General features: G+C 36.2%; 3 protein-coding genes across 5 annotated transcripts; 1 reads left to right on the top strand and 2 right to left on the bottom strand.

The window, feature by feature from the left end:
* The first annotated feature begins 13,523 nt into the window (after positions 1-13,523).
* Positions 13,524-16,999, top strand: LOC18444656 (Chalcone-flavanone isomerase family protein). Its single transcript, XM_006854820.4, has 3 exons — positions 13,524-14,034; positions 14,375-14,835; positions 15,978-16,999. The coding sequence occupies exons 1-3, from the start codon at positions 13,959-13,961 to the stop codon at positions 16,542-16,544; spliced, it is 1,104 nt and encodes a 367-aa protein (XP_006854882.1). The 5' UTR covers positions 13,524-13,958; the 3' UTR covers positions 16,545-16,999.
* LOC18444655 (type III polyketide synthase B) lies at positions 16,870-19,771 on the bottom strand. Its single transcript, XM_006854819.4, has 3 exons — positions 19,442-19,771; positions 18,670-19,272; positions 16,870-17,486 (listed from the first exon to the last, which is right to left on the bottom strand). The coding sequence occupies exons 1-3, from the start codon at positions 19,599-19,601 to the stop codon at positions 17,101-17,103; spliced, it is 1,149 nt and encodes a 382-aa protein (XP_006854881.2). The 5' UTR covers positions 19,602-19,771; the 3' UTR covers positions 16,870-17,100.
* A 5,190-nt stretch (positions 19,772-24,961) lies between these two features.
* Positions 24,962-70,274, bottom strand: LOC18444652 (putative serine protease EDA2). Of its 3 annotated transcripts, XM_006854816.4 has the most exons (14): positions 70,085-70,274; positions 60,750-60,875; positions 59,193-59,348; positions 57,809-57,991; positions 57,218-57,334; positions 54,823-54,876; positions 54,651-54,722; positions 49,477-49,582; positions 48,908-49,004; positions 47,709-47,803; positions 45,787-45,861; positions 45,486-45,569; positions 25,335-25,433; positions 24,962-25,183 (listed from the first exon to the last, which is right to left on the bottom strand). In XM_006854816.4, the coding sequence occupies exons 1-14, from the start codon at positions 70,259-70,261 to the stop codon at positions 25,176-25,178; spliced, it is 1,449 nt and encodes a 482-aa protein (XP_006854878.1). In that variant the 5' UTR covers positions 70,262-70,274; the 3' UTR covers positions 24,962-25,175. The 3 variants fall into 3 exon arrangements, 2 of the variants coding, with proteins under 2 accessions (XP_006854878.1, XP_011627237.1); XR_002282732.2 differs by lacking the exon at positions 47,709-47,803; XM_011628935.3 differs by having other exon boundaries at positions 25,081-25,433.
* Between the last annotated feature and the right edge of the window lie 1,815 nt (positions 70,275-72,089).

Below are 72,089 nucleotides of genomic sequence, written 5' to 3'. Positions count from 1 at the left end.
AGGAGGAAATTATTAAAAATAATAATGGGTTGATAGGGCCCACCATCCCTATCCTTCACCAAAAAATTTAAATTTACTTATTCAAAAAAAAAAGACTAATACTATTAGGCTATTAACTAATTGGGATTAAAAAAATTAGTACGAGCTCATAGGATATTAAAAAAATAATAATAAATAATACTAATACTAGTTTATTGAACATTAAAAAAAATACTAGTTTATGGGATATTTTAAGAGAAAAAAATAACACTTAGCTCATACCATTTTAGAATTTATTTCAAGTTGTTTTATCAATTATCCCACATTGTAAATATGAATTTTTTTATTTATTTTTCTAATTTTATTAAAATATGATTGCAAATTTATGTTATTGATTTCTATATTTCTATCAACACTAATTATTATACATTAGATTTATTTATTTGTGAGGGTCATACCCTTGTTTTTTGAATCACATTTATTATAATATTGTAATTAATAATTATATTAATTACAATGATAATCAAATATTATATTTTATTTATTAATTTATTTACATTATAAATTAGGCTATGTATGATTTTTTGTTGTAGTTGTAAATTATAATTTTAAATTAGATGATATTATAAGGCAAATTTCAAATTTATTCCTATTAGTATGATAAAATGATGATAAAATAATAAAATACAAACCAATATTTCTAATTTCTATGTATAATATTGTATTTAGTTAGGTTTTAATAAATGTTTGATGAGAATCTTCATACCGGTAAAGAACATCGCAATATTCTAATATTGTGATGTAAAAAATAAAAGTTATTAATGTAGTACCCCATTTCTTATTAGATTCTTAAACAACAATATTTACAATGATTTTTAATAATTTTTTTGATTTTTTTAAAGCCAAATTTGACCGATTCGGCCGATTCCCGATCCGAAAGACCAATTCACCGATCTGACTGGGGTTTTGGGGTGCTTGATCAGGGGCACCGATCCGTTTTTTAAACCACTAGTACCAACCATGTGATATACATATTATTTACATGGGAAATAATGATTTATGTAAAAGAGTAGGAGTGGGAGATGTGAGAATCAAAATATTTAAAGGAGTCATATGCACAATCCTGGGTGTCGCATGTTCCAAGTCTCAAAAAGACTATTTTATCCTTGAAAAAATTTGATGAGCAAGGTTTCAAGTTTACATGTGAAACTAAATGTCTGAAATTTTCAATGAGAGCATTAGGTTACAAAAGGAGAGTTAGCAGGCAATTTGTATAAACTTTTTGGAGAAATAGTTTTGGGAGAGGTAGGTATTGCAAAGGTAGGCTCCACCATGACTTGGCATGCACATTTGGGTCACCTGAGCAAGCGTGGACTCAAGGTACTCTCAATAAAAACCTCCTCCTTGTTTTAAAATATTTTAATTTCGGTTTTTTGTGAATCATACTTATTTGGAAAGCAGAAGAAATAACATTTTACTTTATCTACCACTAAAAGCAAGGATTTTTTTGGAATTGCTTCATTCAGACAATTGTTTGTTGTTTCTGTAGGGATGCTGCATATTTTGTCACTTTTATTAATGATTTTTTAAAAAAAAGTATAGGTTTACATGCTGAAAAAGAAATTAGCTGACTTCAATTGTTTCAAATAGTTTAAGGATTGGTAAAAAAATCAGAAAGGTAAAAGCATCAAGTGTCTAAGTACTAATAATGAGGGATAATTTTATTCTGATGAATTTAATACTTTTTGTAGTGAGCATGATATTGTTAGGTAGCTGACAGTTCTTGGAACACCTCAGCAAAATAGTGTTGTTGACAGGATGAAATGCACAATTATGGAACGTGCTAGGTGTATGTTGAGTTCTGTTGGGTTAGAGTAGTGTTTTTGTGCAGAAGTAGTCTGTACATCTTGTTTCCTAATTAATAGGTCTCCTAGTTATGTTATTGACCGTAACATATCAGAAGAGGTTTTGATAGGCAAATCAGTTGATTATTCTTTTCATCATGTTTTTTGATGTGATGCATATTATTTAATTCCAAAGGAGAAAAGAATAAATATACATATATATATATATATATATATGGGATGAAATTCATCATAATAATTTCATCAAATTATTTTTTTCATATTTGTATTAGATTCTCATATTTTTTAATAACACAAGCCTAAAATTTTAAATAATTTGGATTTGTAGAAAAAAAATAAAATTCAAATACGAAAGGAGGTCATGACTGTCAGATCGACCCAGATTCAATCTGGGTCATTGGGCTTATAGGAACCCATATGTCCATATGAGTTAGTGGACTAATATTTACATTATATATATATATATATATATATATATATATATATATATATATATATATATATATATATATATATATATATATATATATATATATATATATATATATATATATATATATATATATATATAGAAGATGTGTTAGGGTGAGCCCACTAGCTCATGGAATAGTATAAGCTCAATGGCCCAAATTGAATCTAGGCCGATCTGACGAACACGGATGTCTGGTAGTGTTTTAATTTTAATTTGTTTTCTACATATCCAAATCACTTGAAATTTTAGGCATGTGTTTTTCTCATCAATCCCCACCTAATAAAAATATAAAAAAAAATTCACAAAAAAATGTGATCAAAATACCGCCGAACCTCTTCAAAGGTATTTTAGTCAATTTATTTCATGTAATTGATATTTTTCAAAGATTCACCAATTTTTTATATACACACGCTCCAAATTTCAAATGATATAGATTGTGGAAAAAAATTGAAATTCAAACACTACCAGACAACCGTGATCGTCAGATCGGCCCAAATTCAATCTAGGCTGTTGGGCTCATTTTTTATTGTGAGCCCACTGGCTCACAGGATCATTTTCTTGTGAGCCCACTGGCATACACTATGAGACCCTCCCACACCCATGTGAGTACAACCCCAAAGGATCACCATTAAATTTTAACATAGATCTCTAGAAAACTTATCACATGGGTATGGGACATGGGTGAATGGGTTTATTGATAACTTTTCTAGAGATCTATATCAAAATTTAATGGTGATCCTTTGAGGTCCTACTCACATGGGTGTGGGAGGGTCTCATAGTATCATTACTCATATATATATATATATATATATATATATATATATATATATATATATATATATATATATATATGTGTGTGTGTGTGTGTGTGTGTGTGTGTGTGTGTGTGTGTGTGTGTGTGTATCTGCATGTGTGTATGTGTGTTGAAGATACTACAAATGCCTATAGGTGAAAATGAACAGTGATTTCTCCTACTCTCATCACCATCCAAACTTCATCGCACGATCACAATTGTCTAATAGTATTTTAATTTTCATTTTGTTTACTAATTGGAATAATTAGTACAAGTGTACATCTTAGTGAGGCTCACCTAAGAAAAATCTAAAAAAAAATAATTCTCAAAATAATCAAAATAGCCCTGTAAATTTATGAGGGTATTTTGGTCAATTTATATTTTGCAAATTATTTTTTCCATATTTTTATTTGGTGTGCCTCACTAAGATGTACGCGCCTCCAAATTTCAAGTAATTTTAATTTATAGAAAAAAAATAGAAATTGAAATACTATTAGACAACTATTACAATGCGATAAAGTTTGGATGGTGATGAGGGTAGGCGAAATCCCTGTTCATTTTCGCTTATATGCATTGGGAAGGATTTTCCTATATATATATATATGTGTGTGTGTGTGTGTGTGTGTGTGTGTTGACATAAAAGGCTGAGGAACTCTTACATAACAAATATACAGAAAAACATAAAAGGGCTTCATTAACTCTTTCTAGGATTATTCTTTCATTATGGATTTTGTCATAATCTGATTGAGGAATAGAGGAGGTTGAGGTTATTGGCGGATTTCTAGGAAGTGTATTGAAAATACTTAGTCTAGTTTTTCTAGATGATAGAAATTGTATTTCAATTTCTCTATCCGAGTATTCGATTATTTGTTCAGGCTCTCTATTTTCAGGAATCTTAGCCTGATTTTCAGACTGAAAAGACCATCTTTCCTGTAATTTAACATATTTCCAAGATACAGACTTAGGTATAAGCTGATTAGATTTATCCATATTTGTTTGAAAGAAAATGATCTGACCTTTTGTATCCATTTGCCTCGCATTTAGACATAGAGTGTTCATAACTTTATAAAAGATTCTATAAACAAAAGCTAAGTTTTGAGATCCATGATCTATATTAAAACCTTGAGTTTTTAGATTCAGAGTTAAAACCTTCAAAAGATTTGGATCAGATAAGGCCGCAGAAAAATTCGGAAAGCAATTAAAATATATAGGACCATTGTAAAGGGTTGATTCGACGATTCCAAATAAAGAATTGGTGAACCTTCTATGTCTGTTATCCCTTAAGCAAAGTAAAACAGAATTGTTTAACTCTGTCTTGGTTAAGGATTTAACAAATATCTAGACTAGGCCAATATGATACTGATAAGATAAGCTTCCTTTGTTGATTTCAGAAGCCTTCTCAACATAAAAGGCTGAGCAACTCCACGGTAAGGAACTTTTTTTGATATGTTTTTTATCATGTAATTCTTGTATTTTTTTTTACAAATTTCAAGGAGCCTACTATTCATTTGAATTGGCCTTGCTTTTGTAGGTATTTTTTGCTCATTGAAACCTTGTTCATAAGGAAGTTCAATTATATGTTGTTTTCTATTCTAAAAAGCATTAGGGACATCGGAGCATATTTCTTTATCAATAACTATTTTGATGTCATGGAAACTGTATTCTTCTCTTGTTGGTACGAGAGAAGGTTTTGGAGTAGAAGGTCTAGATGGATCTTTTGCCATGTCGATATATTGAACCAAGGTTTCCTTTTTAGCTTTTGGGTTACTAATTTTATCAATCAAGCCAATGATTAAACTTTTCTCTTTTGTAAGAGTATTTAGGTTTAAACCATTCATATCAATGATAGCCTTGTAAAAATTACATTGGCAAGCATTTCCATGATTATCATCATCATCTGAATCAGAGCTAGTGAGGATCATATCCTCATCATTTATTTCTCTAATTAAAATTTCTTCATCAAAGTTAAAAGAACTATCCGAATCATCTCTATTCACTAAAAAAATATCAAATAATTGTTTTTTGATATCTTCATCAATTTCGAGTGCATTGATTTTCTTTTTAACTCTGCATTCATTTTTATAATGAGCTACCTCCGCAGTTATAACAAACAGGTATCTTTCTTTTTCCCTTTTGTTTGAAAGGTGATCTTGCAAAAATCTTTTAGGAAATGTTTGTTTCCTTCCCTGCGATTATTAAATTTTGACTTTTGTAAATTCTTGTATTTTTCTTTGTGAGAGGGTTTAGAAGAGGGTAAAATATTATACCTAAATTGTTCACAAAAGTCTCCTAGTTCTTTCTTCTCTATCATTCTTTGTTTTTCTAATTGTCTTCGGAGTTTCAGGTCTGTGCACAAAGCAAGACCTTCAACGCAGATTTCCTGTGATAATTCTCTAAGGGTATAAAGGGAATAGAGAATAATTCCTCTATGTTTATTTTTCAGTGTTGTTTTAACCTTTTCAGCAAAAAGATAGGGAAGTCCCGCTATGAATTTTCCCTTCCAATGATCTGCCTTACTATCTTCCCTAGATAATAATCTAGAGTAGAAAACATCTTTATACCATTTAAAATGATAAAGTGTTGGGTAACATAAACTTGAAAGCAAATCTTCTGATCTAGCAACTAAGAGAGCCGTACTTCCAACAAAGTGAAGGGTGATAGTGTAGATCAGTGTATTAACTGCATCACCTTCGTCAAATACATTTTCCTGAACCAGTTCAGGGCCGACTTCAGTTTTAATAATCCATTGTTTAGTAACATTTAGGATTTGATCCTTTGCAGTCTCATCCATATAAAAATCCTACCATCCTCTAATCCATCCTGTAAAGCCACATATGATAGCTTTGGCAATTTCATAATCTTTGTTTCCACTTGCTTTATAAGCGGTGGCATACATTGTCATGTGTTTCATAAGATCAAGGATCGGATTTTCATACAAGCCATCTATATTCAAATTTACAATTGACCTTCCTGAATAGGACACAGAACTAGAAATAAGATCTTTTTCTATTTGGAGATCAACACGAGTGGGTCCAAGATAATACAATCTAGTTTGGGCAACTGGCCTAGTTTTCCTTCCATAATCTATTCTGTTAAGATCGAAGCTTTCTGTTTTAAAAGCATGTATCTCAGAAATTTCTTGGTTTGTATAATTCTGATCGTTTTGTAGGACGAGAGGTTTTCCTTTCTCATTAATATTAAGTTTTGCAAGTCTTTTGACTCACTCATCAACATATTCTTTATTATCTTCTTTTTTTCTTTATTCCTTGCAAGCTGAATTTTTCAGCTTCTATACTTGGTGGTGGTTTGAATAACACTGCTTCCTTTTGATTTTCTTCTTTATTTTCTTGTCGCACAGATTTCAAATTATTCAAGACATTTTCAATTCCAGCAGTTTGTTTTCCTATAGTTTGTTGGAAGAGATTTGTATAATTATTATGTTCTACAATGTGTAGCATTCCTTCTAATTTGGCCATATAAATTTCATATTCCTTATGCCCCAACTTAAAGGGCGAAGCTTTAGTTTCAAGCTTCTCTCCTTTTAATTGTAAACTCGTTTCTGGGGGATGGATAAATTTGGCAGTTTCATCTTTGATAGTGTGAAAGATCTGAAAGACCTTTTCGGCCATATTTATTTTAAACTCTAGAAGCTTAATCCCTTCATTTTTGAGGAAATACTTAAGTCATTTGAAGAATTTCACATTCTTTCTATGTTGTCTCATAAATTTATTAAACTTTTTATGAAAAGCGTCCCTTAATTCTTCTTTAAATTCTTAGAAAAACCATTTCCTTATTTGTCAATTTTCTTCTGAAAGGAAATATCTTTTAATCCATTCTTTATCAATGACAAACTCGTATTAACTCTGGATTGTAAGTAGATCAAAGTCAAATTCTAATAGGGTTGGCTCTTTTGGTTCAGTTTGAGAAGAACTAGGAGTGTTAACTCTATATACTGGATGTTGGACTTGATTTGAAGCATTTCTAAGTCCTTCTAGGATTATTCTTTCATTATGGGATTTTTCATAATCGGATTGAGGAATAGAGGAGGATGAGGTTCTTGGCGGATTTCTCGAAAGTATATTGAAAATACTTAGTCTAGTTTTTCTAGACGATGGAAATTGTATTTCAATTTCTCCATCCTGGTATTCGATTATTTATTTAGGTTCTCTATTTTCAAGAATCTTAGTCTAATTTTCAGACTGAAGAGACCATCTTTCCAGTAATTTAACATATGCCCAAGATACAGACTTAGGTATAACCAGATTAGATTTATCCATATTTGTTTGAAAGAAAATGGTCTGACCTTTTGTATCCATTTGCCTCGCATTTGGACATAGAGTATTCATAACTTTATAACATATTCTATAAACAAAAGCTAAGTTTTGAGATCCAGGATCCATATCAAAACCTTGAGTTTTTAGATTCAGAGTTAGGACCTTTAAAAGATTTGGATCAGATAAGGCCACCAAAAAATTCGAAAAGCAATTAAAATATATAGGACCATTGCAAAGGGTTGATTCGACTATTCTTAATAAAGAATCGGTGAACCTTCTAGGTCTATTATCCCTTAAGCAAAGTAAAACAGAGTTGTTTAACCCTGACCTAGTTAAGGGTTTAAAAACTATCTGGACTAGGCCAATATGCAAATAGTTAAAATCTTTTATTTTATGTTCTTCAACCATCCTTGAGGATAGGAGTTGGAAAATATCTTAAGTTTTCATGAAAGAAATAGTTTTCTCAATAGTTTTAATTGAGAAGCTACTTTTGAAATCAAAAGTCCCCTTTTTATAAACATCTGTTATAAGAACTTTTGGGATGTTCCAATTTTGGATTTGTTTTTTATATTATCGATAATAACTTCTTCTTTATTATTTACACGAAGTGTGCTGGTAGAAGATGTCCTACTAGATAATGTTCTGAACAAATTTGTCATATTCGATTTTATAGTCTTAATCTGAGTCAACTGAAAACAATCCCTACACCTTCCCTGCCTTCTGGCTCAACAGTGATCTTTGAGTCACAATGACTTTAGATTGGACTAAAAAATCTAAAAGTCTAAAAAATCTAAAGGAGATTGTTGTGGTGCATTATTAAAGAGTGTTTGGTGCATTATTAAACTTGTCTATTGATTAAACTTGTGTGTTGAGTGTTTGGTACATTATTAAAGAGCCAACCAAATGAGATTGGTATATCTCCCCAGCAATCTCCTTTAAGCACTAATAATCCTGGTCAGAGTGCTAATAGAACTCATTTTCTTGAGACGACTTATATACCACTCATAGTCGTTGAAAATGATCACAAAACAAAAAATCCTACTGAAATAGTAGCAATATATTTTACGAAACCACATGCATCTCAATATGGGAGAAAAATGTAGAGAATGGTATGAGGCCATACTCATGGAAATAGGATCGGTGACTATAGTTCACCACTAAAGAAATAAACACTGTTTAAAAAGATACTATCATTTATTCTTCATGGCCTTATATCAAGTCCCTTGGATTCTTAAATGGACATATCTGCTCTCAGAAGATGATATGAACAGATGGAATTATATCCCAGAGTTATGCCGACAAATATCGGTAAAATGGTGGGACAGTGTCACACCCCAAGATTTATAACACTGGAATCCCTGAGATGTAACAGTCTATCTTTAACAAAACGAAATTTTTCTACTTCACCATTATTGCACTAAAACATATTTTTCCATTTCTAAGAGTCTGTACAAAGTCTACTCATAACTAATATTAACATGAAGGTTTAGATATGCATATGTTGACAAGACAAAATTTACAATAGTGAATTTGAACAAAAGTCACAAAGAGAAAATTTCATCATAATTATTACTTCTTCCAAAGTTGGTCTGGTTGTGCCTTCAACTAGGGAGGCTACAATTACCCTGAAAATTTTTTACCATAGTTTGATGAGTTTGGCTACTCAGTAAGTGATCATCATAGTTCTAAAAAATAATCATATTCAGAAGATGTAAGCATTTTCAAAAAGAGAGGTCTATTAGAAACAATGCGAGCCAAAAAACATTTATGGATAACAATTTCACTTTCAAAAATGTATAACTAAACATAATCCAAATGATTGAAATGCATATAAATATTTTAACAGCAATGCCTAACTCAAAGGATTTCACAAAATACCCTACTGGCGTCCCATGTAGGTCACCTATATACCCCACCAGCGTCTTGGATGGGTCCAAACAATCCCTTCAGGTTCAAACATATCTCACCGGCGTCCCGGATGAGTTCAAATAGTCCCTACCGGTGTAAATAGATAGGTTCAAACAATCCCTGCAGGTCCAAACATACCTCACCGGCGTCTTGATGAGTCCAAATAGTCTCTAGCGGCATAACGGAATAGGTCTAAACAATCCCTGCAAGTTCAAACGTACCTCACCGACATACTGGATGAGTCCAAATAGTCCCTATCGTCGTCCCGGATAGGTCCACACATACTTAAATTATCTCATAAACTCTTTAACATCAGAAAGCATCAACATCGTATATTCAAAGTATCATTGAAATCATTAACAGGAAATCACTTGAAACAATTTAAACAATTACTTTCATTGAAATATTTGTAAGTAACCAATCAAACAATTTGGATAAAAATTGCAAAAAGGTAACAGGTCGAACAGGTATATTTGAAATGGAATCCAATAGGCAGTCGATTATCAATTTGAGAGCTTTTATAGAAATCCAAGGTTAAACACATAAATATCACAATTTTATAGAATGTAGTTTCATAATTAATTATTTTACAGGAATAGGTAAAACTTATAGCAAAAAAGCAATGTGGAAGCCCAATTCCCTATCTTACCAACAGCTAACCAAGGTGGTCATGTCTCTAACGCAAACAAAGTTCTCTTTAAGTATGTTGTAAAAATATTATATATTATATATATTTAAATTATATATTACATTATATACTTTACATGAAAATGATTTGATAGGGCTACAGGCCTATGATGAAATTAAGTAAATCCTCACTTCATAACTCATCTGAATTTGCAAATCAAGAATTGGAAAACTTTTACATCAATCATCTCAACTTTCAACTTTGGACATTAGGGTTGTGAAAAAAAATTCGGATTTCAAACTGTAAAAATAGTATGTATTGTATATTTTTCCTTAAGAACAAGTGTTCACAGATCTACAAAATCTATACTATTTTTTAAGTTTCAAATTTTATTGTCGGTGTTGAAAATTGATTTTGGAGCCATCATAAATATTTGTGTTGCCGAATATACTTTCCCGGCAAGGATTTGAGGTGAGGCTTTATTTTGTTTTCATAAAGCCCAGGACTTATAGAAACCTTATCCTATATTGTATATATAATAATTATATTTATACTAATATATATATATATATATATATATATATATATATATATATATATATATATATATATATATATATATATATATATATATATATATATATATATATATATATATATATATATGGGGATCCTCTAAACTTCACAACCCTTCAAATTATCAAGGTCCAAGATAGAGAGAATTGTGAATGGTGGAGTTATTAATTTGTAGTATATTTTTTAAAAAAGGTTACTTTCTGTAAACATTGCTATAGATAAATGGCATTTTTGTCATCTCCATAAGGGGTAAAATTGAAATTTTAACTAAAGGACAAGGGCACCCTACAAATAAAGTTTCGGGATACTAACTTAAAAAATGCCATTGTACTTTTGTGAAAAATTTCAAATTTACACTTATTTAATGGTAAAATTATCTATTTAAATAATTTTTTAATAAAAAAGTAATAATTGTTTTGATAAATACACCCATCACAACACGTTCTAACTTGGACCTTTATATTGAGGGGTTGTTAATTCTAGACAAACCCATATATATATATATATATATATATATATATATATATATATATATATATGATGATGATGCTATTGTAAGCCCAATGGCTAACATGAAGATATGAGACTAACGGCTCATATTGAATCAGGGCCGATCTGACGATCACGGATGCCCAATAGTGTTTGAATTTTAGGCCTTTTATATAAATTTAAATCACTTGAAATTTTAGTTGTTTGTTTACAAAAAATAGTTGAATCTTCGAAAAATATCAAAACAATATTTTACATGAAAAAATTGACCAAAATACCCCCATAAATTTTCAGGGGTATTTTGGTTAATTTTATTTCTACAGATTATTTTTTTATATTTTTATTAGGTGTGGCTTGATGAGAAGAACACATACCTAAAATTTCAAGTAATTTGGATTTGTACAAAAAAATTAAAATTCAAACACAAAATAAGGTCGTGACCATCAGATCGGCCAAGATTAAATTTGGGCTGATCTGACGATCACGGATGCCCAATAGTATTTAAATTTTTTTTTTTTTTATAAATCCAAATCACTTGAAATTTTAGATGTATGTTCATAAAAAATAGGTGAATCTTCGAAAAATATAAAAAAAAATATTTTATATAAAATTAAATGATCAAAATACCCCTATAAAGTTTCAAGGGTATTTTGATCAATCTGTTTTTTGTAGATTTTTTTATATATATATTTTTATTATGTGCGGCTTGATAAGAAAAACACATGCCTAAAATTTCAAGTGATTTGGATTTGTAGAAAAAAAAATTAAAATTCAAACACGAAATAAGGTTATGACCGTCAGATCGGCCCAGATTCAATCTGGACCGTTGGGCTTATATCTTCCTGTTAGCTTTTGGGCTAACAGTAGTATCTTCCATATATATATATATATATATATATATATATATATATATATATATATATAAGTAATTTAATATAGTTGTAAGATATATATTATTACTTATAAAATTCATATATAATATAGGAAAAGTATCTTCATACCTTCTATTTTTAAGTTTTATTTCTTGATAAACCAAATTTTCAAAAAATATATTCTATCCTCCGGACAACTTTAAACCTATTTTTCAACTTAAACAAATGTGAAGAAGACATGATCTTTCTAAACCCAATCCTCTCTCTCCTCCCAACAACCTCTCATTTCCATGAAGCCCTTCTTTCTCTCTACAAGTTTGGGAGGATAGCTTTTAAAAATGCATGTCTTTTTAAATTTGTTTGGCTTAAAAATGCAGGTTTAAATTAGCTTAGGGGGTTAGAAGAAATAAAATCTACAATTTTTATGCTTCAATATAACTTTTAAAATCTTGGGTCTATTGTGAAATGAAACTTAAAAATAAGGGGTATAGAGATATTTTTTCTCTAATATATAATATAATATATATTATATATTGTACATATGATATATATTTATTACAATACATATGTAATATACATACTATTCAAGGTTTTGTATAAAATATTTTCACACCAACCAAGTGCTACCAAACATATGAAACTGATTATACAATACTTTTTAAATGTGCCACCAAACATCGAAAAAAATATGCATATGCAAATATTTTGCTATAAACTGTTTACGAATGTAAATACTTTACCTATGTAACTTTTTACACATACCTTTAGATCCTAGAAACCATGATCTTAGATCTAGGCTACAAAACATAGCACAATTTTAATCCATTTTCATCTATTCATAGCTAGGACTTTCAATGAATTCCAAAGTTCAAAGAAAAGAAGAGAATGAAAGAAGCTTAAATAACTCGTGATCCTGATATGGATGACATCCTCAACTTTTGGCATCTCGTGCCAACTGGCTAGGGAAGGTATTCATTTCTCTTGTCTTCATTAGTTTTAATTATTTTAGTAAGATTTGATTTGCAGTAAATTTCTTTTATTTTGGCGAGAAGACTAAACTAGCACTGTCGGCAATCTAAAAGAAAATGGCCCATATAGGTTGATGAGTCCTTAGATTGCAATTTGACCATTCCCCAAGAATCTCTATCGTGATTTTTAACTAGCTAGTTTTATAGCAACTGATCAGGGGATTTCAGCTTGAAATGTTCTCGATTTAGTGCTTTAAACAAAAGTGTGTTTTTATATATAATATAATAATAATAATTAATAATTAAAAAAAAGTAATTTTGTACTTCGGCCGAAGAGGTTGAATCTAAAGTAGGCAAAAGCGAAGCACTATATGCTTTAGGTCGAAAATTCAAAAGACTTTTAAGTCCTTTCAGAAGCAAAGAGAATCTGATATCATCTCTTGCAACCCTATCAAAACATTTTGCAAACATTTATGGTGTATTTTAGACAGTTTTTTCCATTTAAAGTATTTTTTTGTGATTTTTTGTTGGGTGCACCATGTGTTGATTTATTCACATTTTGATCTCAATATGATCTATTAAAATAAAATAAGAAACCTACTAACTTTATAGCCCTTATGATAAGGTTTAAAGGATCATCCACCCCCATGCCCGCTAGACCATCCCTTCCATAAAAAGGAATAGAGGGGTCAAAAATCCTAAAAATAAAATGGGAATGATTTCTCCAAGGGAAAATACCAATGGAGATTCAGTGCATTTTGGATTTTGGTTATTAAGAGATGTATAAGCGCCATTTGGTAATTAAAAAAAAAAAAAAAGAACTTTTTTTTTTTTAACGGCGTTTTCGTAAGTTGCCTTGATGAGCTCTGCATAACGGCTAGTACACTGGTCCGCTAATTCCAAGACATGGAGGCCCAAAACCCTAACGGTCATATATCCGTTGAGGTTGCTTCTTTTAAATTTAGTCTGCAACCCTCTCTTTCTCCATTGCTTCTTCTTTTGCTTTCTTCTCTTTCCACTTGAGCTTTCTACTACAACATCATCTCCTTCTTTTCCCCTTCATCTAAATCGTTGTTTTTGTATTCTCTCACTCTCTCTGTCTCTGTGATTTTTCGTGGCCATTCAGAAACGCCGATGGACACCCCATCCTCTATCAGACGGGTTACACGATCTCAGACAAGGGCTGCTTTGAATTCATCTTCTGCATCAAGTGAGATACCATTCAACTCTCTCTCTCTCTCTCTCTCTCTCTCTCTCTCCTTTGTATCATGCTGAGATTCTTTCCTGATAATATGTTCAAACCCACATACAAAAAAAGAAAACCCATATTTTCTTGAGGTTTCTCTCTCTCGAGATTCTTATATCTGAGGATGAGAAAACCCACAAGTTCTTGAGGTTTCTCTCTCTAGAGATTCTTTCATCGGAGAACAGGAAAACCCATAATTTTTTGAGGTTTCTCTCTTTATAGATCCTTTCATCTGAGAACAGGAAAACCCATTGTTTCTTTACCTTATCTAACATCTTTCTGCCCTATATCTTATTTGTTTCAGAAACAGGGGATAATCCTCCCAAATTCAGAAATGGCAGCGGAAGAAATGGGGATCGAGCAGCTTTGATTGACATAACAAATGATTCACCTATTGTGGGTTTAGCACTTGGTTTGAGCAAAAACCAAGAAACCCCTGCTTCGAGTACAAAGAGACGTAATCCATTAAAATCAATAATGAAGACCCCTGGTTCAGGAGAAGCCCTTCTTCGATGCCAAGTGAGATCCCTTTTGCAGAGGGTTGAAGAAGAAGGCAGCCCGTTCAATGTGGGTTCAGATAACCTGCCCCCACTTCGCCTTCAATCACTCTTTGTTTCTCCCTCTAGGCTATTGGCACCAACTCCTGCTAATACACCACAAGTTCCAAATTTATCAGCGGAGATTACTGGTGATAATGGTATTCATCTTGGATCTCTATCCATTGGCTTAGCAGCCAAAGAAGAGCAAGAATATCAGCTCTCTGAGGTTAGCATCTATTCCTTTTTATTGGAGTATTTGTTGTGAAACTACTTAGGTTGTATTTATTTTTCTGTTAACTGTTAATGATTTGCAAATCTGTTATTCTCTTTTCTGAGTATTGAGGTTGTGTAAGTACTTGGGTTGTATTTATTTTGCTGTTAACTGTTAATGATTTGCAAATCTGTCATTCCCTCTGAATTTAAATATGGATCATGTGATTCATTTGTGCCTTCCAGAGCTTGTCTTATCATTTTGATGGTATTTAATCTCCAATTTAACTTCCAACATTTGTTTTTTTTCCCTGAAATTCACTGTGAATAATCTTATTTCAATGTAACAGGATATTGCTGAAGATAGTTTTTGTTATTTGGGTTTGCACTTATTTCACAAACCTTTGACGGGAATACTTTTTTGCCAGATTGGTCATTCAGTTGTATTCAATTTGCAATCCTTTTGTTTCAATCCTTTCTACATAATCAGAGCATTGTGGATTGGCTGGCTTGCAAGTCTTTGCATCTTCTTTCCTCCAATTTAATACTTTTTCTATTAAATTGAGAAGCACAAATACTTCTGTGGTTAAGTGGATAGGATAGTTCTATTAATGGTGCTGCTTCTTTTTACGTGGGCCCTGCAGAGGCTAGTGTCTTTTTGGAAGTCTTGGATTCTACTTTTCTAAAATTGAATATCGATGGTATTATTTCTTCTGATCTGTGTTTTGCAGAGGGCAGTTTTTACAGCTGGTTTTTAATCCGCAAAATCCTTTTCTTCAACAGGTCTTGCAGAGGCTAGTCTTAGGTTGGGCTGCCTGGCATGCAATTCTTTTGATTCTTCTTTTCTCAAATCAAATACATCTTTGGGTTAAGGGAATTACTTTTTTCAATGTGTCTTTGCCAAAGGAAGTTTTGAATTCGCATTTTTCTTTCTCTGAAAGTAAGTATGGATAGTTATTTATGTTGGTCTATGTCTGTTGTCGTATGGATAGTTTTGCCTTTAACTATCTGAAATTTATATTATCTAATGTCATTTCAATGCCAGTGGGTCTTGTAGAGACAGCCTGTTTTATTTCAGGTGGTGTTCGAGCTTGCACTGTTTTCTTCTTGACTGTTTCCCCCTTTTTTGAAATTATATTTTGTGGATGAATTGATTAGGTGGTTGATAGCTTGACCCAAGACTCTATGGTGATGGATTCTCATGAAACTCCAACAATTACCAGAGCATTACTGTTTGATTCCCCGGGAAAACAAGGAGACAGATATTCTATCTCATCCTCTCCTCACTCTGTGATAACATGTGAAGAGGAGATATGCAAGCAAAACAAAGCAACAATGGATGATGATAGTTCAGAGTGGTCTGTTGAGGTTCACGTAAGCTCGCCAAATGGTGATCTTGAAGAAAAAGAAGAAGATGACGAGGAAGAAAGGGAAGAAGAAGAAGAGGAGGAAAAGGAGGATGAAGGGGATGGAGAGAGAGAGGGTAAAGAGATTGATGATGATTTGTGTGCAGAATTGTGTGAAGAGCTTAGTAAGATTTGTGTTCAGGAGAATCGCAGGCTCCCAAAACCTATGGGAAAGCACACTCGCTTCATTTACAACAGCAATGATGAGATTGAGAGAGAGGAAATTGTGAATCAAGATGCTGATTTGAATGTCCTGCATTTGAGGGGCATTCCGACACCAAAGGGAAAACATCTTCGCTTTCCTGAAGATGAAGACTGATCTCAAGAGTAATAATATCGAGGGCATCTTCACTTTGCTTAAGAGTGATTGAAGTTTGTTTGTGACAAGAAAAAGCATTATAAACGTCTTCTTGACACCCATTTTGTTGGGGTTTGGAAATTTTAACAGTTTCTCTTTCCTTGTTGCATTATAAGTGTCATCTTGACACCCATTTTGTTGGGGTTGGGAAATTTTAACAGTTTCTCTTTCCTTCTTTTTTTTTTTTTTTTTTTTTCTGCTTTTGCAGTTTCCATTTTAATGCAATAAGCTGATTTTGGGTCCCCCATTGCATAATGAGAGAGATATTTAACAAAATCAATATATACTTTGGACCATTCAAATGTTTATTTTTGTAACCCTTCCTTCAAGAATGTTTACAGAGTTGACAAATTTCTTAAGAATATGTATATGCTTGGCAATCTATACATCAATAGGAAATTCATAAAGTTTTTTCACTTGATTTGTTGCTACTAAATAGGAAATTCATAAAGCTTTTTTACTTGATTTGTTGCTACTAAAATTTTATCTATAGTCATCTTTTGTGAAAGGGATGGCTTTATACTAGGCTCCTTGCAAGAATCCCTTCAAAAGTAATTCCAGGCCCAAAAGCCAAAATGAGGCCCCACTCATTTTCTCTCTCCCCTGTATCTCGCATCTTCAAGCTCTCCTCCATCATGAACTCCAATACATACACAATGGTGTTACTACTAACATTTCCATAATCCATTAAAGCCCGCCTACTTGCCACTAACTTCTCAGGTGTCAAATTGAGCCTCTTCTCGAGCCTGTTGAGGATTGCTGGCCCCCCTGGGTGAACTGCCCAAAACATCTCATTATATCCCTCCTCTCCCAAGCCCACCTTTTGCATCAGCTTTAAACAGAATGCCTCGATATAATCCTCGATAATTTGTGGCAAATCTCTCTCTATCTTGAAGTTTATACCTAGCAGAACAAAATCATAAGAATTGATTATTTGTGCCTCACTGAAAGCTTGAGATGTTTAGAGATTGGTTGCAGAAGAAGATGGTGCTTTTAGGCACATGTGAGATAATCAGGGGTAGCCTCAATAAATGTGAGATGTGAGAGAATAAAGTACTTGATAGGTTTAAATGAAGATTGTGTCTACAGAGAAGAAAGCAGTTGTGAAAGGATTGGTTTTCAAAACAGAAGTAAAAGTCAGTCGTACAAAATAAAATCCGAGATGTGAAAAAAAGTCCATTGTCATACATGATAAAATCCGAGATGTGAGAATGGTTTAAATGAAAGGTTGAAATGTGAGATCATGTTGACAAGAGAGGTAAGAAAGGTTGGAATTCAAAGTTCATAATGTTAGAATGGTAAGAAAGGTTGGAATTCAAAGTTCATAATGTTAGAATGGTTTGAATATGAAGATCATGTTGGCAGAGAAGAAGTAAGGAAGCAGTAATGAAAGCTTTTGGTATTCAAGTTCACAGAATTCAACCTTCTTAGATTAGGGACAATTCAAGGTCACAATTGCTACTAAAACTCAGATATGAGAGATCGGTACATGAAGTCGGACAACTTGAGAGAGATAAAAAACATGACACTTGGGGGTCACAATTGCTACTAAAACTCAGATATGAGAGATCGGTACATGAAGTCGGACAACTTGAGAGAGATAAAAAACATGACATTTGGGAGAATGGTTATGAAATATAAGATAGCACTTGACTGTGATGCGAAAGAATGTTTTGTAAAATAAAATACTAGGAAAAGAGAAAGAATGGCAACAGAAAATAATATAGAATCCTTGCAAAGTAAGATTATTGGGGGTGTATAACTTGAAAATATTGGAGTTCAACTTCAATTTAATTTTTTTAAAATTGTTCATCATAGTGAATTTAGTGCAGATGAAAAACTTAATGTCAAACAAGTGCTCTTAACATGGTTTTTAAAGGTATATATGTATAATTAAATTTAAATTTTTTTTTAATTGTTCATCATAGTAAATTTATTTAGTGTATATTAAAAAATTAATGTCAAACAAGTGCTCTTAACATGGTTTTTAAAGGTATGTTTCATTATATTACTAGAAGATAGACATGAAATCGCTCTCATTAAGAGAGATAGATCAGAGAGAGAGAAAGAGACGATGCTAAATTACCTTCTTCAGTAAGCCGGCCATCAATGATCTTCTCAGTCCCTGGCAAGAAGTGCTGAATCGCAGTATGAAGCTCGAACAATGGCTTCTCTCCTTCAATAGGATTGGTCCCAAGAATCATGGCTCCAGCCCCATCTCCAAAAAGAGCAGCACCAACCAGATCATAAGGCCTGCTGGCACTAGGAGGCTTAAACCCAATAATTGTGGTCTCAGTAGTTGCTAAAAGAACTCTACTTCCTGGATTGTTCTCGGCAATATCTTTAGCAACTCTAAGCCCTGCAACTCCACCCGAACAACCCATAAAGTAAAGCATGACCCTGTTTGCTTCTGGATTTAGGCCTATTCCCCGTGCTAAATAGATATCACCACCTGGTAGCCTTGCTTCACTCGAAGAAACATAAACCAAGTGTGTTATATCTGAAACAGGCCTACCCCAGTTCTTGATACAGGCTTTTGAGGCCTCAATTGCCATTTCTGTGACTGCTTCATTTGAGATCGAGAGCCTTTGAGATATAGTGGGAAGGCCTTCGAGTGCAAGCTCCGGGTACTTCTTTAATATCTCATCGGACATCACTACATATCTCGTCTTCACAGTCGTGGTCTTACCTGCAAGAGAAGGGAGGAAAATGAGTCATTGGGTCAGATTTTTCCAATGGCTCCCAAAGTATTGTAAAACATTTATCAAATAAGATTGCTCTCTCTCTCTCTCTCTCTCTCTCTCTCTCTCTCACACACACACACACACACACAATTGCATTTCATCTAATGTCATTACAGAGGCGGGAGAGCTTGCACTTGAGCTCGGGATCATCACATTTGGTGTTCCTAAAGTAGCCATCCACAAGGAATTCCTGCATTACAAGCTGGTGGGGGAAGGCCTTTCCAAGGGCTAAAATGGCAGTTTTTCCGGCATTACATGGTTTCTCTTGCACCATTTCTGCTGTATAAAGAGATGACGTTTTCCTGCAAAAAGAAAATGGTATTGGAATAAAGAGAAGCTGTGGGTGAAATGGCTGGAGGACACCAAGGCTAAGGTGGCCTCCTTTTTATACACAAAGCTAAAGGATTTGATAAATAAACTACAGCAAAAGAGGGCATGGCTTGTTGGGAGGCAGTAATACTGCTTCTTTAAAAGAAAGTCAAAACAAGTTCAGCAGGTGGGAGGTGCATTGAGTGTGAAGGGGTGTCTGGATATGCAGTTGGGAATTAGGTTCAGATGAGAAGAAGAGTATGTCATTTTAGTAAATTTGTGTGTGTGTGAGAGAGAGAGAGAGAGAGAGAGAGAGAGAGAGAGAGCATAGTAAACTGGTAAAAAGGAGGAAGGTAGAGGTTTCATGTTGTAGGTTTAAATTGGTCACCAACGAACCATTTATTTTGCATTGGGTTGGTTGTTTAAATTTGGAAGGGTTGGGAGGGTTTAGGGAGGGGAGGCATTTCGACAGATCTTTCATTTTTTTGTGCAGTTTATTGATGAATCAGATAACTTGGATCATTATTTCATGTCTTGTTTTTTTAGGGATAATTATGAATATCGACTATTTTTTAGACATCCAACTCTTCGATACTTTTTATATCACACCTTTAATCCAATTACTGTTTTTCCTTGTTTTTATCCCAATCAAAAAGTTAATATGTTAAATACTAAACTACCTTTTCAATCCTCCCTCACTTGTTCAAACTCTCTTTCTCTCTCTTCGCCCAAAATGGGAAAGTGCGGTCGACACAAAAGTGTGCTGCACCGATGGTGAGGCTTCTTAAATTTGAAGCCAAATTCCGATCCAACACACTTTTGTATCAGATCGCTAGATTCTCTTTCGTTCAGATACAAAAGTGTGTTGGAACAGCTTCAAGCTTCGAATTCCAAAAGCCACACTACTAGTCAGGTATAATTTTGTGCTGGATCATATTTTTTCATTGTTTTTGCCACGGTCCGACAAAAAATGTATCGGACTGGAAGAACATGACAAAAAATGCAGTCCGGCAAAAAATATGTTAGATTGGCTTATAGCTTTTGAAGACCGGTCTAACACATATTCACAAGGAGTTGGATGTCACATTTCAATGAGGCATCCACAATTTTCTCGTTCTTTTGTATATTTTATGAGTTTATATACCATGTCCCATGCGGGCTTACTGTACATTTTCTCCTTTGTGTAGAAGACCTGATTGGGAAGATTTTTATAACAAAATTTTGAGATCCATATTAAAATCAGGAGATAAAGTATTTCCAAACAAAAATTGGATAGTCTCTACTCAATACCAGGTTTTCAGGCACCTACACAGTGCATATGGTCTCCTAGACAGGATTTTACCTGATAAGAGGGGAGTAATCATAGATGTTCCATTTTATGCTCGTGCCGGAGAGAGAGACAAACGGGGGCAATGCATTTATAGATAAGCTATAATCATGGATTTCTCTAATTAGGCCCCATTTAGATGCCCAACCAACTCTAGCAAGGGAGTTATTATAAATGAAGAAAAGCGATGTATTTTTTTTTTTTTTTTTTTGTTATTCAATGGGGATGACGAGCTCTTACTCGTTTTTTAAATTGTTAGTGATTTTTTAATGCGTTAAGTGAGAATGGAAGCTTAAACTTTAGCCGGGGCACAAGTGGATGTACTACCACGACCCTAACCCCATTCTCAACAAATAAATAAACATCTTTTTTATCATTGGAAGGCATAAAAAGCATAACCCTTTATCCATTGGGTTCCGTCTCCTAGAAATTATATATATATATATATATATATATATATATAAAAGTAATGATCCTATGAGATTTTTTTATACTTATATATGTAGGATTTTAAAAGATCACCATTAAATTTGGCACATATCTTTAGAAAAGTTATCCTATAGGTGTCGGACTTGATTTTTTTAGAGATCTATGTCAAATTTAATGGTGATCATTTTTGGTTCTATATATGGGTGACTTTTTTAGAGATCTGTGTCAAATTTAATGGTGATCCTTTTGAGTTCAACACACATAGGTGTAAAAAAGTCAAGAGGAAGATATATATATACATATATAAAAGCAAATGATTACATACGCCCCGTCGCGTATTGCATTTCGGTGCGCCAACGTCTCCGATGAACTCGCAGAAAATGGACGGCCCCATTCAAAAAGGCGAAATCAAGCGCTTTTCTATATAAAAATGGAGCTTGCCCGCCTGGTATACAAAGATGCAGGTCTACCTACTACCTGCTACCACTCCCTCTCTCTCTCACAGCAAGACGAGCATGTCTCTCCCTCTCTCTCTAAACCAGAGCCTCTCCCTCTCTCTCATCCAATCTCAGTGCGCCTCTCCCTCTCTCTACGCCACTCAGAGGTTCGAATAACTTGCTCGTCTCCCTCTCTATGTGCCTCTCACATGTTTTCTTCTTCATCTTTTAGGTATTTTTTTGCAATTTTATGGTTTGCGAATTGCCTCTCCCTCTCTCTTAATCCAAGTTCAGTGCACTCTCTCCCTCTCTTTGCGCCACGCAGAGGTACGAATAACTTGTGCCTCTCCCTCTCTCTGCGCTTCTCACATGTTTTCTTCTTCATCTTTTAGGTATTTTTTTGCAATTTTTTGTTTTGCGAATTGGCTTCTCTTTCAATATAAGGTATTGGTATGTCTTATTTAGGGTGCCCTGTTTTTGCTTTCTTCAATGTTTTTTATGTGTCTTCCTTCTGTGCTGTTATGCAAGTTCTCTCTCTCTCTCTGGTTTTTAAGCACTGGCTATAGAATCAGTGCACAAGCTCGGGTTTTTAAGCACTGGATTTTTACAGATGATAGTGCAATGTTGACAAATTCACTCTCAAGAAGTAGTAGAGTAATTGACAAAAGTTGGTAGACTATTTACAAACCGACCAACAGTTTGAATGAATGTGCAACCAAGTTCTTATTTATTTTATCTTGAGTGGGAATGTGGCGGTATTGGATCCCTTGATGTTAGAGTGTGGTTTCACCACTAAGCCAAGAGGAAAATAAATAAAAAAATTAAAAAATTAAAAAATTAAATGTCATATCTTCAGATACGCTAGTTTAGAGGAAACAGTAATTCCATATGTTACACTAACAATTAGTTGTTTCTCTGAGTGTTGTCATCAAGTAGTTGGTGAATTTATCTGCATTGTATGTCAAAAATACACCATAAATTGGAAGCAAAAAGTTGTTGAGAAAGTTAAGTTCGCTTCTCACATGTTTTCTTTTTCATCTTTTTTAATTTTATGCAACTTTAAACAATCAAATTAAGACGCACCTCTAAATTTTATCATAAATATCATCTTGGTGTCAAAATTTCTTAGGATGGCTTGAGAAACTATTTTCATCTCTAACTATAAAATCTTATACTCCAAAAATGATTCAAATCAAGTAGATCCGTAAACACTAGAAAACCTTGAAAATGGACGATACAGACAATATGTTACAAGATACACAATTTTTAAGACTCAAAATATTTTTCTCTTTTTATATTCATATATCTCAATGTCGAGATGATCAATTAGAGGATTTTTCAACATTAAAACAACAATTTATGATGGATTTTTGAGATGCACCTTAATTCACCATTTTAAAATTATAACCTTATATAAATTTTTTCCATACATAAAAGAATTGCACTTCCCCATTCCTCAACAATCTATGATCTTATAGAAGGTGTGACGGCCCACACAGGCCTCCAATCACCTCTAGACCACCTACATCTTCGAATAGCATTCAAGGAATCTCCTTCAACTTGGACCTTGATTCGAATAGCACCCAATAATTTAAGGCTCTGTAGCATTGCCCTTGCCACCACAGCATTAGCCAAACATGTACCACTTGGACCCAAGTCGGTCACTAGAAGTATCCATTCTGATCTTTCACCATCAAGCATCATCAAAGCGTAATTTGATTGAGCCCTCACATGCTTAGTCAAATGTGCAAGGCATAGGTGATCATGGTGATATGTAGTACAACATGACATCTTACGTTCTATTCCTATCATAACTTGGAAACACTTTTCTCACTGGACTAACCAAAAATAGGTGCTCTCTAACTCCAAAACTTGACACCTGCAGGCAAACTAATGTGCCATTCCAACGTCTCTCCCAATCCATATTCAATCTTTAACTTTAGCTGCTTTTGTGGATAATATAAAAAAGGAGTGGTTTGCATGAGGTTGCAACTTTAAACAATCAAATTAAGGCACCTCCGAATTTTATCATAACATGTAATTTTGGTGTCAAAAATTCTAAAGATGGCCTAAAAATTTATTTTCATTTTTATTATAAAATTTTGAACACCTAAAATGGTTGAAGTAGATCTATAAACATAAAACTCTTCAAAATTGCCAGTCCAGACAATGTGTTGCAAGATGTATTTTTGAAACTCGAAATCTTTTTTTTTTTTTTATATTCATACATCTCGATGAAGAGATGATTAATTGGTTTCAACATTAAAACAGCTTTTTCCGATGAATTTCTTAGGTGCACGTTAATTCTACATTTTACAGTTGTAACCTCCTATAAACTTTTTCCTTATAAAAAAAGTAATTTTTAGTAATCCAAATCAAGCGGAACAATATCCAAGTTTTAAAAGGACAGGTGAAAAAGAGAATTTCTTGGATCCTTGTTGTCCAACATGGCGTGTTGCTTGCCTCCTGAAGACAAGTAGGGTTCATTAATTAGTTGCACCATGAATCACAATGGGCGATCTAGCCCCCCACCAATCAATATATGAGGCAGTTATATCACCATACTCTATAAAACTTGCAAGGCCTTATACTATAGAAGGTGCACCTCAAAAATCCAGCCAAAAAATAGTGTCTATAAGTTGGAAAATCTTTCAATCGATCATCTTGAAAAAAAAATGTCTTAATCTATACAATAAAGAAAAAATAATTGCAAGTCCTAAAAATAGTACATTTAGTAATAAATTATCTAAACCATCCATTTTCAAATTTTTTATTGTTTATAGATCTCCCCGAACTGCAATATTTTTGAAATTTAAAATTTTATAATCACAATTCAACATAGATTTTCAAGTCATCATAAGATTCCTAACACCAGAACTACATCTTCGGACAAAATTTTGAAGTGCACTCCTTGTACAATATAACATGTGCACATTATACAAACCTCAACCAACCAATATTGACACACATTTATAGATGTTATGAGTAATTGTACATGTTAAAATATGCGCACAAGTGCATCAACCACGTGCCCCCCCAAGCACACGTGCATTCTTGTTACAACTCCATATACACTCATCTCCAATTTCATATATGTTTGTATGTGTGTGTACTACAAGTGATATCTGTGGATTTTATTTTATAAAACAGCATAACTTTATATTTAATATAATAACAAATTTACACATTTTACATTTATTACAATAAAAGATGGCACATTTTACATTTATTAGAATAATACAGATAACGCATTTACACAAAGCACACAAGTTTGCCATTTGATAGAACAGGGAAAGCACATGACAATCACCTTCTGTTATTCCTGATCCTTTTTGTAAATGCTATATTATGCATCTGTTGAAGTATAAAAACCTACAATCAGCTAGTATATACGTGAAGAAAATAATACAACTCAGAAGAGTCCATAGCACAATAATTTATTGAACAAAGGCAAAATTTGTTTCAAGATCCCACAGCCTTAATACTAACTATATGGAACTCCGACCTGTATCATGGCATTGCGAGAGCCACAAGTCCATATATTCTATAATTTGATGTCTCACTTTGTGAACTGCTTCAGGGGATGTGCAATTTTGGGCATCACCTGCAAAAGCCGCACAAAGAGAATCATGACGCCTACCGTGAAATAGATCATAATTATGAGCATCAATAACATCAAGACTAAAAAGAATCCAGGCTACATTAACCCAAAAAACAGGATTGCAAATTTTATTTTATTCTAGTTTGTTATCAGTAACTGTAATTCTATTGATATAGAAAGACCATTGCCTTAAAAAAAAACAGCTATTGAGGAGATACTAAGGCAACATACCCCAAATAATTGAGAAAAGGTTAAAACGATGATGATGATGATGATGAAGAGATTGCTAAGGCAATCTCTCAATGATGATAAATAAAAAACTCCTATCACTGCCCCCATTAGCCAAAGTGTCGCTTCTATTCTCACACGTTGAAACAGCAACCATCAGCCTGAGCTGAAGTCCTCCCTAATATCCTCAAACCAAATTGCCAGACGGCATCGGTAGGTGTAAATCGCCCATGAAATTAAGTTTTGAAGTCCTCACAGGACGAGGAAGCGACCCCAAGCTGGGTGTCAGCATGGTTGCCAATGACAGCCACAATTCTCTAGTCTATTGAGGTAATCCACAGCCCAATCCACAAAACTCCAGCCTCCGAAGGGCCCAAATGATTACCTTATCACAAATATTCAACTATATGACCTCCTGGACTTCACCTCTGAAATCCAGTTATTCCACTCCTTTCACGTGCCCCAAAGCACTGCCACTACATATAATGGCCACAGGAGGCGGACATAAATCAGAAGTTAACTCAGCTGTCATGCCCAATGTAACCCAAGCTAGACCAAATAGATCTAATTTAATGACCACAAAGCCCCTCACATATGATCTCAATGGATAAAAAGGTTCAATAGCAAATTTGTTGAATTCAGGTAGTTTGGAATCACTTTTCATGCACAAACAGAATTACCTGTTCATTTTACAGGGTCCTCAGAAATCTTAGACAAACCAGTTCAAGAAGCTCTCTCATGTATGAACAAGCTGAACGGCTATTAAGCAATATTCTGATTAGTTTATGAATCATCCTTGAAATAAGTCATTTTGAAAATTGAAAAGCCTATTCTAGAAAAACAATGTAATGCCTACTCAAGCTTGCCAAAATAGTTCCAAGCTTTCAATTTAGGGGCTCAAAGGTTTCCAAGTGGAGATTCTCAGTGTAAAAAGGAATGATGAGTGGCAGTCAAAAAGACCAAACAGACTTTGTTCGAGTGCCATTCTTCTTCCTAATAACAGTATGACATATAGCTTCCACACTTTGGGCAAGGAACCAAGAGAAGCATTCATTTCCATCTCCTCCTATCATCCCCTGGCATAAGGCAAGCCTTATCCTGCCCAAATAAGGCCTCAATTCCTCCAAGGGTGCAGGTAGCCTGTATGGACAAAGCCCTCTGAAAAAGTAACCTACAAAGGAGGGAGCAAGGTTTAAAAATCAGCAATCTGGATGGGAACCGCCGATCCTTATAGAATTTCACATTGTTCAAATCGGATCCCCACATACATCAGGATTCACCCGATTCACCCCCTGGATCACCAATTCTACTGTTGCAAATCGGTGATTCGCTACAGTAGAATCGCCAATCCACCGAAAAAAATTTGCAACCCATCATTCTCCTTTTTGTTGTTCAAATCTCCATTTTGCAGCAATATTGGGATCAATAATTGATCCCAATAATGCCTTTTCATCTATAAAAACAATGTTTGATGATCAAAAAATCAAAAGAGAAATCGCTTCCCCATTTTTTTTTCAATTTTTTTGGTGAAAAATCAATGTTTTTTCCTAGTTTATCAGCAGTCCACCACAAATTGAATTTATTTTTTATTACTTCACTGTTCTTGTTGTAATTTTTATTAAAATGGTCTTTCGAGACCCTAGTACTAGATTTCGTTGTTGATTGGTGATAAAAACAAACACAGCAGCATGGATCAAGCCCAAATATTTTCGGGTCCAAAAGCTCAAGATCTACAAAGAAAGACTCACAGATCATGTTTGGAGTCATATTTATTCAAATTGAAATGGTTTATTGATCCACATAGGTTCAGGTACATTAATTTAGAATTTTGTATTTTCTTTTCTACGGTTTGTTGTGACGAAAAATAAACGGTTTTTGCCGGTTTCTCAGAGCACTCCACCAGAGATCGAATTGCTCTTCGATTTCTTCATGGTTTTTGTTGAAATGTTTTTAAATGGTTTTTGGCTACGCTAGTACTAGATTTTGTTGTTGATTGGTGATAAAAAGCAGCACAATATGGTGGATCGAACCCAAAAAAATTTTATTTGGGGTTTCGGAGATTTTTGTTTCTTCGACCAAAGATGAAAGATCCTTGCGTGCTTTCATTGTGAAACTTATTTATCATTTTTTATCTGAAAAGGTTCCTCTACTGTTTGAAACTCAGATCTGAATTGTTATTGTCATAATTTTTTTTCTCATAACTTTTTTCGCTCAAGATTGCTAGTTGTCGTAGAAATGTTTTTCCTTTTTGGCAAAATCTGCCATTTCATTGATTTTGTAACCGTGTTTGGATCCAATTTGTGCAAATTTGATCCATAATGATGTTCATTCATCCCTCTACATATTTGCTACAGAAAATTTATGGTTTGAAACCTCTTTCCATGCAAGTCGAGGGCCTCAAAACATGCATTTTTGGCTTCTTTTAGGGTTCCCAATTTTTTTCCTCTTTTAATTTGTGTAATTTACATATTAAAGGTTTTGAGATAATATAGAAGGATTTTTTAATTGAAGCTTATTTTAAATCTTTTAGATTAATGATTTTTGTTTTCCTTTTTTATAATTTACATAAACAATAATATTACATATAATTAAGTTTAAATTACATATAATCAAGTAAAAGAAATTTCATATAATTTAGTTATAAAAATTACATTAATCATATTGAAATTGTTGTTGTTTATTAATGTTAGTAACTTAATATAATTACGTTAAACTTACGTCAATATAATTTTGTTGATATGAAAAAAATATGGTATTGTACCCATGTTAATATACATTTGCACCATTGACCATTCGCTTTTGCTGTCAAATAGCCAGCCTTAAATCCTTATTCAAGACATGAGAATGCACATTGTCAGTTTAGTTTAGTTGTTTTTTTCATGTATTTTATTTTCTTCAATGATTCTTCACTATAAAGAAGGAAATCCTTGAAACATTCATCCAGATTTCAGGCGAACTAAACACGATGAAGAGGAAGAACACCACAGTCTTTTATTTTGGCATTAGGTTTGTATTTCAGTTGTAGTATGCTCTATTTTGGCCTATGTATTGATACCCATGATGATTGTAAGCTCTTTTTCCTAGTTATATGAATGTAATAATCAAAATAGACATTTAGATAGGGGAACTGCATCTTAATATTCACATATTTTTATAAAACATAATGCACAACACCCAATGTTTTTGGATACTCAAAGAACACTACTTTTAGATATTTTTGAAAAACAAAATTTATGCTGAAACCAACCGATCCGGCTGATTCTCTGAGTTATGTCGAAACCGTTTTATTTTAGTTTTTTTTGGGGGGGGGGGGGGGCAGTAGGTAGAGAGTCTCTCTGAGTCCTCATGTATTGCGTCCGTCATCTATTTGATCTGCCTCTATGGGAATATAAGTCTTGCTCGACTATTAGTGCAACATCCTCATATCATCATCTGTTGTCTTATATCGAGTCAATAATAGGATGTCTGTTGCTTGCAAAAATGGCTAATGAAAAACAAGACCATCCCATTCTCACATGAGACAATCTCAATTCCCCGGTCTTGGTCTGTGTCGTTGATAGCCACCACAACACACTCATTGGAGCTGTAGAGCGTCCACGGCCCAATGACAGATCAGTTTCTTCATATTCCCCGACTTCACGATCTTGCTTCAGGATCAACATTTGAATCAAGTTCTCCGCTTCCAAATGAGGACCGATGTATACAATATGTTGGAAGGATATGTGAATATAGTGGTGAGTGGTGACGTGGAAGGTGTGCGATAGGGCAGTGAACACAGACACCAATCACCAGTAGTGCCTCAAGATTCGAAGGAGTATATTTAGAGGAAAACGTCAAGGGGAAACTTGTAGTTTGTCAAAAGATAAAGCCCGCTGAAGTCATGATTCCAAAATCCTAGATGTTGGAGCATAAGATGGCCAAGGAAGTGGAACCCCCCAATGGGAAGTATATTAGGGGATAACCCACGTCGAGTCACCCATGAATTTGGCTCTCAGTCCCCTCCAGCCATACCATACTACCCTAAAAGCAATCCAATATGATGGTCAGACAGGGAGATGGTAAAAGCAATCCAATATGATGGTTAGGGAGATGCTATCCCAACAAAGAGCAGTTCGAGTCCTCTCCCAAAGGTGTAAGGAGATGGGAAAGCCGTGTTGTTACAAGGGCTTATCTCTGCATATCATAACGAATACCTCTACAACTCTCGTAAAGTACGTAACTAAAAGACTTCACCAAGGACAGGAGAACTCGCTTCAAGAGCCCCTGGATAAATCTAAGGGCAGGGCAAGAGATAACCCTCCTAGACCTTGTTAATAGCAAAAGAATAACTGCAGTAACTACGTCTACTTTGACCTCGGCAGGAGGAAACAAACCAGAATCCTCGACTTTCCCCCAATTGAGCCGCAAATATTCGATGAAGAGAGTGGACAAGCAATCCCCTTGATTTCAACATAAGGGAACAAAAAAGGAGGCAAGACCAGGTTCCTTAACAAACTAGCCCAAACATAACGCTAAATGCCATCAATCTAAAATTAGGAGATGATCTTGGAGGACACGTTGATCCACGACAATTGAAGGAATCAGCTATTCTCTCTGCCTCTAAAGGAGATACACCTCAAAAGAGTCCCGCTCCGCCTGACATAACTCCAAGATTGGACCAATGCATCGAAAGACAGACAGTCCCAGCCCAATGTTGGCATAGGGATTAAGATTAGAAGGGGATATGAGGTGATCACAAGTCACCCATTCCCTATAGCAAAATGAGTAAATGGTATGAACATCAGGCAATCGAAAGGAAAGCAATCAAAGGATTCATCTGACTATTCCAGAAATACGGAGAGTTCACACTCCAAAAGGTCGTTCCATATGTATATCCAAGCCTTCAAAAGAAAGCCACACAAACCTACGCCCACAGACCTACCATGAGGACCCCTTCTGGGTCCAAGAAGGGTTCAATGACCGCACCATTCATCAATGGTGCATAAACAAGCAAGACCAGCCGCAAATCATGAAAATGCTCAACCTAATGAAAGTGGTGGCAAATACGCACACAACCGGAGGGAGATCCTGGCCCAAGGCCATGGATATGCCTACTCAGAGATTTGTGGGAACTCTGAGGCATTGGTGGACCAATTCAATGAACACTAAAAAAAGGAAATCGGAGACAGCATAACAATTAATGTCAATGGTCTTCCAATACTCAACTCGCCTAGGCAACGATTCTCAAATATTGTTGAGAGCCATCTGGCAACTGTACAAATTCAACTATGTGGATCAATGGAGAACATAGAAGGCCTTCAAAGGAATGCCCCAATAGCCCGAAAGTTTGGATCCCTTGCTGACCCCAGCAGGTACCTGAATACCTCCAAAGAAGGTATATATGGTCAACAACCACCAAAAGGCATTTTACAACGAGTTGATATTGGTAGGCCTCCAAGGTTTGCTAGCGGATACTGCAAAAGGAGTTTAAAGGGAAAGACATGGGTGACGTAACATACAAGAACTAATGGGATAGATCATAAAGACTCCAGAAAAACACTGCCTCAAAAACAAACTAACTACGAGGGAAAGAATGATTGGCAAGTCATGCAAGATATCCATGAGGAGTTTGAGTTGCCCTATTCTCCAGACCGAAAGAAATACCTATGGCGACATCATCAAAGACATAATCACCATCACTAACCATGGCTACGCCATTGGACGGAGGCCATCACCGAGAGAGAGGGTTTACTCAAAGCCCCATTGAAAGAAGGAGTTCTACAAAAGAAACAAGTGGTCCACTTGCTTTAAATGCAGCAGGGAAAGGGAATTATAAAAGGGGGTGTAAAGAAAAGAAAAGAGTGGGAGCTACTTGGAGGACAAAGTCAGAGGAAAGCAATGCCAACTTCTTAGGATCTGAGGATAACTGACTTGGCCATTGTTTAGGTGCCCACTACAGAGAAACCAGCTCCATGGGAATGGGGACTATTGCCGTCATGAAACCATAAGAGAATGGTCACCCATCTAGCACCACCATTTTAATGTTCAATTGGTGCCCTAAGTCCTATGAGCATCCATTAGAGTTGTCTCAACAAGATCATTGGTTTCACCCCAATCCGCAACAAAAGACTACCCCATCTATAAGGGGAGAAAAACGGAGAGTTGCAACTTTGGGATGCAGAAAGAGGACACACCAAAAAAAAGTTGGCAACAAAGTGCTAGACTATTCTCACATCCCAGCCATACCATCAGGTTAGGGAATGATAGGCACCATGTCCTTTGTGGCTTCCACAACTAGAGCAAGGAGAAGAAGGTTGTGTCTCCAGAGCACTTCGTATTGGCAAAGTCCATAGACAAGCTAGCAAAGCTTGGGCCAGCTACTCCAACAATGCCAATTTACGGAGTTCCAAACCAAAATAAAGCAGCTTACTCAATATGCCAAATCTCTGGATGATCGTATCAAAGAAATAGAACTGAAACAAGCTATGGAGCTATGGCAAGAGAAAGAACGGGGTGAAACTCGGCGAGCTAGGATGGAGATCTTTCCACTCCAGGTCCCTCAGACATAAGGAAATGGACTGAGCAATATGCTTGCAGGCAAAATGACTCATGATGTCCAGAATTGGATAACCTGCCTAAGTGAAATTCAATGATGACAGTCATATAGGACTTTTCCTGAATTTCGACTTGGGAAGATTTCAACTGTATTCAAAAGTTCCTAGTTCTATCAGAACTATAGACAGCTTGTTATGAGAAGGCGAAGATAGTATAGACTAATCATCTCAAAAAAGGGAATTCCTGGTGCAAGACGTGCATGTTCAATTTCATAATAATGGAGAGGCAAAAATGCGGTGATCTTTTGGGGCCGTCCTTCATCGTCATCACAAAAATTGGCCCCACCTATGTCTCAAAGGAAGGGTACGAGTTAACCTAAAGGGAAAGAAGGTTTTCTTTCATTTCTCAGTACCTCCAACTCGCTCTTCAATTGTGAAGATCACTAAAGAACGAGATTGGGCATATATGACATTTGTTAGTGTTCCTAGTCACATCCCTCAGCTGCGAATACGAGAACAAGTCACCTATGCAAGATACTAGAAACGCATCAATGAGGTCAGAAAATGCTTTGCCGACACAATTTGTTCTCTAAACCTAAAAGCGTTTTGGGCACGACACTTATAGGAAACTCGCCCCGATACTGGAAGGACATCTTGCAGAGACAGATTCCCATCAAAGAAAGAGTCTCAAAGATGTCGGAAGAGGTCTCAAGGACGAACAAAAAGTAGATTCAGGATCTCCAAGAACGGGGGTCAATAAGGCTAAGTAAGAGCCCCATATCGTGCATGGAATTCTATATCAATAATTGCAATTAGCGTGAAAGCGGGGGTTCCATGACTCATGATTAACTATAAGCCGCTCAATGACACCCTAGGATGGGTATGTTACCTAGTCCTGAATCGCCAAACACTCAAAGATAGGATTATGGGGAGCAAGGATATTCAACAATTCGATCTTAATTCAAGATTCTGGGAAAAAGAAATTGTAAAAGGAAGATTCGTACAAGAGCACTATACAATTGGGGCAATATGAATGGTGTGTATGCCTTTCAGGTTAAAGAACGCATCCTCAGAATTCCAGAGAATCATGGACGAAATTGTTTGCCCATTCAATCATTTTGCCGTATCTCATATGAATGATGTTCTCATCTTCAACGATTTGAAAAGCCACTAATGCACCTCGAGTCCTTCAGGAATGCAATCAAAAAATACGGCATGACGCTAGTTGTTCCCAGAAAAAATTGAGTTCTTAGGTCACAAGATCAAATACGGGAAGACCACTCAATGGATTTCGCCTACACATTTCCGGATCAAATCCCGACAAAACCCAGCTCAAGTGGTTTCTTGGACACTTAAATTGCTTGTCAGATTACCATTCCGAACTAGCAGCAAACCAAAAGGTTCTGACAAATTTCTTGAGGAAGAGGTCTAACAAAGTCTAGGGTGTGGAGCACTAGAGTTGTGGTTAGAATTAAGGAAAGAGTGAGAAAGTTGCATGTTCTTACCCCATCGAATGATGCAGAACCCAAGATCATCAAAACTAACACATCTGATGTAGGTCAGGAAAAAAGGACAAAGGGAGAGGAAATAGTCTAGTTCGCTTCAAGAATGTGGAATGAGGCCCAAGCCAAGTTACGCCAATGAAATGCAAAGTTTTAGCTTCATTAAAAGACCTTCAAAACCATCAAATCCATACTCTTTAACCTAATCTTCACTCTAAGTTTTGATCGCAAGCCTCTAAAAGGAATTCTTGAAGAGGAAGCAAAGGACCTTGCATTGACTCAGATCTTTGCCTGATGGCAGACCCAATTCTCTCTCTATGATGCCACCAATTGAACACATCCTCGAAAAGAACTCTCATCCAGAGTTCCTAACCGAGGAGTATCTTACAAGAGGAAGCAAAGGATAAACTAGAATGATTAGAAGGGAGGAGGAACTAAAGAGTGAATGGCATAATAATGGAGAGGACACAATGATTTCTACAATTTTCTTAGCCTATTACTGAAACGACACATGGGCTACTGCTGACGCCCTACACGGACCACACAGCACCGGCACAGAATGGAGCACTCTAAGATCAGAAGCTACCAAAAATCATTTGATACAAACAGGATCAGCCGATGTAAGGCATAGTTACGAGGGTAGGGAGATTTAAGGTCCACCTTCATCGTAGATGTCAAAGGAGAGAGAGAGAGAGAGAGAGATCTCACGCACCCCTCAAACTCTTTATATTGCCCATACAAAATGGAAATAATACATATTGGTCCTAGTTAACTTAAATGAGAGAAAAATAAAGATTATCGGACTTTTAATGTGCCCCCTCAAGATGGAGCATAAATTTTACCATGTCCAGCTTGGAACAAATTGTTTGGAGTAGGTTATGTACAAGGGCTTTGGTTAAGATGTCTGTCAACTAATCTATAAATTTTACACACGGAGTGGACGCCTGCTTATTGGTGACCTTCTCTCAAATAAAGTGACAATCTACTTGAACAATGCTTAGTTCTCTCACGAAACACTAGATTGCTGGCTATATAGATTGCAGCGGTATTATCACAATACATCTTCATAGGCTCAGCAATAGTAAGCCCCATCTCTTGTATCAATGTCTTCAGCCACATCAGTCCACATGTAACATGTGTGATTCCTCTATATTCAGCCTCTAACCTTGACGTAGTCACAACATTTTGTTTCTTACTTCTCCATGTAACCACAGTTCCACTAATAAATGTACAATTGCTAATGGTAGACCGTTTGTCAGATGGAGAACCTGCCCAATGAGCATCTATGCAACTTTCAATGCTCAAATGATTATTTGGCCAGTAAAAATTCAGACCTTGACCTAGAGCTCCCTTCAGATACCTCAAAATTCTACAGACAACATCTTAATGAGAAATCCTAGAGAGTGCATCAACCGGCTCATTAGTGGTGATCAAATAAATCAGCTTGCCTACCAGTCTTTTGTACCTTCCTGGATCCTCAAACAACTCCCCCTTAAAAGCCAATAATTTTATATTTGAAGCCATAGGAGTATCGACTGGTTAAGCATCTAATGTTTTAGTTTTTGTCAACAAATCAATCATGGACTTCCTTTGAGACAAGTTAATTCTCTCAATTCCTAGAAAAATACCTTAGCCGGCCTAAATCCTTTTTCTGAACATATTGTTTTAGATCTCTCCTGAAATGACTGTTTCCTTCTTGATTATTGCTATAATGACAATATCAACAACATAAACAACTCAAACAATTATCCTAGAGTCCTATTTGCAGATAAATTGCGAACGATTTAAATTGCTGTATTGAAATCCGTATACCACAACAATTTCACTAAATTTCTCGAACCATGCACGTAGGGATTACTTCATATCGTAAAAATTTCTCGATCCATGCACGTAGGGATTACTTCATACCGTAAATGGCTTTCTTCAACTTACATAACTTTTATGATTCCCCCCGAGCAACTAACCTAGGTTGTTACTCCATAAACACCTCTTCTTGTAAATCACCATGGAAGAAGGCATTCTTGAAATCAAGTTGCCATAGTGGAGAGCCGTTGTAGGCTGCTTGTTGCTCAATGAGTTCCCATATATTATCGAAGCTGAGTGCATCCATTTCCTCTTTTATGGTTTTCTTCCACCTAATATGAGAAAGTTCTTTCTTATAGGACTTGGAATATAAACATATGAAAGAACTAAAACAAAACTTCGATAGGATAGAGACAAATTTGTAAAGGTAACAACAGGAGCAACAGGATATTGAATACAAAACTTCGAAATAGAAATAGATGAGAGAAAACTAACACAAACTTTGATCGAATGGAAAGAAATTTGTAAATGTAACAACATGAGCAATGGGATATTGAATAGAAGACCTTAGAGCCCATTTGGTTCCCTGTAAATGGACCATGGGAAACCCATTTCCATTGAAACAGCCTGTAAATGCTACTTGGATGCCCTCCCAGGGTAGGAGTCCCATTTCTACATGGAGACCGATTTCCACGTTTTGAAGCTTATTTGTGAAAATATCAATTCCACCAAAATAGATGGAATTTAACATTTCCAAGAGATTGAAAGAGAGCCACAGGCCTCAGAAACCTACGGTAAGTTACATCTTATAGAGTGGGTTGAGGTCAGCTCAAAAAAAAGACCTCAATCCTAGAGATATAATAATTATAATAATTAATATATAGTACTTAGTTGGGATAAGGCTCGGATCTTTGTTACAAGGTCACAATTGCTCCTAACCACTAGATGTCAAATTGGATGACTTGGGGTGTATCACAAAGTTCGAGAAAAAATTTTGAACTTCGTGTATTCTCAATGATACGCTGACAACCACTCAATTTGAAATCTGACGAACATGGATGATTGTGACCTCCTTGTATTACAAGTAAATGGTCTATTTGTATACTTTTCTAACATTCATCATCATCATCAAAGACTTTTTCCAATTATTTGGGGTCGGCTATAGATTCAGGATTCATGGAATGTTTTGGCAAAGTTCTATGTTGGCTGCCTACCTAGCACAACCAACATCCTTTACCTGAGCCTGGGACATGTTACAGGAAAGTTTCAAGTCCTCACCCTTCTTATACCACAACTAAAATTACCTATAATAATTATACATAACAATTATAATAATTATATTTAATCATGTTAATTTTATATATTATAGTTACAACTAATTATATATTGGTGATGTTTGCATATGGTTGCAACCTTAAACAATCAAAATAAAGTGCATCCCCAAACTTTGTCATCAGATGCAATTTTGGTGTCAAAAATGTTTAGAATGGCCTAGGAATATATTTTCTTTTCTAATTATAAATTTTAAACTCCAAAAGTGGTCCAAATCAAGCAGGTCCATACATGCATGAAAATCTTGAAAATGGATGGCCCAGATAATGTATTGCAATATGTACTATTTTGAGGACTTGAAATCCTTTTTCTTTCCTATATCCATACATCGCGATGTCACGATGGTTTTCCGACATCAAAATAGCCTTTTTCGATGGATTTTTTAAGTGCAACTTAATTCCACAATATAAGCTATCAACCTTATACAAAATTTCCATCATATATTACTATATATAATTAATTTGTATATTATAATAGATATCTATTATTATAATATATAATTAATATAATAAGGGTGCAGTTGGCATACGGATGCATCTGTAGCTGTAGAGGTAAGGTGACCTTCAAATTTTATCATGGTATATAATTTTGATGTAAAATGTTCTTAGGATTATCTCAAAATCTATTTTTATATCTAATTATAAAATTTTAAATTTCAAAAATGGGTAAAATCAAGTAGATCTATAAACATATGAAAATCTTGAAAATGGACGGTGTAGATAATATGTTGTAAAATGCACTATTTTTGAGACTTAAAAATCTTTTTATTTTTCATGGTCATACATCTCGATGTCGAGATGATCAATCAAAGGGTTTTTCAACATTAAAACTACCTTTTCCGATGGATTTTTGAGGTGCATCCGTAGTTCTACATTATAAGGTTGTATCCTTATATAAACTTTTTCCTTATAATAATAGATATATAATATTATAATATACAATTAGTATATATATATATATATTATATACAATTAGTAATATATTATATGTAATTTTGTAATATATACTGTAAAAGTATATTGTATTATAATATTACATTGTATAATTTTTGGGGAGGCACATCTTTCAGGCAACCCAAACAGTGGACAGGCATCTTCCAGGTTTCTTAATAGATGATATCCAAACAGCAGACACCTATACTCTAGGAGATGCCAATTCAAGGAGATACCAATTCCAGGAGAGGCATCTTCCCAAGATATCCATTCCCAGGGAACCAACGGGGCCTTATGCCTTTACAGATGTAAGTTAAAAGCAGGAAATGGACTTGTAGGTGAAGATGATCATTGAGTGGCTGGCTGAGTCAGTGGAGGCTATCCTTCGTGCACTTTTCTTTACACGTAAACCTTTCTGAGTTGCTCTGGAGGGATATCATGACATGTAGAAGTAATAGGTTCAGGAAGGTCAGATGACTGCAATGAAGATGAAGTATCAACGGGAATTGGAAGAGGATCCATAGATGATACGGACTCTAAGACTTCATCCAGAGAAGCACAAAAGAAATTTGTATCAATCATGCGACCATCTTAAACATAAAGAGTATTTTCAGAAAAGGTATCATCAACACAAACAAATTTCTTCAGTAAACCAGGATGATAGCAACGATAACCTTTCTGGAAGTGTGAATACCCCATAAAAACACACTTTACAGCTTGAGGATCCAACCTATTATTACCCGTAACTAATACATAGACAAAACAAACACCCAAACAGTCAAGGAGCATCAACAAACAATTGAATAGCAGAAAAAAGAATAGAATGCAATGTTTTTCCATTCAAAACTGAAGAGGACATATGATTAATTAATGTTAATGTCAGCAAAGCATCTCCTCAAAAAAAATTTGGAACATACATATTAACAAACAGAACGCAGGTTACTTCAAGTAAATGTTAATTCTTCCATTCAGCCACACAATTCTCTTGAGTACGAGAACAAGAAGTTTTATGGAAAATTCCATTTTGAGCAACATCATGTTGAAGTTATCTGAAAAGATACTCTTTAGTATTATCAAAACGTAAAACACAAATGGCTATTGAATTGAATTTTAATCTCCTTGTGGAACAATTTAAAAATGGAGAGAATCTCATATCTCTCTTTAATTAAGTACAACCATGCCATTCGTGAATAATATTCCAAAAAAGTTACAAATATCTATGATGAGAAAAACTTTTTACTGTAGTAGGACTCTATATCTATGATCAAACAGGTCTCCATTTATCAATTCTTGGACGAAATGTCGCCCTATGATGTTTGCCAACCGACAAGCCTCATGCTCTAAAGTAGACAGACTCTAAAGAAGGGACGTAAGAAAACTTTATTGAGAGAAGGGTGTCCCAGCCGACAATACCATAAGAAAGAAGGGAGAAGCATCAAAGTGAAGAGTAGCACCAATCAGGTTGTGATCCAAATAGTATAAACAACCTAACTCATACCTGCCATCAATCATCCTCCTTGTCCTTAGATCCTAAAAGATGCAAGGATAGAAAGCTACTAAGCAGTGAAAATATTTGGTTAATTTACTCAGAGACAGAAAACTGAAAGGAAATATTCCAATATATAGCACAGAGGACAGGAAAAGGTAGAACGAGCATAACTATATCCTGTCCGAACACACTAAACAGTGATCCATTAAAAAACGTAGAAGAGAAATTAGGAATACACTTGTCTAGAGATACAAAAATAGAGGATTCACTAGCCTGTGTGGTTGGTGAATAACCCAAGAAGTGGGTTTCTGAGATGCAAGAAGCACAAAAGAACCTAATTTAACAAGTGTAGTAGTGGAAGTTGAAACATGGATATTAGGTTGTTGTACTAGTTTAAAAAGATTATATTTTTCTCTTGAAAGCACAACAGAATTTGACTGTTGTTGATGGTCACTAAGTACATTCAGTCAAATAGCAACACTCTCAAATGTGTAAGTAACCTGATTTGCCCAAGCAGGCTTACCAACCTTATCCCAATACTTATTAACAACATGATTTGTAGGCCAAAATAAATACACGCCATCTTCCTGAGTCATGACCACGACCCCCAACCTCTGCCTCCATCACCTCTCCCCTCATGTATTCAATGCTGATTCATCGCTAACACTCAAATCAGAAAACGGCATTGGAGGGGTTGATATACTGACATGTTGAATGCGCGCATATACATTATTGAGGGACAGTGGCTCACTGCTTACCAAAATATGTCAACAAATACAATATTACTCAATATTCTATATCACTAGAAGATTCCATGTCTGAACTCTGAACTTTCGCAACTCTGAACTCTCCAAATTGCTTCTTTTGTAATTCCATATCACTAGAAATAAGCTAATACAAATTCAGCTCTCCCCACATGCCTTTAAGGCAATTATACTATTCACTCACACTGTTAATACCCAATTGCAACCGAAACATTTTCTCAAACAGTTTATTTATTCAAGAGATTTTCTTATCTAATGAAATTTTCCGTGTCCCAAATTTCTTTAGCAGTGTCAGCAACATCACATTTGCACTTATTTAAGATTCCATATTACTCTAAAACAAAGTCATAATTGTGAAATTCCCTCTCATCCACTCTTCATATTTACTATCAGATTCACTAGGCTAGTCCTCAATCAAGAATTTCAATTATCCCCTAGCACAAAGGCATACTTTAAGAAATTGAACTCATGTACAATAATTGGACTAATTCAATTTTAATGGAGTAATTTGTATCCCCACATGTTCAGGAAGACTGAAGGTTCCAGGTTTAATTTCAATAGCCATTAGTGTATGATATAAATGATAATGAAGACATCCAAGGTCAACAGAAAACTCTCACTCACACAAAGCCTAGAGCAATGCTAGGAACAACTTTAGAAAAGGAGAGATACTTTCATTTAGCTCTGAGCTGAAATCGAACCCTAATTCAAAATTGGTGAAAAGTCCCCTGTGGATGCATTGTTGAATTTCACTAATAGATGGATTATCCATTCTGGGCATGATGAGTCATTTTGCTAATAAACACATTACCGATTTCATCTCTTTCTAAGGAATCTAGAAGTAAAGAGACTCAACATAGCTCGGGTACTTTCTCCCCATTCTTCATCTTTCCATTGCCACATAGTCTGCTTTAGTTCCATAGCCTTGATATGATTATTCAAAGATTTGGCATATGAACCGGGCTGCTTTAATTCGGCATGTAACTCCTCTAACATTGGCACCGTTGGAGTAACTTGCCCGAGCTTTGCTAGCTTGTTAATGGACTTTGACAACACGAAGTGCTCTGAGAGCACAACCTTCTTCTCCTTGTCTCAACTCAGTGATATCATTGGGATGTGGAATAGTCAAGTCTCCTTGTCCCATAAGTCCACTTTTATTTGATGTGCCCTCTTTCCACCATTCCAAGTTAACAACTCTACATCTTGCTCCCCATATATGTGGAGCAATCTTTTCGTGGTGATTGAGCTGAAACTAGTGATTTTGCCAAGAGAATATAATTGGTCTCAAAGTATTTAAAGTACAGAATTGAACATCAAAATGGTCGCTCTAGATGGCTGGAGCATTCTCTTATCGTCTCATGACTGAATAGTCGTCACTCATGAGGAGCTTCTTTCCTAGTCTGACCCTGAGTCCCCTAAACAATGGCAAGGTCATTTAATCTGAAATCTTGAGAAGTTCGAGTTACTTTTCTCCTTTGACTTTGTCCTCCTATTAGCTCCCAATCTTTTCTTTACTTTGCCATCCATTTTATAATTGCCTTGCTGGCTGCAGTTAATGCAATTGAACTGCTTGTTTCTTTTGTGGAACTCCTTTCAATGGGGTTGAGTAACCTGTGTCTCTCTTTGTACGAGCCTTGGTTGGCGATGATAATGATGTCTAAGATGACGTAGGCGTTAGTGTTTCTTTGGGTCCAGATAATAAGGCAACCCAACTCCTCACAGATATCTCGCCTGACCCATGAATCATTCTTTCACTCCTGGATAGCATTCATTACGAGGCACTATTTTTCTAGGGTCTTTTTTATCGATCCCCTTACCCTCACATATGTTACATCACCCACAACTTTCCCTTCAAACTCCTTTCGCACTATCGGCCCTACCGAACCTGGGAGGCCAGCCAACATCAACTCTGTGTAAAATACCTTTTGGTGGTCACTGAGTATATGCACCCTCAATCTGAAGGTATTTAGGGACTAGCTGAGCTCAACAAGGGAGCTAACCTTTAATGCTAGTACGACATTCCTTTGAAAGCTTTCTATATTCTGCATTGGTCCACATAAATGAGCTTGTATAATCATCAGATGACTCTCAATAGCGTTCAGGATTTGTTGCCCAAGCAAGTCGAGCAATGGAAGACCGTACACACCAATCTGATGTTGTCTCTGATTTCCTCTTTCTGCATTCATCGAATTGATCCCACCAATGCCTCAGTTCCCACGAATCCCTGAGTTCCCACGAATCCCTGAATAAGTATATTCATGGCCTCCGATTGGGATCTCCCTCCTGTTATGTGCGCATTCGCGGCACAATCATTAGGTTGAGTACTTTCATGATCTATAGCTCGTCTTGCCCGTCTATGCACCACAAATAAATGGTGCGGTGATTGAATCCTCGTTGAAACCAGAAGGGGTCCCCAAAGGTGAGATCTGAGGGCATAGGTTTGTGGAGCCTTCTTTTGGAAGGCTTGGAAGGCCTTTTCAGAGAGTGAACTCTCTGTATTTCCGAAATAGTTGGACGTATCCTCTAACTGTTGGCCTTCCCACTGTCAGTCATTCATAGCATTATATGTAGTGCAACAAGGAACAAGAGACCTATGATCACCTCATATCCCCCTCTGATCCTAGTCCCCACCCCAACGATGAGCTAGGACTTAGTTTTCAGCTTACTTTGTCCGACCAACCACCGTTGGAGTTCAGTTGCAGGTGGAGTGGTACTCTATTGAGGGGTATCTCCTTTAGAGGCAGAGAGCAGTTCATGCCTTCAACTGTGAAGGATTCTCTCAACTTGTCGTCTAAGATCATCTAGTTTGAGATTCGCGTCATTAAGCGTTGTTTTGGTCTAGTTCAGCTGCCAATGAACTTGGTCTTGAAATTCCTTCTTGATCCCTTCCATACAAAATAGGGGGACTACTCATCTCTTCTCCTCTCTATTTAATCTTAACGGCTCAAATGGGGGAAAAATCAAGGATTCCAGTTCATTTCCTCTTGCACAGGTCCAAGCAGACCTAGTTACCACTGCCATTCTTTTATCGTCGACAAGGTCCAGAAGAGATATCTATCGCCCGCCCCTAGAGCTTTTATCCAGGTGCTTCTTAGGCAAGATTTCCCATCCTCACTATAGTCCTTTAGCTACCACACTTTATGAGGGTTGTAGAGGTATTTCTCATGATATGCAATGATAGCCCTGCAACAACGAAGGCTTCCCATCTCCTTACACCTTCGGGATAGGAATTGAACTGTCTTTTGTTAGGATAGCCTCACCCTTGTCTAACCATCATACTAGCTCACTTTTCTAGGGAAGTATGTTATGGCCGAAGGGGATCAGGAGCCGAATTCGAGGATGAGCCAGCCTGAGTTTTCCCCTGATATGCTCCCTCGAGGACCTCCACCACCTTTGCTGTCTAATGATCTAACATACATGATTTTGGAATCCTAACTTCAAGGGGCTTTATCTTTTGAGGAACAGTCATATTCCCCTCGACATCTTCCTTTATGTATACTCCTCTGAATATTGCAGGTTTATTGATAACTGATGTGCAATCGTTCACCGCCCTGTAGCACACCTTCCAGGTGACCACTATATTCACCGATCCTTCCTGTATATTGAATCCATGGGACCTCATTTGTAGGTGGAGAAACTGATTCAAATGTTGATCCTGAAGCGAGAAGTTGAAGTTGGGGGATATAAAGAACCTAATCCACCCTCGGGCCATGGATGCGTCTACAGCTTCAAGGAGTGCAGTATCAAACATCATATGGGGGCTATCAAGGACACAGACCAAGACCAAGACCAAGGTAATGAGATTGTCTCATGCTAGAGGAGCTATCACCACCTCTAGCTTTCCTAAGAGGACAAACCTCATTCCCGTATCCCAAAAGTGGCATAGTTTCTTAGGTTTGAGAGGGAGATAGAGAACTGCTCTGAGTTACCAATAGCTTGGATACCCCTTTCCCGACTTCGACATTTTCTACTAATCTTAGGCCAAAAGCCTGTAACATCCCTTGGGCTTGTATACATCTCTGGCCTTTATTTCTCCAAATTTTCTTGGTTTCTCAGGGCCCATATTTTTGAAGGAATCATAGAGATTGGACCCTGAGAGGTTTCATCCTCCTCATCCTGCTCCCGGCATCAGTACTTGATAGCCAAGAAGGAAAAGAATTGGATATAGTCTTCGTTAGCCACTTTTGCCAGCAACAGACGTCCTACGAGTGACTCTATACAAGATAGCAGATGAAGATATGAGAATGTTACTGATCGAGCCCGACTTGTCTTCCCATGGAGGTATGTCAACTAGCGGAAGGACAACACTACACCAAAGGCCCAAAGAGACACCCTAGTAACCTCTGCCTCCAGAATTAGGTAGATCCAAAGCCAGTGCTGGCTCTGATATCAAGGGACACCCAGGCTGAGGGAGGAAATGACTAACCCCTAAATCCCAAAGGTTCAAGATATAGGGTTTAGGTTTTAGGGATTTAGGGTTATTAAATCATTCTCTCATCCTATGCAGAGATGGTCATCCCACCAGTAGCTAGTTTACCATCTTTCACCTTCCTGCAATAAGTCACACAATCTAATAATAAAAAATGAACATTCTAACTGTTCTCAGAAATTTTCAGGACATAAATCTCTCTATGGTTTGGATATAGATGGAAGTAATGAGAAGAGATATATTGATTTATAGTCACAATGAGGGTATAGCCGTGATAGAGAGGAATGGCGGAATGGGATTCGCATAGTCGACCCCAAATAGTTGGGAAAAAGCTCGGACGATAATGATAATGAACATTCTAACTGTTCTTATGGGGAAGGAGAAAGGAATGGAGCAATTGGAGATCCAAAGCCATCAAGAACATATATTTTAGCTTTGAAGTCTAATGTGAGATATTCAATTATTTCAAGGACACAAGTGCAAGAGAAACTTTAGAGTTTAAGGGAAGGAGATATCAATATCACTATTGCATCAAGTAACCTAACTATTCATTTTGTTAAGCAATGACATGGAGTTGAATTGTGGGTCTCATTAATCCATCCTGAGATACCTGGGATATTAATATAATATCACATCATAATGCATATAGACATTCTTCACGATCTTATAATCCTACCCATAAGTTGAATGCCAGAAAGCATATGAAATTTGCCATTTCAATAATTGAGTATGTACTACCAAGAAACGACAGTTATCAACTTTAACAGCTTTTATGGCTAAGACTTACCAAATAACAAAAAAGGTGTTTTTAGAGAGAAGAAAATCTTGTCTTTGCTTATAACTATTATCTGGATCATGGATGACTTATATGAATGTATCTAAACAATCTACATCTGCACTCACTCTCAAATCAGACATCATAGATAATTTCCTTTTCATTCGATCAATATAATAGATTCTACTACATTTAGTTTCCAGGTAAATCAAAAGCAACAAATAGAATGGAATTAACAGAAAAATAGAAAGCAAAAGGGAGGTACTACCTTCAAGGTTCAAAGGAGACTGGGGGCATCCTCTCATGTCACTTCCATGGCCGCAATTATGACATGAAATAATGCATGAAGGCACTGGAAACAATAAGCAATGTGAACATGATTAAATACGAATAACTGAAACGTGACATGAACCTACATTAATTGCTAGAACAAAAACATCCACTGAAACGCATTCATTATCATTTCTTCCAAATCAAATCTGAATTAAGGGGTACCCTGACTTCTAAGGGAGGTTACTTCATAAATCCTCACCCCCATTACTACTGATAGATACAATGCAGACACTTACTATCTGGAGATGATATCTGCTTGGATGCATGGCGCCATGGATCTTGAGAACCATTTGTGAAGATTATTTTGGATGCTGCACATTTATTTTAAAATATAAGGCCACACATTCTCTTGTTCTCACATAATTGCCACCAAATTTCCTTATATCACGATTATATAAAATATTAGACTAGAGAAAAACTCAAGAAAACTCAATCTACAATGCAACAAGGGCAAATAAACCCATAAGAACTCTGCAAACAATGATCCAAAGTTCCTGAGTATTCTGCAATTATTATTGAATCTGTTTGTGTAATTCAGAAAATCTGGATCATGATCAAAATGGCTCTTGAATTTGGTCATTGGATGAAATAAAAGAAAACAATAAAAAGAAAAACAGAAAGCTTCTCCAAAACTTCCTTTACAGAGTACATATGTAACTGCTTCAAGGAGCACGCAAATCAAAGAAACAAATTCTCCCACACTTGGAGTAGACAAGAGTCTTGTATCACAGAACAAAATGCTGCTTTAGAGATCAAATTTTATAGTTGTCATATTTTCAAGCTTAACTTTGACGACAGTTCATTCAATAACCTAAGGCCCTCCAGAATGGAAGGCCCCATTAGGAATTGATGAAAATTCCTGGGATTAGCTTAATTTGGCCCACTGGCCCAGGAGGATGACATAGCTGCTGAGGCATAGGTCCTCCCATCAGCCTGCAAGTCTTTACCCATCCTATCATGGTCTAGTAGTGATTGAAGGTAATTCACTAGATGTGATTAGATGTGCAAGTAAAGAATTCATGCATCAATTGAGATTTGAAGATTTGATTATCAAAATTAGTAGAAGTAGCCTATCTCCTTTCAATGCAACATCTGAAAACTCACCAACTCACCCATGTCCCTCAGACCCCGCAAGGCACGGTGTCCCATTGAAAAACCTCAAGAACCAGCCAAGTGGACTTCTCTGAGTCTTGTATATACTCAGCTGAGCTGAAGTGGCTGACTTGGGCTTAGGCCCTGCCTGCTTCCGAGCCCGAAACAGTGTTTTCAATCACTGCATCAATGTACTTCTAGGACAGCTAAGAGTAAATTTCATGCCCTTGCTGGAAAGGTGTGCTTACTTAGACCCCCTATGTGCAAAGGAGGCCTCCTGTTTCTCTAATGCTAGTGTTAACATCTTGGTATATGTCTCAGTTTATACATGCGACAAAGTGGTGCAGCATGATGTATAACCTTTTGTGCAATGAAATGTGATTACAAACAAAAGAAAAAAGAAAGGGGAAGAGGGGAGAGAGGTGGAGAGGGAATGAGTTCCCATGGGGACTATAAATAGTTTCCATGGGTTGCCACCATGAGACTTCTGGTCCCATGTACATGATGGCCTAGAGGTTTGCCTTGAGGCCACCATCACACAATACAAAAGAAAAAAGTGGTCTGTGACTCACCCTGCTCTCTTCTATGAAAGGATTAAATGCCCCTGATCAAATTCACAGAGAGATTCCCCCTTCTCTTTCTTTTTTTGGGTTTGAAGGGGTTGGGGAGAGTGTGGAGAGCCTCGATTTCCGGGTTTATGGTTTTGTGCTCTTTAGCCTATATAAATTCAACTATCCATAACAAAGATACCGTTTACTGGAATTTCCCAAGTTTTATTCGTGATGATTTAATGAAATACAATTCACAGACAAACTTGAATGCATTTTCTACATGTTTAGAAGCAGTGTGAGACACCTAGGCAGGTGGAACATAATCACATGGTTTGTTTCTTTTGGGGTCAAGGGGGTTGATTTTGCAAAGTCATGACTATATACCTTTTCCTGAAAACTTCCTGCAGTGTGGAAACATCCACACCGCAAATAGATGGCATGAAGACCTGAGGAAGTCTTGACTATTAGGAAAATAACTCACACCAACAAATTTAAGTAGTGAGATAAGTACTAACCCGCAATTCGTGTTCCCCCATAGTAAATGTTAGTTAAATAAACATCAGGATATAGATCTTCACCAAATACATCTCTGCAAAGGTCCAAATGGTATCTAGAGAACAAAACGCGGGAGAAACATTATTAGGAATTTTCCAAACAAAAACATAATATTTAGACAAATAAGAAACTTAATCCAGCTATACCTCATTTGAAGGCACACTACAAGACAAATAACACAAACGTCATTCATATGGTGTGGTATTGAAAATGACGCAAACCAATTTCCAACAACAACATAATATTTAGACAAATAAGCAACTTAATCCAGCTAAACCTCATTTGAAGGCACACAACAAGACAAGCAACACAAACGTCATTCATATGGTGTGGTATCGAAAATTGACGTGAACCAATTTCCAATGTAAATATAGCATATACATCAGATGGATTATGATTGCAATGCACTTACCAAGAAACTTGGATCTTAATAGTACTCCAGAGAGGTAACTCCCTAAAAAAAGATGATCCTTTTCTTACCCATTAACTTTTTCTCTCTCTACCCATTAACATATTTATTTTCTCAAAAATACTGCTTAACACATTTAACTCCTTAAGCCTAAACATAACTCATAGGTTCCTCAAGGAGAGGTACACAAAAGTTCATTTAGGGGATAATTGCAAGGTCATAGTGCACTATCTATGGAAAACAAAGTTAATCGCTGATGTTTTAATCATGACAAAAGCATAATAACTAACTAGTAAGAAAATTAATGCAAACAACATGATAATTTTGAAAATAAGAATCTTTCAGTTGACATATCCAGAAAAAGCAAATTAAATGGAACCATTAGAAATGAAATTTATTCACATAATATCGTGCAAATATTCTTCAAGTGACCAAAAATCAATATCAGCAATTTGAACATTTTGAAAACAAGAATGTGAATTTCATACTTACGTAAACTAAAATGAATGGAACCACTACAAATATTGCACAACATTCTCACACAACAAATCAAAGGTAACTTGAACTGGTGAAACCATATTGGAATAAGAGCATCTTAGAAAGGTACAGGTATCCATAATGACAAAAGAAGACAGATTAGTCACTAGAAATGCCTAGAACAGTTATGTGCCAAGCAACAATAATAAGCAGTTATGTTTAGCGACTAAAGATAAGGAAAAAAGAAAGAGCATGACAATGTGCACTACATGCCTTGCATCAAGCTTTGAAGATCTGATGCTATCATTTGATGGTGCCACCTGAAAATAAGCAACCTCTGTGCAAACCTGGTACCACCACAAACGACTACCTGAAGAAGTTTTGCAAATCATCAATGCAACATTGACAGCTCTCATGAAATTAAAAAAAAAACAAAAATTAAAATGGAGGACCTAAAGTTCTAATAAGAAACAAAAATGGAAAGGAATATTGAAGTCTCTTTCCTTGTCCAACACCAACACTAATATGTAAAAGTTAACAACATATTTGTAAAAACCTGAGGAACCTACAGCATTCTCTGAACACTGCTTCAATAGATTTCTAAAATCATTTGCGTTGGGTGATATACTACTAAAGCTTAGGACATGGGAAGATCATTTTTGGTGTTCTACATATGCTTTTTGAAGTATTGGAGATAGAAATGGTATCCATGTCGAAGTACCAAAAAATAATAAATTTCAAACCAGTACAGAAAACTAAAAAATTTAGAGGGATCTAGCCTTAAGAAACTATCTTGAGCAGTTAAACTTCAGCGATAAGGATGCTCTAACTAAAACACTTACCACTATCTGAACTAAGTGTTGTGTTCCCCAAATATCGTCGATCATAAGTTTCAAGCTGCCCAGGAGTATTAATATAATATTTTTTCACATAGCTCGCATATGCATCCTGCATCTCAAAAGAACATGCCATTAGCACAGGATACAACAAGAACCAGGACCCTACAAGGAAACTTAATGATGTTTTAATTTCCCATTAATTATACAACAAATACATGCCGGGCCACAAAACAAACAATGATTTTGGAAGCAAATTTAGAAACTTCGTATCAGCTAAACTAAATTTTCGCAATATCATGCAAATGAAAGAAAGTTACCTTGGGAATGGCAAAGCTCATTATCCTTCACATATATATGGTCATACAAAACACTTATAAGATAAATATGCCCATAAGTTAGAAAGAAAATGGGACTAAGGTGCCGCATAATCATCATCAAAGTAATCTTCATAGTACAACCATAATCTTAATCCTTCTCTTCTTATGATGGCAAGATTTCAACATGCCTATGAGAGACTTGCATTTTATCCAAGTAGTACCTTAGAGAGGACATCTGCAATCTGCAATGAAGTAGGGAATGGTTTATGCAGATCTCTTAAGTCTGAACCTTTTGCTCAATCAAAGTGTTGATCTATCTCAATATGTGCCAATCTAGAAAGGAAAATTGGATCTGCAGTACTCTTTGAAGTGCTTCTTTGGTCGTAGAGGATTATGGGAGGTATCATTAGAACAACTGCACTAGATACTTCAACAAAGTTATCAACTATTTTTTCCATAGATTTATTCGGTACTTCCACACTAGATCTAGAAACTCTAGATTATAGTTACTGGAACCTTGAAGGAAAGGTCACGGACCCACTCCGGAACCTCAATCGCGCGATTCCAGCTAGGGGATATTGGACGGAACGAGGATCCCTATATTGTGATCCTCGTTCCCAGCAGGTTTGAACCATGGTTCTCAAGTGTATGACGCAGTGCATATGATGTTTTCTATATTCGGCACTGATTCATATGTATTGATTCATGTTTGTGCCCAATGGTAATGTGAACCCACGCATCATTTCCGAACCCTTAAAACATAATATTACGATTTCTTCCTCAAGAAATCGTGCTTGCCTGTGACAAGGATCGTGATCCCTTGATATAGGTTCGTACGGACGACGATCCCAACCACAAGGAGCTTCCAACAATCCACGGTTCTGCATACCAGAGCCAGCTCCTGCACCCGGGAACGCACCCGCACCGGACAACTATGCTCTAGATAGTTTCTACAGCCCCAGATACCAAGAATGACATCAAAGAATATTATAATTTAAAATTAAAAAGAAGCAGATTTCTGAGCTCCAAACCACCTCTCCATCAGCATCAGCAGAAGAAGAAGATTTTGGCTTCTAAAGAAGAAAAGAACAGCCTATAATTGATGGTGGTTCCGTGGTATCTCAATATACATTTGCAGCTTCCAAGCACTGTTTTGATGAAAGTTCCATTATATATTACTATGGTTGAGGTTTGCATACCGTTGCAACTTTAAACAATCAAAGGCGCACCTCTAAACTTTGTCATAAAATGCAATTTTGGTGTTGAAAACTTTTAGGATGGTCCAAGAATCTATTTTCATCCCTAATTATAAAATTTTAAACTCCAAAAATGGAGCAAATCAAGCAGATCGATAAATGCATGAAAATCTTGAAAATAGATGGTCCAGATAATATGTTACAAGATGTATTATTATTGGGACTCGGAATCTTTTCTTTTTTACCCATATCTATACATCTCGATCTCGAGATTATCAATTAGAAGGTTTTCCAACATCAAAATAGCCTTTTTGAGATGGATTTTTGAGGTGCACTTTAATTCTACAATTTAAGGTGCCAACCTTATATAAAAATTTTCCTTTATATAAGATAGTTACAAAAAAGACACAAGATGTGAGCTAAGGGTTATCACAGGCCGAGTACTCAGTACAAGAAACTGAGATAATAAGTTACAATGAACTACAAAATAAAATAAAGCCAAAATAACGAAGGTGTGTAGTGAGAGATGGCAAATTGAGCAGAGAGAGAGAGACAGAGGAGAGAGAGGGTAGGAGAAGGAGAAAGAGAGAAAATTTAAGGTCTGGTCTACTGAAGCTTTAATGGAGGTAGACATATGCAGGTAAGAAAGAAGTAGAGAAGAAGATCAGTAAGAGATTAAGGGGAGGGGAAACGAGAGAGGTCCCATCCGAGAAGAGGGGATTGGGAAGGGAAGAGGAAGCGAGAGATAGCAGCTGTGCAGAAGGTTATAGAGGATTCTCAAGAGGAGGAAGGGTGAGAAGGAAGGAAGGTGCTCATTGGGTGCCTCATAGTTCTCAGGGGAGGAAGGGTGATAAGAGGAATTATGATTAAAAGAAATTTTAGTGAAATTCACAACTAATGCTTCCAAGCATTGTTGTCATGGGACTTGCATAAAACAACATACGTGTTTTAGCATAGGAAAAATTTAGGTCCAGTGAACAATGAATATTCTAAAGTAGCGAAGACTTGTACAATTAGCATTAGTGTTCAAGGTAAACCCCATCATCCTTCCTAGTTTAACCCTAAATCCAACAGGCATATCAATTGGATCAGGAAATGAGCATGCAAACTATATGTGGGACGGTGCAGGGCCATTCCTTGTCAAGAGGATTGTCATCTTCAATCCTACTTCCATAAATGCATACAAGGTATTGAAGGGACACGAGAGCTCCATCCCAGATTATTGCAAGAATATGCATCATAATTACATAAAGATGAATCTTATATTATGTATGTTCAAAATTGCAGATTCGGGCGCCCAGGCGTTTTGGGTGTTTGGCCGCCGAGACGCCCGGATGCCCGCCCAAAAGACAAGGTGCCCACCAATATTGAACCTCAACCCCCCCCCCCGTCGTCCCTACCCCAAACAAAAAAAAAATGGTTTTAAGTCTTTGGGAATTTTTCGGGTAATTTTAGAGCTCCAAACTCCTCGTGAAATAGAAGAAAATGTAATAGTACAATCACATAACAGATTTATGGATATAAGTCTGAAAGAGATAGTAACTTGTAAGACATTAAAATACTTGAAATCCTAAATATCATTGTAGGAAACTAGAAGTCTGGACTCGAAACGATACACAAAGTCAACAAGGCAAAATAAAAAAACAAATACAAGTCATTAACCAAACATGTAAATATCTTGTAAAAGAAAAAAGAAAGGTAAAAAGAAAAAACACATGATTCGTAACATAATATGTTGTAGCAAAATAAAATCAAAACCCTCTTTCAAATATGATAATATTTTAAAAAAATCAAAATCAAATCGATGTCGGTGCAAACTTCGTCTATTGGGTATCCTCAAAATCAACTACTAGAAGCACTAAATCCACCCACGAACTATTGCCTTTGTTTTGGAAATCACAAAAATCAAAACTTTATTGATCTTTCGACAAATCACAACAAGAGTAGTTTTTTGGAGAGATTTTCTTATCCTAAAAGCCACCGGTTTTGTTTTGGAGGTTTAGAATTCCCCCAAAACCCTTTTCCCGCCTTTTCACGAGCAAAAGTAACTTTTCTTTTCCCTCGCCGAGGGTTTTTTTCGCCCTTCCGCAAACTGTCACTGGGCGGCGCCTAGGCGGGGTGCCCAGACTGCAGCGCTTGGGCAGCGCAGGGGGACGCCCAGAGACAGGCCGCATAATTCCACCACCCAAACAGTGCCTAGGTGTTTTTTGAAATTTGTCGCCTAGGCAAGCGGGCAGCCAATTTTCGAACATTGATTACATATAACATTATTATCCAAACTGAAGGTCAAAATGCATGCAAATTTTCGAGGAATTTTGGTCGGAACACACATATAAGACTACCGTATCAAACAATCTTTCGAGATTGAAAATGAAATCCAAGATGTGTGCACAACACCAACAGTTTCAGCTTCAGTATTTTGGTGGGGTGTAAGAAATAAGACTTGAACAACCTAGATAAGCATTAGGATGGATCAGCAAATCAGTTGCAAGACATTTCACCTGCGAGTGCTTCATGTCAATCCCTAGGTGCATCTTCATGGAATATTATCTATGAGCATTGTCCTCACCTAAATCCAATAAGGTTTTCCGTAAATTCCTTTGGTAAACTTTTCTCTTTGTGCATTTTAAGTAGTCTGGTGTGCCAGTAGCATAATCCACCAATAAGAATACTAAACATTGGCTGCCACTCCGGACATCAACTCACTAGTTAAATGTGCATGATGTGCAACTTATATTCTATGCATGGTTTGTAAGCCACTTTAGCAACGCTCTAGTACCAAACATAGGCCTTTTTGTAATATGTAAAAAGTTTTAAAACTTGTTTAAACCTCTGATTCTGGATCGATAAAGGGTGGAAATGTCCAAAGTGGACAAGAATGAAATTCATCCAATCTCTCTCTAAGTCAGGGCATCTCACAATTTATATTGTTGGTGGGGTATATTTTGATGCCACTCATCAACTTGAGGTTGTAAGGGGCAGCTTGTTACTGTTCTCGGTTTATAGTTGCCAGTATTACTCCCTAGTACCATTCCAAGCCACAAGAACTACTTATGTCATTGCTCATGAACTTTAAACAGATTAGAAAGTTTAATCACTTGCATAGTTATGCTGAAATGGCTGAAGAGACCTATGTCAGATTATTTATAAACCTTACACAGATTAGGAAGTTTACTTGCATACTTATGCTCATCTGGCTAAGGAGATCTATGTCTAACTCATCATTTCCAGCAGGTATGAAATATTTAGTCACATGAGAGAAGTTAAAACATTCACGTAGAAAATGTAATTTCTGGAGAGCAAGTTCCTTGAAAGACATTCATCTATAGGTTATATAAAATCTGTTCCTCATATTAACCACCAACAAAATAAATAAACAAATAAATAACAGAGAGTGAAAAGGAAATTCTGTTGCTTATACTTCCACAAAAACTGATCTTTTATGGGACATTATGGAACCAAAAGTCTCAGTTTGTCCAAAAGATCAACTCACTTAATCTTTATTATCATCATGACTCCAAATGATCAAGATTAAGTTTCACCATTGCCTATAACCGAAGAAATGGCAGACTGCAAAGAACTGAAAATCAATGTTTCACAATGCACAAGCAGACCCACTAAAGACTTAGCAATTAATGATCTTTATTAACGTAAAGATACCTACCACCAAATCTTTTCCTGATTTCTTTGCATCAACAAGAGGGACACATAGTTGATCTGGATTGCCATACTGAAACTGCATGTCTTGGAAACAAGGTAATCATCTACTGACAGAGAATAAAAATCCAATTATTCAAACAAAAAAAAAAAATAGCTCTCTTAGATTGATAACATACCGCTGTAACAGCAGCATCTGCAAGCAAGTATAAAAAATCATCATTCCTTTCAAGCTGCAGCAAACACACCATTTAATGCATTATGGGGACACTCACTGCACTACATTCATGGCAAGCAAAAAATTGAAAAGAAAAATTAAGGCAATGTGGTGTCTCAACACAAACAAAATAAATAAAGTGAGCCATGGTACAGAATAGATAAATACATATTGTCAATGGATATATTCAACTTATATTAACCAAAGGAAAAACAATGTCCAAGAGTCAGAAAAGAAACGGGTAATTTAGATAAGCAAGAACCATATGCTTATGTAAAAGATGATAAATGCTAAGAATTTTATCCTCATATGACAACCATAAAAAGACAGAGAACTCTATCCATTAGCTCTTTCCTCAAAAACCTAATGTCAGGAGCATCATCTGCACATGACCACAGAGCTTACAATCCATAAATTTCATAAATGTGAGAGCGAAACTTCCCAATTCACATAACTATTTGCCTGGTTTCCTCTGTTGCTCGCATAAACCTGATAAATAATGCCAGACAACTCAAGTAGAACTGCTTCACCCTCATACAAATCCCAGAGGTGGAACCAATTGAAGCCCTCAAGCCTTGAAAATAAGCCCTCCAACTTACATAAGACTTCCCTATACCAAACAAATGAAAGAAAACAAGTTCTAAGTGCATCTTTCATTAGGGATGGAAATGAGCAGGACAGCCAAGCTTAAATAGGGCACCCTTTTATGTGGCCCATGAACCAGGCCAACTTTCAGGTACAGATTCTCGTCAAGCCAGGCAGTTCATGGCCCAGACCTGCTAGTAACATATACTACAAAAGCTAGAGCCCAAACCTGCACGGCCACATAACAGAGAGGCCCGGGCCGGGGCCAGACCTCTAGGCTGCCAGGCTCGGACCGGTACAACCTCGGCTAGCCCATCACCAGCCCTAATATTTGTCGTCATAAAACCAGCAAGCTATTCCTGACCTTCTAAATCATATTCCTAATAAACATCCATGCTGCATAAAACTTTCTCCCCTTCTTGACCGATCACCCTAAACTTTAGTACCTTCCAAGACATTATTACATGTCACGTATAACTCGCCCCAAGCCCTCATTTTGTAAACTGCATAACCAAATCGATGTCAATAGTAATACCTTATTCATGAAATTTACATCACAAATACCTCAACATTGATCTCTTTCGTTAAAGGCAATCCACTTGGAGATGAGGCATATACAAAGTAACATATACTTGTTGTACTCACCCAAAATTTTGAGCAAAACTCCTGGTTCCGAGATATCCGCACTCAATGCAAATTGATGCTTCCAATTCCTCAAACAACACCAATCAAAAGCCCATAGGCAATTTTGGCTTTTGAGTTCTGGTATGGGAGATCCGAGCTCTTTTAATATTTGGATAAATGGTGAATCCAAAACTTAAAATCTCTAAGTTCCAAAATTTTTGTATTTCTTTGGAGGAAATAAGCTTATGATTGGATAAAGAACCCAAAATAGGCTAAAGGAAGCAATTTCATCAAAGATCGACCATCCGTTGCAAAGATATCACAACTTCTTGAAATCGGGAAAATTTTGGCTGAAATATATAATCTCTAGACACGATAAAATTTGAATTTTTTTTTCTCAAATCTGATATATCTAGTGGATGGGTCAGGTAAAAGAATCAATCTATACCCCAATAATGGCTCAAATCACATTATGGTCCAAAATCGAAAAAATGAAGAAAAAGAGGGCAGATTCCCACTCCCCTTATAAACTGCTTTTCACAGTACTAGCCCGACTTTTATAATACTAGGGCGAGTCTATACAGTACTTGCCAGAATATTGTACATTTTATTATGCATAACCCCGCCCAAAAAAGAAATAGGGCAAGGTTTGAGGCCCAGCAGGGTGCCGAGCATGAGGTGGCGAGTCCAAGCAGACTTGCCTAAGTTTTCGAGCATTGGTACTTTCCAACAACTGTTGCATTTAACAAAGAGATACGGGTCAGTAACACAATGTTGAGCCCCCTCATGAAGTATGGCATTTGATCACAACAGTATCTACCAGTTATCATTAAGCAAAGTCAACCGTTACAGCAAAATTTTTAAGGTCTGAATATGATTGATGAGATACATGAGTAGAAAGCAACCTATAAAAGCCTACATTGCAAAAGATTTGCACAAGCACCTTACCATCTCAATATAATCATTGGGTGCATGAATGGCAAAAAGGCATAAAAACCTATGCAAGCATGTATAACTAAGCAATGCAGAAAGAAGTTATCATTCCCATGCAATGTGCATGTACAATCAACTGCAAACAGTTAAAATAAAGGCTATTAACTCACACCTTCTAGGAAAAACATAACTACACTACAACAGGAAAAAGGTACCTTCTCTGCACCAAACAAGGACTTAACAGCTATTTCATTGTCTAGAAGACGTTGCTCCACTAGTCGAGTAATTTCTTGTAATGCACCTTTACAATCAGGGCCAGCCGAAACCCCAACCTGTGATCATAAATGATTTCCATGCATAATATTATTTCCAAATCAGAGAGAACCTTATACCACCATAAAAGAGATTAAACAATCCAGAATCATGTTACAATACATGATGAAAACATAAAAGCGAAGATTTCATCCAAATCAGAGAGAACCTTATATCACCATAAATGAGATTAAACAATCCAGAATCATGTCACAATACATGATGAAAACATAAAAGCGAAGATTTTATGTTGAAGCATGGGAAATGACATAACAAAAAGAAACAAGAACAATAATAAATTTGCAAACATCCAATCACATATATGCGTGTGACTATTTACATGCATGTGACTTGGTAATTCACATTTTTTCTTTGTTTCCTTACACAGGCTTCAAGAGCAAATTGCTGTGAAATGAGTATGCATATGTATGGCGTGTGTGCGGGTACGTCAGTGTTGGGTGCATATGAGGAGGTCAGGGAGTTGAATGAACAACCTGCTTGTCAAATTCTGTGAAGTTGAAGATAGAAAGAACAACACCAGAACTTGCAAGGCTTCCACATGTCAAATGCGGAAACTTTAAACGAAACCAAGCACTCAATGCTCCTGAGTATGAGACACCAAAAACAAACCAGGGATTTTCAATATTCGAACGATTCCACTTCACATTCAAAGAATCCTGAAAGATGGCCCAAAATTTATTATTAGTACAGGAATGCAGACAATTACATGCCAAGTCAGCAACCATAAGGAGTACAACATAAGAGAAAGACAAGAAACAAAACAAAAACAGGCGAACGACCTAAACCATAATATGATTGAGACAGGTCTATAATGTATCAGATTAAGACTATAAGCATAAAGAATTAGGATAATTATAAAATTATTAAATTATTACATAAGAAGCACCTTATAACTAAACTGTGGAATACACTCTCCAAAATCCCTAGCCTTCTCCACCTAACCAAAATTTGACAGTCGATTTGCCTCTCTAGATACAGGGTGGGTGCCACAGTCCAATAAGAAACTTATAGGATGAAGGATGAAAGATGAACATTAAAGGCTAAAACTCGGTTGATCTCCAATTTAGGCACTTAAATTTTCTAAACTCTATCCTCTAGGGGCGGAAGTTCATATTCTGAGATTGAGAATTAAGATCTGAAAGCCTAAAATACAAGAAAATGAATTTATATGGTCAACAGCCAATGTCTTTTGAAAGCATGGAGGATAAATAGAAGATAAATTATTCCATTGAGTGTAACAGTGCTCGGTCCCCAGTGCACTCAGTACAATTGAACTGTTGAATAACAAACAAACCAAGGCTACTGGTATACAAGTAATATTTATCAAATACTATTTTTATTTTTTTTTATTTTGTTTCTTTTTTTTCTTTTTCTTTTTATTTTTTTTTTTTTTTGCATTACACATTTCTCAAATACTATCACAATCTTAAGTATTTGGAATCAATTGCATGCATCTCACAGATCCAGATAACTTAAGCTTGAGATAAATGTACGACTTTCATGCATCAGATAATCCAAACTGTGCATCAGTTTGTGCTCTTAAGGCCATAACTCAAATAGGGGAAGCATTCCAAGAATCAATGTAATATGCAATCATTTTCTGAATGGCACGAATATAACCCACATAAAAATAAGAAAATTAAATAAAATTAAAAAAAAAAAAAACATCAAACCTGCATGGATTCAAATGTATAGCAACATGAGCAATCAGACAAAGAACCAATTTCTAATTTTTCGGAAGTACCCAGTTTTGAAATGGAAAATGAAGACCTTTTGGCTGAAGGTAAGCTGTCAAAATCAAATTATTCAAAAGAAAGTCCTTTGTAAAGAAACTGTATCATTGAACTACTCATTTACCTGATAATACTGACGGAAAACTGCCAAGTCAAAAAGAGCCTGCTTTGAAGAAAGAAATCTTAAGTTTTCTGTTGTTAACACATTGAAAGGAGAACTTTTCCCATAGTAACGATGCTCGAGAGAAATCAAAGCAGCACCAAATTTCTTTGCCAGGACCTGTAACATTCAACAAGAATGGGAAATTGCCTTTTATAACCATGAAGTTGTATTCTGCCCATTTATTATAGCAAAAAGAAAAATTATAAGAGATAACATATCTTCCCAAAAAAACCAGAAACATAACAGAAATCTAAGTCCTCAAGAAACAATCAAACAAACCCTAGCATATTTTCTTTATCCAATCCCCCTCAAAGTACTAGCATTAATCTTTGCTGTAACAACTATAATCAAGCAATTTTTGTATGGTGAAATCTCATGCAGATGGTTCCCAGTGCAACACAGCTTATCTTGTTCTTAGGAGGGGATTACACAGCAATGTTGTAGGACTATTAAAGAGATTTTTGCACCAGTTACCAAAACTACCACAGTCTAGAATATCATGGTTCTTGAAGTTGTTTCTCAATGGCTCCCAAATCTGCTTCTTGTAAAGAATAAATTATTGATGAAGGTCTTTATGACGAGATGTATATGCAGCAACTCAAGAGTGGTTCTTCAAGATCCCCCGCATGGGCCAAATTTTAGCTGCATGAATCTGCAAACTGCAATCTATGGACTTAAACATGCACTTCATGATCAGCTTCACAAATTCAGTTCCTTGTTTCTCAAGACCAGTTTCTTCCTAGTACATCAAATGTTTCTTAGCGCTTCACCACGTGGCCAAGCACTTATTCCACTTTATGTAGGTGAACAAAAAGATTACCTGAGATGAACATGACATGATTTCTGCCAATAAGTTTGTGTTGCACACAAGTTCAAGATGAAAGCTCAAGACCACTTAACCTTTTGTTCATTGATGGGAGTTGCCCATTTCCCAAGTGGCATTCTTTTATCTCAACTGAGAGTACACACAAGACCTGGTTGGACATTCTCATCTGACCAATCAGAAGACTGGAATACCAATTTAACCCTCATAAAGTTGAAATACAAATAAGTTACAATCAAAATAGGTATGAGTTACCTGAAAGGTACACTTTTGCATAAAGGCATATAGTTCATAACTTCATAAATTTTAATTTCTAGTATAGCCTTCATGTCCCTCAGTAAGTATTTAATGGCAATTTAAATGCATCTTTATAAATAATAAGTCAGAATAATGCACCATTCTAACTAATTCCATCATCCAAACAAGTTTCCAAATGCTGCTTTATACATTGCCAGTCAACGACCCCCTTATGTAGTGGGTAAACCTATTGATTCCCATACAGTTTCAAGATAAATTTGGCCTATTTTTCCCATTTCTGGAGTTTTGACTTTCGTGAGTTTGGAACTCATATACATGTACAAATTAAAGACTGGATCGGGTTTTCCATCAGAAGTTGAAAAGCTTATCATTAAGGAAAGAAAAAGGAAAAGAAAGCCAAGAGACCAATCATTATTGATATAGAATTTAGTGCATACCGCGGAATAGTCATTCACTATGCCATTACATGTAGACTCGCCACAAATCATCAAAAAGATCGGCCCATCAGGAACCCGAAAATAATCAAGATATTCATAGTATCGCTGCTCAAAGACTCTGTGATCCTGGCAAAAAGTAATCCAACATCACCACCATCGAGAAATATAAAGTTCATGATACTTTCACCCAAGAAAAAAGAAGTGAATGATACAAAATTACAAACAGATTATAACATGGATGCATTACATAATGCACGATAACAGTCTGAGATTAGGTAATAGCTGCTACATAACAGTGACCAAGTTGTAACAACTGCCATGTACATGCACACTAAGATTTTCCAACTGAAACTTGAATATCTCACATGAAGAACATAATGAATTAGTACAATAAGAAAAAAACCAAAAAAGGACAGAATGAATAAATACCAGCTAGAGAAATCCTTAACAAGGCCTCGAATGCCACGTTCATAGCTCTGATCAGTTGAAGGAGTAGAGAAACTAAATGAAAAGAGAGGCTATGTGGAACTCAAGGTATTAAATTTAAAAAATTTCTTTTATTTTATTCAATATACCTGAATTTCACTTATATGGGCCACTAATATTGTTGTAAATCAAAATTAATACCCTAGATACAAGCTAGGATCTTTACTTTCACTACCAAAACAAACAGAAATTATCCACGAGCTTTAAACAAACTTCCACTATAATTTTAGTACAATATATATTCCTGAAAATTCACAGAAAAATAAGATATATTACTGAAAATCAATTAAATCAACTGGGAAGACTTACTGGAAGATGCATGGAGTTACCATCAATGGTCTTGGTACACCCCACACCCAATTCTCTGACCAATGACACTTATAGTTCTTTCGGTGTCATTGAAAATTTTGAGATGGGAAGCTTTTCAGGCAATACCATTCAATCTAGGGTTTTAGAGAGCTCAAAATTCTACTATGGTTTGTAGAAACACTGTAGGAATAAACTAGGGCAAGGCTTGCGGGTTTATTTATCTTTTGGCTGGTTGTACCTCTCTTCTTCTTCAAACAATCAGCAAACCTTAGCTCTAGGGTTTCATATGGTACCACCTCCTCTCTTTTACTTTTGGGTGACATGATACACATAAAGAGGAGAGAGACAAAGAGAGGGAAGTCACGTATTTTTTACTTTGAGAGAGAGAGTGTGTGTGTGTGGAGGAAAGAGGGATAGAGACCACTTTAATTGTCATGAGAGAGAGAGAGAGAGAGAAAATAGGTGTGTGAGAGAGAGAGAAAGAGATCTTATAGGGCATAAGAGGGAGAAATCTTGTTGTAACGAGAGAGGGGGCTCAAATCTTGTTTTAATAAAAACAAGATCTATGCCCTACATTGAATAGGATTCTAATTTAGGTGTGCTTTTAATTTCCAGCTTGACCTTTAGGATAACTAGAAAATCTATGAGAGAGATTTAATCAAAGTCATTCATCCCACAAATCACCATCATGATTTTGGTCGGAAAATAAGAACCTTATTCCCTAAAATTTTGACCCATATCCAACTCTTATTTAAATTTGAAATGCATTTTTTAATGAATATTACAGGAGAAATAATATTTTAAATTTCTAAAAAAATATGTAAAAATCATAAAAACATTTCTAATACCAAAATAAAATATATTAAGGACACTCCCCTTGCCCCAAGAACCATGAACCACTATTATTTTCTAATCCAACCTAACAAAGACCCATGACCCATAGTCTCAAAGCAGGGGCTCATGATTAGCTTGTCAAAGTTGGATAATAAGCAGTAGAACCACGATTTTAGAGCAACTCTAGCACTTGTCACCATAGTGTAAAGGGGGCTCTCTATATGCACATGTACACGTGTCCCTTTAGATGACTCTTATGTGTACATGTCATGCAAAAGTTTGTTGAGGCTTTGGCCTTTGGTCTCACGGGCCTATAACCATACACAGGAGACCACACAGTTCTCCTGACCTACAAACATCATCCTCGGCATCTATCCGATCTCAATAAGGGATGACCCACTGTAAACCCTTCTCAGTAGTGTCACATGCCCAGAGTAAGGGTTTTGGGAATGACCAAAGCCATAAACCGCCCAACCCTTGGTCAATCAACACACACATTCCTAGTGAAGTGCATAGTCTACTAGAAAATATCATATTTACAAGCTCTTTATGCCTTTAAAGGCCACAAAACCCAATGTCTCCCACTTGGCCTTTGAAGGCCATACAATCACTCCTCCCTCTCAATTTCTCTAATGCCCATCCCATGTACATCTTTGGCAAAAACATTTGCAACCAATCCTTTTTTCAAGGGATCGGCTAACATAGCCTCTGTCGAGAGATAAGCAATATAAATCTCTCCTGCTTGGATCTCGGTGCAAATGTGGTAGAAGCACGGCTTTATATTCCTCGATTTCTTGTGAAACGTTGTCGCAAAAGATTCTAACATACAGGCACTTCACTGGATCAAATCTGAGTTGATTCAGGAACTTCTTCCACCAGACTGTTTCTTTAGCCGTGAGACAACAAGACACATACTTTGACTCGATAATCAAGAGTGCAACAACATCCTGTTTCTTTGAGCACCAAGAAACAGCTCCACCTGGAAGAATGAAGATATAATTTGTACTTTATCTCATGTGGACCGCCTTAATAGCCCGCATCTGAATGTATTTGTATATTCGAGCCTCCTCCATAAGTGAAAGCGTAATTAACGGTTCCCTTCAAATATTGCAAAACTCTTTTGATGGCCTTCCAGTGCTCCAAGCATGGATTACTCTAGAACCTGCTAATCAAACTCATGGCAAAGATAAATCCGGTCTTGTTCCTTACATGGCATACATTAGTGACCCAACTGCACTTCTGAATGGAATTCTATTCATGGCTTCATTTTTTTCTAGAGTAGTGGGACACATGGCTAGGCTAAGCTTGGTCTTCTTATCAATGGGGGTTAATATGGGTTGGCAATTTTTCATTTCAAATATTTCAAGAATTTTTTTACAATATGTCTCTTGGGATAATTGAATAGTTATATCTTTTCTGTTTAGGGTAATTTTGATTCCCAAAACATATGATGCATCTCCAAGATCCTTCATATCAAAATGGTGTGAAAGGAAATCATGTCTCAAATATGAGACTCATCGAACTACTGGCAATTAACATGTCATCCACATATAAAGTGATGAAAACAACATCACTCCCACCGACTTTGACCTATATACAATAATCCTCCTGGTTAGGCACAAAACCAGCTGATGACAAGGTCTTCTGAACCACTGCCTCGATGCATGTTTAAGGCCATAAAGGGACTTATTAAGGTTACACACTAGGTTTTCCTTTCCCGATTTTATGAAGCCCTCTGGTTGTTTCATATAAATTTCTTCTTTTAACTCCTCATTTAGAAATTCAATCTTAACATAGTGGAGTTCAATGTCAAAATGGGTTGCTAGGGCTATTAGGATCTTAATGGAAGGGATTTTGCTAGGAGAGAAGGTCTCATCATAATCTATTCCTTCTTCCTGGGTAAAACCTTTAGCAACTAATCTGACTTTGTATTTCTCCAATTTCCCTTATGAGTTTAATTTCTTCTTATAAATTAACTTGAACTTATGGGCTTTCTATCAACAGGTAGTTTCACTAGTTTCCAAACATTATTTTGTTTGATCGAGTTAAGTTCATTGATCATGGCTTCTTCCCATTGTGCCTTTTCATGACAGGTTATGGCTTCTTGGTATGAACAGGGTTCATGTAGGGATTCTTCTTCAATTCTCCCATAATATTCTCCTAAGTAGCTGAAGAACTTAGGTTTTATCCTAATTTGGCTACTTCTCCTAGGACGAGATGGTTGGGGATTCAAGGCCTGACTTGTGTCGCTTTTATCTCATAAAACTCGGCTTGTTTCAGAGTGGCACGACCCTCAAGGAAGTCTTCCTCAAGGAAGTCTTCCTCAAGGAAATGAGAATTCATGTCAGGATCATAAAAAGGGTATCGATCGTATCCTATGAAGATGGACTTAACAGTTCTAAAATCTAATTTTATCCTATTTTGATGGGGTATTAGGACCTGGGCAAAGTATCCACACACTCTAAGGTGATCAAGGGACAGAGCACGACGAGTGAAAATCTCATGAGGAGTTAGTGGGACAGCTTTTGTGGGAGTCCAATTAAGGATATAGTTGGCTGTCAAAATAGCCTCTCCCCAAAAATCAAGGGAGAGTTTAGCATGTCCTATTATACTCTTCACCACTTCCATCAAGATCTTAGTCCGTCTCTCAGCTACCCATTCTGTTGAGGAGTATACGGCATAGTATACTGATGTATAATACCATAATAAATAATTCTTTCAATAGTCGTGAGGAATATTCTCCACCCCTATCAGATCTAAGGACTTTAATTTTCTTATTTGTTTGGGTTTCTACCTCGGCTTTATACTCTTTGAACTGGTCTACAGCTTCAAACTTATCACTTAACAGATAGACATGGCCAAAAGTGGCATCTATAAAGGTGATAAAGTAACTTTTGCAGCCCTTAGGGGCCACATTCATAGGTCCACAAATATCACTATGGACAACCTCTAATATGCCAGTAGCTCTCTGAGCTTTCGCAAATGGTTTCTCAACCAGCTTTTCTTGAACACATGATTCACAGACTCTGGCTAAGTCTCCATTTAGATTATGTAGTAATCCCTCGCTCTTTAATCTCTCCATCCTTTTAGGATTTATGTGCCTTAGTCTCATGTATCATATGTATGCATCATCATTGTTATCATTATATCACAAGACATAAGAAATGGAATTCTTTATTGGAACTGAAGAGAAACCATCTACAAGATGTTCATTCATGACTAGTTCATTCCCATATTTCACTTCCACCTTATTACCACTAAAACAGGTAGAGTAGCTTGCCTTAGCCAATTTAGCGACTGAAACCAAACTCTTCCTCATCTTAGGAGCACAAAGAGTTTGCTTTAAGACCATGCTCTTTCCACTCTCAAGTTGAAGGATGAAGTCTCCAATACCTAGAATTTCAGTCTTTTGATTCCCACCCATATAGATGTACTGATCCCCAAGGGCAATAGGGTTAAAATTCCATACCCATCCATGGGCAGTGGATGCATAGTCAAAACACCATGACCCCACTTTAGGGTCCTAGCATGATCTCAAGGACCACTCAAGCATGCTCCCTATCACCCTTGAGATTCGTATTCTTGGGTGCTCTACAATACTTCGCAATGTGCCCAAATTTCTTGCAATTATAGCATTGGGTATTCTTAAAATCCTTCCTCTTCTTAGGCCCATTATTCACCTTTTGATTCTCATTGGTTTGTTCTTATTCTTGCCTTTGCCCTTCTTCTTCCTGGATGAACCAGAGTTGAAATTAAGGCTTACCAGATTTACGGAGTCATTCAAGCCTGAAGTATTGCGACACAATCTCCTTTCTTCTTCGTCTTTAAGTTTGGTGATGATCTCGTCCAACTTCGGCATATGCTCTCTCTTGCAGTAGGGCATGAAATGAAGCTTTCCCATGAGCTCGGCATAGAATTCAACAACTAGCAAATTTGCATGTTTTCATCCGACTTAACCTGTGCAGCCTCAAGTTCATGAACTAAAGCACTTAATTGTTGTATATTCTCGTGAACTTGCCTCCTTCCTTCATCTTCACATCTAAATATTGTTTCATAGCCATTGTTTTCCTAGTGAGAGAAGGTGAGGCATAATCGGTCTCAAATCGTTCACAAATCTCCTTCACAATCTTCAAGTGCTCATACTCGAGAATATGGGCGTCATCCATGGCCATAAGTGCTCAAAAATTCTATTAGGGTTTGTAGAAACCCAGTGAGAAAAAACTACGGCAAGGCTTGAGTGTTTATTTCTCTCTTGCCTCACTGTACCCCTCTTCTTCAAAAAAAATCAGCGAACCTTCGCTCTAGAGTTTCATATGGTACCACCTCCTTTCTCTTATTTTTGGGTGGCATGACGCATAAAGAGGAGAGAGGGTGGCATGACTCTCTACAAGACAAAGAGAGGGGAGTCATGCATTTTTACTTTGAGAGAGAGAAAATAGGTGTGTGGAGGAAAGAGGGAGAGAGACCCCTTTTAATTGGCATGAGTTATAAAAATAGAAAATAGGTGTGTGTGTGTGTGTTTGTGCGAGAGGAGAGAGAGAGAGAGAGAAAACAGGTGCGGGGGAGAGAGGGCGAGAGAGAGAGAGAGATCATTGGGCATGAGAGAGGGAGAAATCTCCTTGTAATATGAAAGTGGGCTCAAATCTTGTTTAAATAGAAACAAGATCTATGTCCTACTTTGAATAGGATTTTAATATATGTATATCTTATCTAATTTCCAGGTTGACCTTTAAGATAATGACGAAATCTATGGGGTGAGAGAATTATTTTTACCACGAATAATGTTTGAGCCAACAACAAAGAAGAACAAGATTGAAGAAGGTGGTTTTGATGCTGAATTCACCTTAGCACACTTCAAAACTGACAAGTTTTCTCCAACCAGAGAAAAATGATGCAAAACAAAATTATTCTACTTTTTCATGTTTGTTTAATTTCAAAAGATATATATTCTAATTTTAGTTTTGGGGTCTATTTCTATTCTAAGGTTTCTTTATATTTTTTTTACTATTTACAGGCTACTATTCATAAGAACTATTTAAAGGTATTGTTCATAGGTACTATTCACAAGGGTACTTTTGGAATTTTAGATATTATTTAGGGGTATTTGAGAGTCTTAAATATTTACTTGGATCTCAAGTTAATTTTAAGGTTTCATAGCCTAAAGTGGTTGGATGTCACATTTTGGGTGGCTTATGTTATTGGAATATTTTTATTTATGAAAGAAGAAAGCTCTTCTTACTTAGCTTGATATATAGTCATCATCTTCTCTATAATTGCTGATTTCTACTTGTTTGAGGTTCAGGAAAAAGGTGGATTCAATATCCCACCTTTCCTTCCTGCATCACTCTCTCTACACCGCACAGTTTTAAACCTCAAAATAGGACCACCAAAGCATGATCAGATGATACAGGACTAGTTCATCAAGCCCCCACATTTCAAATCTAAAGGGTTTGGATCCCCTATGGGCTGGCTCTAAGTATAGAATAATTGAGACATGATCGAGGTCAGTATGGGGAATCATTTGGATGGTCTCCATGAAATACATTCTTCAGCTCAAGGGAGATTGAGAACATATCTAGTTTCCATATAGTAGACAACCAAGACTACCAACATAGTTGGATCAAGTGCAAGAGGAGCCACAAAAAGGGAGATTAGTCAAATTAGTCCTAAACAATGAAAATAAAATCTCACAAAGGGGCCAAGGACCATAATATGATCATGCCTATTCCTTTTGAAGGACCATGCGCACCCTGTAACCAGGGTGAGGGGAAGAGGAAGCAACTCCATCACATTTAGCTTCTCTAAGGTTTGGTCTGTTTGCATCATAAGCCGTAGTGAACTTCAAATTGTCAAGGACTCTAGCAAGAGCCACCAAGACTAAGTAGCAACTTGCGTGGGCCGACAAGAGAACGAAAAATGAGGCATTCCATATGACCCAAATCCCTCAAGAGGTCCCTTAGGCAAGCAGTGCATCATTGGCAGGGTTTTCAAGCCCCGACTTGGTAGAATAAAGGAAGAGTGGAGTGACTCAACTTGCTATCTATCACTACTAAGATATCATGGTTGAATTTATGGGAGAAATAAAGGATAGTCTTTTCCTAATTGAGCCACCCATACCCCTGATACTCCACACTCAAGCTCTCACTTGGGAGAAGGTGGGAGGAGGCCAAATGCCTAAGGGAACATCTGGGAGGCAATATTTCTGGGGCGGAAGAACAAGGGAACACGGAGGCAAAGGTAGAAGTTGTGGCCTTCCTATAATTTAAGTCGCAAAAGAGGCATTTCAACTCTTAGCAAGCTTTACCTTTTGATTCACCTTCTCCAAAAGCACACGTTCCTAAATACGTCACTGATGTCATTGGCTTGCCCATCATATTCGAACCCCATCACTCAGAGCATACGATCAACATTGCCTTCAGCTCTGTCCATTAGTACATTTTCATCCAAATCCACACAAAGAAAGACTCGATCTTGAGTTTGGGTGATCCAGTCCTTCCTAGGTGGCTTCAGTGACCTCTTAGGGGCACGATCACAAGTGGGGAGACTTAATGGTTGATTAGGACTTGAAGAGGCTGGGTTTTGGCCAAATCATCTTTGATGTTTATTGGACAAAGGGTCGGGGTTGGGCAATTCGGGAAAGGGGATATGTCAAGGGTGAATATAGGTCTTAGAGGAAGCCTTTCTGAACCCATGGCACAACATCTCCTAGCTTCTATCTAGGTGGTGGTGAGGTCAGGTACGTGGATGCATCGAGGGGATTGGGGTGGAATAGTGGTGATTTAAAACTAAGTTGGTAAAGAAGAGTGGAGTCTGGTGCCACATAATCTATACTTATGGGTAACCTGGATAAATCAAAGACCCCTTTTAATCAGAAAGCAAGAGGTTTGAGAAGAACAACAGGTGAAAGAACATCGTTAACTAATGCCTGAGCCAGCAAGCTAGAACCAGAGAAGTGGGGGAAAAAGAACTTGGGACTGAAACAAAGATGGGTTAGGATTTGAGGGGCAGGGAGAAGAGGGGAAGGAAGAGACTTTAACTACTTCGTCCAACTAATTTTAAAACCTTTGGATTTTAAAATCTTTTGCAACTAGATAACCATAGCAAATTTTACTCACTTCTGAACCTAAAAAGACACCGCAGCACGAACCATGAGCTGAAAAGGGAGTAGGTGAGGTCCTTAGTCAAAACAATTACATTGAAGGGAAAGAACCTGACAAATTACTGATATAAAAACACCTGCAAAATCTACATTTAAGCATGCACCTCTAATATTTGAACAGGAATTCATCACCGTGAAACCACTGAAGCATTGTCATATATTCTGAAATTCTCCTTAGTCTCCCTTAAAACCCATATCTATAAATGCATTTAAAAAAGCTAATGGAAATTGAATTCAGTTCCATTATTAGAATAGACTGACAGAGAGAAACGGAAAAAGCGCTCAACATAAACAATTACAATAAAATGCTAGAATCAGATGACAATTCTCAAAACAAAAACAACTGCAGATTCCTCATTCCACCACGAATAACTGAACTGGTACACATGAGCTTCATCACTTTTAAACCCAAACCATATGCACCTAGCGTTTTCTCACCAGTCCCTTCTAAATTTTCAAACCCATTCTACAATAACCCCAAATTCAGCAAAATGAGATTGGGCTCGAGAGAGATAGAGAGAGAGAAAAAAAAAGAGCGAGAGCTAACAGTTGGAGAGAAGTGATCAATGGTTTGGTTGAACCAGTGCTCTTCATCGGTCAAGTAGTATCCCTTTGCCTTGTTTAACTGTGATAGAACGCGGGACTCAGAAGCGATAGAGCCATGGAAGGTCACAAAGAGAGAGAGGAGAAGGGACAGAACGCATGCTACAGAGAAACCGGCCATTTTTTTTCTCTCCGCTTGTCGCTGAATCTACGGTACACCATATAATAGACGCTTTGTTTCCCCTCTGTAAAAGTCAATTGGTTTTTCTCATAACTCACAAGTTACTATAAGGTGCACATATAAGTTCAGATTGAACTAGCATCATAAAAGGGCAAAAATAAATATTGCTTTTATTTTAAACTTTTTAGTTAAAAATGTTAATAATCTGAATTTTAGATTTGAGGTTTATTTTTATAAGTAGAATTAAATGAAATAATAAAAAATATATTATGGCAAAATTATTAAACAAAATAAACTTAGTGGTACTTTAGTTATTTTTTACTTACAATTATTGTTAATTATTTTTATTTAGTTTTTTATATAAAAATAAACATGTATCTAAATATTCAGATAAATATTTTATTTAGATAAAAATATAAAATATATAATTATTTTTTTACCTATAGCCTCGTGAAATCTCAACCATTTAAAGGGTGCATATGCACCCTTCCTTGTAGACAGGATACATTTCATTTCCAAATTTAGACAAGTAGATGAGAAAAAAGCTATATGAAGTTTCAACCCTATGCACTTCAAATATTTCATTCAAAAAGGTTGTTTTGATGTTGAAAAGCCTATCATTTGAACTAGAGATAACTAGGTATGAAAACAATTAAGTCTTAAAAATAGTACATCTTATAGCGTATCATCTAAATTGTCTATTTTCAAAATTCTAAGTGTTTTTAAATCGGCTCGATCCACACTATTTTAGGAACTTTAAATTTCATAATTGGAGATAAAAATAGATTCTCAGATCATCGTAAAGGTTTCCGACACTAAATGCATCTTTTAGCAAAACTTAGAGGTGCACCTTATTTTGATTATCTACTTAGAAAGCTAAAAAATAAAATCATCATCGCTCTGCATGTATCTAGCAACATCTCAGGATTAAATAGCAAATGTTCAATTACTGGATTGTTTACTCTTCGAAAAATTTTGTAAACTCCCTTCGCTTATTTTTCTATAAATAGCCTCTTCTAATACTTTTTTATTTATATCTACTGTTTTATTTTGTATTAAAACCCCAAAGTAAAAATTTTAGGTTATTTTGGATGAAAATACCCCTCTCAATCAAATACAAAAAGTTTTCACACTAGTTCGACCCTTGAAGGGCCTAACCCTTGGATCCATGCCAAAGGTTGAACCCGCCTTAAAATTTTTGGCACTGGATGAAGAGGGGTGTTTCTGTCCAAAAAGTTTTAAAATATTCACCAATGAGGTCAATACAAGGAAAAATAGCAACATGGTTTTTAACATATAAAAAAAAAATTTATATAAATATATATATATATATATCAGGGACTTTCTACGTGTAGAAAATTCAAGGTATGAGGGTTAATATAATTTTTCCATTATTCTAAGCGTTTAAGAAACTTTTTTTTTTGGTAAGTCAGTGGGGGAGAAGGCAGTTCCCTACCCAAATTTTCATTAATAAGAAAAGAAAAGTAGCACATTATGTTATAACCCTATAATAGGGCAGTTGCACCAAACCATGTAGTAAAAAAAAAAAAAAAAGCATTTAAGAAACTAAAATCTATTTTCTACGAGATCATGTAGAAATGAGTCAACTCTTAAAAACATATTTTTGAGATGGATTTTCGGACCCAATTTTCAAGGACATGTAATCTCTAACATGGATATTTATGAATATGAAAATAATAATAATAATGATAATAATAATAATAATAATAATAATAATAATAATAATAATAATAATAATAATAATAATCATCATCATCATCATCATCATCATCATCATCATCATCATCATCATAATAATAATAATCAG

The sequence above is a fragment of the Amborella trichopoda genome, chromosome 9 (genome assembly GCF_054954075.1).
Source record: "Amborella trichopoda isolate Santa Cruz 75 chromosome 9, AtrichopodaSantaCruz75HAP2 v2.0, whole genome shotgun sequence".
In the NCBI taxonomy this organism is placed as follows: Eukaryota; Viridiplantae; Streptophyta; class Magnoliopsida; order Amborellales; family Amborellaceae; genus Amborella; species Amborella trichopoda.
This window is presented reverse-complemented; position numbering and strand designations above follow the sequence as displayed.

Excerpts from the sequence above, each read along its gene's own strand:
- LOC18444656 (XM_006854820.4), top strand. The coding sequence starts at position 13,959 with ATGGACACCCCATCCTCTATCAGACGGGTTACACGATCTCAGACAAGG. Across the intron at positions 14,035-14,374 it reads GAATTCATCTTCTGCATCAA|AAACAGGGGATAATCCTCCC; the intron begins GTGAGATACCAT and ends TATTTGTTTCAG. Across the intron at positions 14,836-15,977 it reads AAGAATATCAGCTCTCTGAG|GTGGTTGATAGCTTGACCCA; the intron begins GTTAGCATCTAT and ends TGAATTGATTAG.
- LOC18444655 (XM_006854819.4), bottom strand. The coding sequence starts at position 19,601 with ATGGTGCAAGAGAAACCATGTAATGCCGGAAAAACTGCCATTTTAGCC. Across the intron at positions 19,273-19,441 it reads GTGCAAGCTCTCCCGCCTCT|GTAAGACCACGACTGTGAAG; the intron begins GTAATGACATTA and ends CTTCTCTTGCAG. Across the intron at positions 17,487-18,669 it reads TGGCCGGCTTACTGAAGAAG|GTATAAACTTCAAGATAGAG; the intron begins GTAATTTAGCAT and ends TTGTTCTGCTAG.
- LOC18444652 (XM_011628935.3), bottom strand. The coding sequence starts at position 70,261 with ATGGCCGGTTTCTCTGTAGCATGCGTTCTGTCCCTTCTCCTCTCTCTC. Across the intron at positions 49,583-54,650 it reads AATCAGGAAAAGATTTGGTG|GATGCATATGCGAGCTATGT; the intron begins GTAGGTATCTTT and ends TTTGAGATGCAG. Across the intron at positions 49,005-49,476 it reads AACACTTAGTTCAGATAGTG|GTAGTCGTTTGTGGTGGTAC; the intron begins GTAAGTGTTTTA and ends AAACTTCTTCAG.